Genomic DNA, 72,089 nt, shown 5'->3' with positions numbered 1-72,089 from the left:
ATTAAAGGTGGTTATAAAGATTTGTAAGAATACAAAAAGACAATATTTTATGACAGTTTTAACATCATTACTATCAATTACAAAAAATAGTAACTGATAAACATAAATTAAGTATTGTATTAAAATAATATTTTTATGAGACCTTTGATGGAGTTAAAGAGATGGAATAAAAAATAAATTGTTATATATTATATTAATTTACACCCGAATATATTATTATTATTATTATTATTATTATTAAAAATTCACTAATATTAAAATTAAAAATAAATTAAAATATAGAAATGTTAATATTTTTCCTAGAGTTATGTATTTTTTTTAATTTTAATATGTTGAGTTTCTTATAATAATATGTAAATTATTTATATAAAATATCTTATTTAATTAAATGTAGTGTTTATGATTCTAATTAAATAAATGTCACAATGTTTTAAAAAAGTAAAGTTAAAATATAAAAATATTAGTATTTTCTAGAGTTAAGTAATTTATATTTTAATATATTGTATTTATTAAATATATTAAATTGATATATTGATATAAAATTGATAAAATTTCATTAATCTGTTATTAAATATAATATTATATCTAAACATAATAATTTTAAAATTAAAAGTGATATATTATTAGTAAGTAATATCAATATTTTATAATTATAAAATAAATAAGTTTTAATATAAATTTATATTTCTAAATTAAGCAGTGAATGCAGAAATTAAAATTAAAATTTATTATATAATGGTAAAATGTAATATACATTAAAATTGTTGTTAATAGTTCCAATTACTTGTTATTAAATAAAAATAAATATATTAAATTATAATAATTGAAAAATTTTGAGAAAATTTTAATTTGTATAAAATAAATTTTTCTAAAATCATATATCTTTACAAAATTTAAATCTGAAATGTAGAAAGGGAAACATTTTTATTTAAGATTTTTTTAATTCTAAAAATAGATGAGCTTAATTATATAGAAAATTTTATTTTGATATTTTTTATATGTAAAATTTTCCACATAGAATTAAAAATTATCGAAATGATAAATATGTATGAAATTATAGTAAAAAAATTATATTTAAATGTGAAATTAAAATTAATATAGTTGAGATATCGTCAGTAAGTGATATATAATTTTTACGTGAAACATAATTGTAATATAAATATAATATGCTAAAAAATATTGAAAGTTAAATACTAATGGTAATATAATACAATCTTAGAGAAAAATTAATGACTGTGCAATGTAAGATGATATATTTTATATAGAAAATCTTACAAAAATATTAAAAATTGAATCATATTGTCGATACATTCAGCTTTTATATACGACAGACCTGTAATTATCTTTATAACAGTGGTAGTTCATTAAGGTAGTTATGAGGTTTGCTATGATATATTTTATTAAATGAAAATCTTACAAAAATATTAGAAATTAAATCATATTGTCGATACATTCAGCTTTTATATACGACATACCTGTAATTATCTTTATAACAATGGTAGTTCATTAAGATAGTTATGAGGTTTGCTTACATATATGACTGGCCTGAAATTATTTTTACAACAATATTAATTCAATAAGATAGTTATATGAGGCATTAAGCCTCTAGAAAAATTATTATAAAATATAATTATAGAGAATAGAGATATATATATATATATATATATATATATATATATATATATATATATATATATATATATATATATATATATATATATATATATTGATAATCTTGAAATCTCAAAATATAATTATAAGATGTTGAAAGATAGATATTTGAGTGTAACATCAAAATATAATCTTGAAATCTCAAAATACTGATATGTTAAATTTTTGGATGAATATAAATATTATAGTTAAAAACATAAAAATACTTACATGAGGTGCCATAAAAATATAATCTTGAAACCTCAAAACAAATGAATAATCTTTTACCCTGTGATGGAAATAAAATTAATAATCAATACACATGTATAACGTAAGAAATAGAAAATAAAAACTATCATACAAATTTGAAGAATAGCATAGAAATGAAGATATGAACTTAAAGCCACATATTTATACTCACATCAAGAAAGAGCATGTAGACCAATAGAAATTAATAAAATTATAACAGAAAAATTATTATTAGAATTTAATATTAATATTATGTGAGTAGTTCAAAGGTTAAAACAATTGTTTTTATAAATATAAAATAAAATGACAATAGTAATTTTTAGAGGTTAATAATACAAAATTCATTAAATTAGATTATTTTTGGGTTAAATATATTAATATTGAGTGAAAAATATAATTATAAAATGTAAGAATTAAAGAGGTTTATAAACATTAAATACAATACAAATGTAACGGAATTATTAAAATTAATTTATGTAAGAATTAAATTTTAGAAAATGAGTAATTTTATAAACGGTCAATTAAATAATTATTCAAAGGAGAAATTAATGAAAGAAGTTATAAAAATAATTTTCAATTAAAATATATTAATGGTAAATAAATTATGAAGATTAATTTAAATTTACATTAGTATTGTTAAATTTTATATCTTTATATAATGATAAATAAAAACTAAAAATTTATTAAAAACATAGAAAGGTCATCTCCCCTGTTGTACATTTTTTTTTTGAATTAAAAGAGACTTTTATTAATTCAAAAAGCAAGGAATACAAGGCGATCACTTGGATCCAGCCCAAAAAAGACAAATCTAATCAAGGATTCTTATAACATTAATCTAGCTATGTAATCTCTTAGCTTGAAATTGTTCCAGGCTCTATAGACTATAGTGTTTATAATTTTCTCATCAATGTTGGTATTATGCACATTCTTCCCAAAACTAATATCATTCCTATGCTGCCAGGATTCGTAAATTGTTTCCGCAATCGCCATACGAAGCAGAGTTGCTCTATTCCCCTTCCCTTTGCAGTGCTGGATTAGCCAATTTATCTCTATTCCAACTCTCCGGCTCATGTGTAACTTGCAGCCATCTGAGCACCTTTCTCCAGATCTGCTTCATCTTATCACACTCAAAAAACAAGTGTTGGACAGTTTCAGTCTTGGGACAGAAATTACAAATGTTGTTATTCATGAAACCCAGCTTGTGGAGTCGTTCTTTAGTGGCTAGCCGTTCATGACATGTGAGCCAAAGGATAGCAATGGCCTTTGGTCTAGCACCATTGTGATACAACAGAGTTCTCCAACTAACCTTTTGCTCAGCATTCAACAGGGTGATATACATGGTCTTCATGTGGAATTTTTCCTGTTGTTGCATAGTAAGCCAAACCTGCATATTATTCACTCTCTCCCTTTGTTTTAGAATTGTTTTTAAGATCCAAGAGCAGTTTACTCTAATCTTCACATCTGTAATTTTATCCTTCTTCAAGTAGTAGGCATGCACCCAACGCACCCAAAGGCTGTCAGCTTTACAACTTAAGTTCCAGAGCAACTTTAGTAATGCAACTTGATTCCAGATTTGCAGAGAGATTAAGTTCATACCACCGTAGCATTTTGGCCTACAGACTCTTTCCCATGAAATTGGTGATTTTCTGCTGATTTCCTTGCCCCCTGTCCACATAAAACTACGACAAATCGCATCTATTTTGTGAATGACATGCTTGGGGAGGGGAAAACATTGCATCCAATAGTTGGTGACTGCAAACGTGATGCTTTTCAGTAATTGAATTCTGCCCGCATAGCTTAGAAGCCGAGCACTCCAATGAGTTATCCTCCCAACTAAAGATTTGTGATGTTCACCTTCTCACATTGGGCATGATACTTATATTCTGGATTTTTCTGCATTTTGTGAAAGCATCGGTTCAGGTACTCCATAACTAGAACAAAGAGCAGCGGGGAAATGGGATCTCCCTGCCTAAGAAAACTATAAAGAATAAATATTTCAATATAAATGAAGAAAACTTTCTTATAAATAAAATTAAATAATATTTTTTATTTTATATTATTAAAATATTAAAATAAAATATTTATAAACTTTAAACTATCATATCAGTTAATCTTTAATTTTATTTTTAAATTATTATTTCTATAATATTTTATCTACTTCAAATCTTTAACACATATTTTTTTATTTCGATAAAAATAGTTTTATTTTATATTATGAAAAATAAATATTTTAAAATAAATTGAATATAAAAATGTTTCATATTAAATTTAAAGGAGTCGTGTATTTAATTATTGAGTTCTAATACTATAAAATTAAAAAATAATTTAACTATTTATTTAAAAATATTATATACCAATAGTTACATAAAAATAAATATTTTAAAATAAATAGAATATAAAAATGTTACATATTAAAATGTAAAGGAGTCATGTATTTAATTATTGAGTTCTAATATTATAAAATTAAAAAATAATTTAACTATTTATTCAAAAATATTATATACCAATAGTTAAATATTTTGATAGTAAGAATTAATTAATTAATTAATTAATTATAATGTAAAATATAATTCTAGGAATGGTTATAAATAATGATAATTTTAATTAATATTGGAAATTCTAAGAAATTGACACATCAACATTAGTGTTATATTATAAGGACACATCATCATTAGGTTTAGGGTTGTTACCAAGGTTGTCATCATGACAACCTTGGATTTATATTAAGTAGATAACACCAAGTTTAATTTTTTACAATTTTTTCTCTTCTTTTAGTTTTTTTTGTTGATACAAAATCTAATTTACTTTAACATTTTTTTTTTGGCTTTTTTGACATGTCACATCTAGCCTTTTCTTCTCTTTTCTCTCATGTCTCGTCTCTTCTCTTTTTCCTCTCACATATCACATCAAGTTTTTTTTCTCTTTTCTGTCATGTCTCATTTCTTCTCTTTTTCCTCTCACTTATGATTTCTAATTTTTCAAATTCATCTTCTCTTACTTTTCACTTCCCTCTTCTCTCACTTTAATATTTCATTTCCCTCTTATTTTTCAATTATTTCACATATTTGTTCCATGGGTATGATGTTTTAGTAAACAGTTGTCGCATACATGGGGCAAGATAAGGTAATATACTGACACAATATTTTAAAATGTTACTCTAATCATATTTTGCACATATGCAAAATAATCATCTTACTTCAAGCCTTACTGCTATAATAATAATACAACTTTATCCCATTTTATCACTACTTAAAATGTGTGTGACAAGACAATATCATTATGACGTTTTAGTATATTTTTATGCCCATCATATATATTCAATATTTTTTCACTCATAGACAAAGTTATTAACTCTTTCCAATTTATACATTCCAACATAAAATTAGGATTATCACATAACTTTTTAATTTTTTTTCAAGAAGGCACCAACTCAAGTCAAAACAAATACGATACTATGTCAATTTTTTCAAATCTGTTTTCGAATTGTACCACTTCATCAATTGTCAATTGTCAAATAACACAACACACAATTTTTAATATTCCCTAGGCTCTGCTAGGGTTTAGTTTTTCTTCTCTTCTGAGAAGCAAAGTTTTATCTTTTCCTGGTTTTTTGGTTCAGTTTTGATTGATTTACGGTTCAGTATGGCTAATTCGAGCATTGCAAATCTATCGATTAATGACGACGGCGACGAAGAAGGTTTCTGTTTTGATCTGGAGAAAGAGGACAGTGAGGTGGCGGATCTCCGACTATGTCTTGTCGGGAGATTCCTCTGTGATAAACCTATTCATGTTCGTTCGATGAAGAGTAGAGTTGCAGATATATGGAGAGCAGTTAAGGGTGTTGCGATCAAAGAAGCTACTGATGGTTTGTTTCTGTTCCAGTTTGAACATAAACTCGATATGGAAGCAGTGATGAATGGAGGTCCTTGGACCTTTGACAATCACCTTCTAATCCTTGAGAAAGTCCGATTAGGGGTTCAAATTGAAAACATACCATTATTCCATGTTGATTTCTGGGTCCAAGTGCATAATCTTCCTGCGGGTTTTATGCTGGAAAAGGTAGGGAAAACAATGGCTAACTACATTGGTATGTTTGTGGGGTATGATAAGAATAATAACACTAGTTTTTGGCGACAATACATGAGAATTAGAGTCAAAGTCGACGTGAGGCAACCTCTGAAATAATCTACTAAAGTCAAGACCAAAGGAGGAGAATGGTGTGTGGTCAACTTTAAATATTAAAAATTGTGTGTTGTGTTAGCACGTTCTGTTTTGTCTGTGGTATTCTTGGTCATTCAGAACAGAGATGTGAAGTACGGTTCGCAATGACGGAAGATGATGGTGTCCGAGGTTGGTCCAATGATATCAGGGCTGAAAATAAGAAATATAGTAATCTTTCATCAAGATGGCTTCGACAAGAGGGTGCAGGAAAAATTGAAAAAAGTAGTGTGGATCCAACCATCCAGGCGCGTGATTCTCAAACTCGGGATGGAGAAAGTGTTGCTGCTACAGTTCCTGCCGGTATCTCCGTCATTAATGCAGCAATTATGTCTGAGCCAATTAATGTCATCAAAGCCAATTATTCCCACAATAATTTGGCTCTTAATAACAAGGATCTCATCTTTAAAGGCAACAATTCTAGTCAAAGTACCGCAGTAATACAACCGGTGAGTGCCCAAAACAAAACCCACCTTTTCCAAATTACCCAGCCGACAGATCCTACTAGCCAATCATTCCAAATTCAAACTGCTGTCCCCCAGATGTCCCCCACTCAAAACGCATCATTTAACCATATTTTAAACATTCGGCCCCACTCAACCGACATGTCACCCCACAATCCAAATTTTCTTCTCCCACCTATCGTTCAAACCCCACCAAATCCCAACCAATCAAAAACGTCTTCTTCTCCTAACATGCAAATAATAACCAATCTTCCCCATGATAAACCAGACCTACATAATTCCAACCTGAGAGAAATTTCCCATTCTGCATCACACACTCTCAATGCCAAAACCTTTAAATTTAAAACCAAAGCAGCTCATACAAAAACTGGACAAACCAACCAGAAACTCAATCGCTCACCTAAAGCTATCCACACCATACCTACAAACAAGTTGAGCCAAGCCTCCTATGCTGTCTTGAACTTAGACCAAAATACCATTGCCCATGAGCTGAACAAAGAAAAAGACCAAGGAGAGAAGAAGAGGAGAAGAGATACTACAACAATGAAGGAAACTGAGGATAATATAACAGACATTCATTTTTTAACGGCAAGTCCTGGCAGCCAGGACTGCCGGGACCAATGAAAATATTAAGCTGGAATTGTCGGGGTCTGAGCAGCCCGCGTGCGATTCCTAATTTGCATAAGCTTGCTCAACAGTACCAGCCTGATATCATTTTCTTATCGGAGACACTCTCTAAAACCCGCAAATTGGAAACGATTAGAGTGTCGTTGAAATTCTCGGCCTGTTTAGTTATAGATGTCGAAGGTAGAAGTGGAGGATTGGCGGTTCTTTGGAGAGATACAGCAACGTGTAGTGTGCAGAATTTTTCCCGTAACTTTATTAACATACATGTTAAAGATGACAACAAAGGCGATTGGCGGTTAACTTGCTACTATGGTTACCCGGAAAGGAGCAGAAGAAGACAAGCTTGGGATATGATTCGTGAGATTAGTTCCATGTCTAACCTCCCGTGGTGTATGATTGGAGACTTTAATGACATGCTTTCTCAACAAGATAAGCATGGCATTCACCCACACCCAAACTGGCTGTGCAATGGGTTTAGAGATACTATCAGTGATTGTAATTTGGTAGATATTCAGCTAGAAGGACATCAATATACTTGGGTTAAGAGCCGAGGAACTGATCGTATGATTGAAGAGCGACTGGATCGTGCGCTTGCAACACCGTCCTGGATGGATTTGTTTCCATCTGCTAAGCTTGTTAACCTCATTGCAACCCATTCAGATCATTCCCCGATTCTCCTTTCGTGTGAACCAGCCCCTCAGCGAATTAGAAACTATGCGTTCAGATTTGAAAATTGTTGGCTAAAAGAGGAAGACATAGAAAAAGTGGTTCGATACGGTTGGCAGCAAGACACAACTCGAGATGTTACGCGTCAAATTTCGGCATGTGCAACTGAACTGGTAACGTGGAATAATAGAAATAGAAGAAGAAAGAAGGAGGAATTGGAACCTCATAAATCGGTGATGGAAGCGTATCGCAGCTGCCATGATTCAGAAGCAACATCACGCTTCTTTGCAGCTCAAAGTGAATATGATAAGGCTCTTATAAAGGAAGATCTCTATTGGAAACAACGAGCTAAGATGCACTGGTTTCGTGACGGTGATCGTAACACCCGCTTTTTCCATCAGTCAGCTACAGCAAGGAGAAAATTTAAGCAAATTAACGGGTTGAAGAATGAGGATGGTACTGATATTACCGAACAAGAAGCTCTTTGTAATGTGGCAAGGCAATATTTTGAGTCACTATTTACGGCTAAAGCAGGAAACTACGATGAAGTACTTAGTTTGTTCCACCAAGTTATTAGTGAAGAAGATAATGAGAAGCTGCTCCGCCCAATTGCGCAGGAAGAACTCTATGAAGCCCTTTGCGACATGCACCCTAATAAATCACCGGGTCCTGATGGTTTTAATCCGGCGTTTTATCAAAAATTTTGGGAGCTCTGTGGAAGAGATATTTGGAAGGCAGCTACTGACTGGCTTACCAGGGGGTATTTCCCAGCATCTCTAAATGCTACCAATATCTGCTTAATCCCGAAATGTACCAACCCGCAAAACATGAAAGAGTTTCGCCCCATCTCTCTCTGTAACATTGTTTACAAGCTGATTTCAAAGGCTCTAGCCAATAGAATGAAGCTCTTATTGAATAAGTGTGTAGCGAAGGAACAATCGGCTTTCGTCGAAGGAAGATCAATACTCGATAATGCTATGATTGCGTTTGAGGTCATTCATGCCCTCAAAAGGAAGACGAGAGGAAACAAGCCGGAGTTGGCTCTTAAAATAGATATTAGCAAGGGATATGATAAGGTGGACTGGGGATTCTTAAGAGGAGTGTTATCCAGATTGGGTTTTGATGATAGATGGACGCATTGGATTATGATGTGTGTTACCTCGGTACACTATACTGTTCTTGTAAATTCGGATCAAACAGGGCCAATTGAACCAGGAAGAGGTCTAAGGCAAGGAGACCCAATGTCTCCTTACCTTTTTATCCTTGTTACGGAAGGGTTGTCCAAACTTATGAAATTTGCAGTGGCGCGTGGTGATGTCCATGGAATACAAATCTGTAGAGGGGCACCAAAAGTGTCCCATCTACTTTTTGCTGACGATTGTTTTTTGTTTTGTAGGGCAAACTTAACCGAAGTGAGAAATATTATGAAGGTGATTAAGTTGTATGCGGAGGCTTCAGGTCAGGAGATTAACCTTACCAAATCGGAGGTGTTTTTTAGTCGTAATTTATCCAAGCCAGCTCAGGAGGATCTAGCGAGTATTATGGGAGTTCGGCATGTGCTAGGAACAGGAAAGTATCTGGGTCTACCTTCTATGATTGGAAGAAGTAAGAAGGCTACATTCTCTTATATCAAGGATCGTATTTGGAATAGGATTAATTCTTGGAAAGGAAGGCCTCTATCTAAAGCGGGTAAAGAAGTTATGATCAAATCTGTCTTGCAGGCTATTCCTTCATACATTATGAGCATCTTTATTCTACCAGAGACTGTTATCCATGATATTGAAAGAATGTTGAATGCGTTTTGGTGGGGAGGAGGGAAAGATGGTGGAGGAATTCGGTGGATGGCATGGGAAAGGTTAGCATGTCCTAAGGAGGATGGAGGTTTAGGATTTCGGGATTTTAAAACTTTTAACATGGCCATGGTCGCAAAACAAGGTTGGTCCTTACTCTCCAAACCAGATGCGCTTGTCTCTAGAATTTTCAAAGCAAGGTACTTCCCTAATAATTCATTTTTTGACTCTTCTCTTGGTTGTAATCCGAGTTTTGTTTGGAGAAGTATTTGGAAAGCTCGAGAGGTTCTAACACTAGGATGCAGGTGGAGTATTGGGGATGGGAGCCATATTAGGATTATGCAGGAACCTTGGCTTCCGGGGAGTGGTGAAGGTTGTTTAGGAGGCCCACAACAACAAGAGGTGTACCATATTTCTGTTAATAATCTTCTGATGTCTTCTATGAAACAATGGGATACAGGGGTCATAAGAAGTCTTTTCGACGCGGAGGACACAGAGAGAATTCTACAGGTACCGTTGTTGGAGGAAGTTAAACAGGATAGAATGATTTGGAAGGCAGAGCAGGATGGCATATATAGTGTGAGAACGGGGTACAAACTATGGTATCAGGCCGTAAGAGGTAGAGAGGATGTGGGAGGGGCGGAGGATTGGAGTAGTATTTGGAATATCAAGGCGCCGCCTAGAGTCAAGCACCTTCTTTGGCGTATTTGCAGGGGCTGTCTCCCTACCCGTATGAGACTCAGACAACGCCTTGTTTCGTGTCCATTATCCTGCCAATTGTGCAAGCACACAACCGAGGATGAGTGGCATCTGTTTTTGGGTTGTAATGTTACTAATCAATGCTGGAAGGAAGCAGGTTTGTCTATTCTTATTGAATCTCGCTTACATTCCTTTCAGGACATGAAGGCCCTTATCTTTGATATCTGCTCAAAGGAAGACAAAAGACTAGCAGGGAAATTTGCGGTTATGTTAGATGTTATTTGGAAAAATAGAAATGACTTTGTTTGGAATAATGAACAAGAAGAAGGAGCTAAATTAGGCTTACGTGCGGCTCACCAATGGAATGATTGGTTTCAAGCGCAAGAAGGTTCAGAAAGTCTTAGTCGACCCCAGTATGCGTTGGAGTGGAGTCCACCTTCCGTGGGCCGGTTGAAATGTAATGTGGACGCGGCATTTAATAAAAACAGTGGCACTACTAACAGGGGGTGGTGTGTGCGCAACCATCTTGGCCACTTTATTTATACAGGTGTTGCTTGGGACCCGGGAACTCTTCCCGTCTTTGAAGCTGAAGCCATGGCGCTTAAAGAGGCTATTCTTGGAGCTGTATCTTTGCACTTGGAGCTTGTGACTTTTGAAAGTGATTCCCAAATAGTGACACAAGCTATCCAATCCAATAGAAAGGGCGATTCCGAGTTTAGTCTTATTATTGAGTCCATTAGTAGTTTATTGCATTCCTTTCCAAACTTTGAGGTGAAGTTTGTTAGGCGTCAAGCGAATATGGTTGCTCACTCTCTTGCGAGGGCGGTCAATTCTTGGGCTCGACGTAGTGTGTTATTGTCGCCTCCTCATTGTATTGAACATCTTTTGTTAAATGAATTACATTGATTTTGTTGTGATCAAAAAAAAAATATCTATTGCACTTTTTTTTTATTCTTCATATTCAACTTGGATTCTTGAAATATTACTCATATTTATTGAAATTATTATATTTAGCAAACTTATCCAAATCGTATAAAATTATTACATTTAACAAACTTAATCAAAATGTTATAAAGTTAATTATATTTTGTATAAGATGTTACGATTTGTGATTAAAGTTTGAACAATTTTTTCTGAACTAATAAAAATACTAAAACACAAAAAAGAATAATGAGATGTTTGGTCCATATATAATCAAAAATATTAAATTTTAAAAAGAATGATGAGATGTTAGTATTAGTATTTGTACAATTAATGCAAATACAAAAAATTTCACAAATATGTTTTATTTTTTAGATATTTAAGATATATATATATATATATACGTGTGTGTGTGTGTGTGTGTGTGTGTGTGTGTGTGTGTGTGTGTGTGTGTGTGTGTGTGTGTGTGTGTGTGTGTGTGTGTGTGTGTGTGTGTGTGTGTGTGTGTGTGTGTGTGTGTGTGTGTGTGTGTGTGTGTGTGTGTGTGTGTGTGTGCGCGTGTGTGCGTGTGTGCGTGCGTGCGTGCGTGCGTGCGTGTGTGTGTGTTATATATTTTTACCTAAAAAATTATATATATTATTAATAATTTTTACTATGTCAATTTTTTCAAACGGACCCATATATTTTCTTTTTTTTTTATAAAAAACTTAGTATTTATAATATTCTTTACTGCAAATATTATTATTTTATAAATAACACTTTTAATTATTTGTCGAAAAAAAAGAAATTAATGTAATTAAATTCTAAATAATGAATTTTATTAAAAAAATTAATTAATGTCATAAAGAATAATAAAATTTATTAATATTGTAATTACAACTTTATGATATAAATGGAAGAAAATGATAGTAATGTAAATTTAAATTTTAATATTATTGACCTAATATAAATTACATATAAATTGTATATTTACTGAATTTATTATGTAATGTATTACATTTTTCAAACAAAATAATTATGATGTAAAGTTGAAAAATACTCGGTATATTATTTTTCTAGTTACCACATAGAATTTTACATTTAGAATTAGCATGATATAATAAACATTAATTGGTTGGTGCCCAATTTTTTAATCTTTATAATAATATTTGTATACAAGTTGGAAGGGTTGGACCAACTTGTCTTTTAAATATTGGGAAATGTGTGTCTAAATGTATGTCATTGGTCATAATATCACTTATGCCATTTATTATGATTTACTTTCTTAATTATAAAATATTCATTAATATTAGAAACAATATTATAATGCTAGTACTTCTCTGCAGCATCAAATATTATAATGCTACTTCTTTGCAGTACCTCGTTAAAGACGATTCCTTTTAATGTCATAATTATAATAAATGTAAAAGTAGTGGCAGTGTATCTTTTAGATATTGAGATAAAATGGAGAAAAATATATGCAAATATAAATTTAAATTTTATTATTAATTTAAATTTTAATATGATAGATTCAATAATTTGGTCCATTTATGAGGTTTGATCAAATTCAAATATAGGAAACAAATATTATAAATCAAATATCTCACTTTTATATGTAATAATAAAATGTTTTCTTAAAACAATGGAAATAAGATTTTTCCTTCTGCTTATCAGATCTATCTGCAATATGGAAAGAAAAAAATAAAAGAATGAGATATATAGAAGTAAAAGAAGAGTTCTAGATCTATTATGAAAATGAAGAGTCAATACAAATTTAGTTTAGAGAAGAGTCAATAAGAGAAATATGATAGTAAAATTTGACTTTAGAAATATGAAATTAAACTATATATCAATACAAACCTTATTATTTGAACTTTAGAAAGATAGAAATTGAAAATGAAATTACCTTCCATATCTCATCATCTCTATATTGTCCAGTTAGATCGATGTTGTTTTTGATGGTATCCTCGAAAATAAAAAAGCATAAAATGAATAAACATAAAAAAGCATAAATAAGAGCATCAAATAAGCAATCCATAAAAGTATAAAAATAACATCAAATAAGTAGATCCATTGTTTTCTAGCTTCAAACCTCATACATACTTACTGCAAAATAAGAGAAAAAAATTATATTCACATAATCAAACTATAAATCTAACTTCTCAGATAATCATAAACCAGGAAACAGAATCAAAATCCAAAACGATGTTGTTACGGTGTAACTAATCCATGTAGCTTCTCAACAACTCGCTAATGAAACGATTTAGATCAGCCGGATCTAGTTTCTCGAAACCTCTAACAACAAATTTGAACCATATCAACCCGATCTACTTTATAAATAAACTATCAAAATACATTAGAACCAGATGAGCAATCGGTTAGAGAAAGTTTGAAACTTTGACTACAATAAAATATATAGGTGGAAAGAGATAAAGTATAAAAAAGATATTTGAAAGGAAGAAATCAAAAATCAATTTGACACCCATTTTTATCTTGTTTTTCTTGAATAATAGATCTGATGTTAAATTGAAATTATGAAATGTTGAAAGAAGAGGTTTGAAAGAAGAAATTTGGAAGAAAAATGAAGTATAATGGTGAGAGAAGGAAGTTGGGATTTGTAAGAAGAGAGAATAAGAAAGAATAAGAAATAAGAAAGTAGGAAGAAATAAAAATGCTGGCTGAGACATGAGACATGCCACGTGGATAGGCTAGATGGAAAGAAGAGCATAAATGGTATTTCAAGAACATTGTATTTTCGCATATGATAGATTATGTGTTGACAATTCGTTTTTACATTCCATTGACTATAAATTTCCAACCGTTTGTTATTTCTTAAAAAGATGAAATGGTTAAAATTTTATTAAAAAAATTATCAAGTGTATGGTGAACACTCAACAATATTGTCTCACCTAAGACATTTAAAGTTAAAAGTTAATGGAATGAACTAACTTGGCTAACAATATAGTTTTTAAGGGGGTCTAACGTAACGCTTATTAAGTTAGAGTGTGTTTGGATGAAGCATTTTAATGAGAGAAAATAATTTTTTGAGGAAATTTAAAATGACTTGATAAAAATCCATTGTTTGGATAACAAATATGGAGAATTGTTAAAATGATGTAAAATTATAAGTATTTTATTCAAGTTAAATTTAAGGAATTTCAAATGACACAAAAAAGAAAAGAATTTGAAATTGCTCCATAATTTGTATATTAAATTGTTTATTATTATTATTATTATTTTCAAATTTTGCAAGATGGTCCTTATAAGTTATGAAAAAATTATTTACCCCCAAAATTTTCAAAAAATTGCAAATAAGTCCATAATAATTTTCAAATTTGTCCCTTAAAATTTTAAAAAATTGCAAATTGGTCCCTATTTTTTATATTTTAAATTTAACCCAAAAGTTTCAAAATTTATGAAAATTGAAATTTTGGTTACAGCAGACTCAGGTATCATATAAGGATTGAAATTCTGGTTACATCAAACTCAGGTGTCATATAAGGATGTCGTGACATCTGATCTGACAATATAAAAACAGACAAGGTAGGATTACAACTAACTGTGCAGGAAGGCAAAAAAAAAACATAACCAATTGTTAACCTAGTTCGGTTCAACCAACCTACTCTGGGGGCTACCAAGCCAAGGATAAATCCACTATGATAGTATCAATTCAAAGCTAAAGTCCCTCGTTTACAACTTTTCACTTAATCACTACCCAAGTTAGATTTCTATCTAAGACTCGCCTAGATATGAGGCCCCCCTCAATCCCCTTCAATCACAAACAGTGATAACATCAACTAATAAACTGAAGACACACTTCAAGACAAACAACTTGATCTTGCTTACCAGCTTTGATCAAGGAACAAATCACTCAATTCTTACCTACAGGATTCGAGTGAGGACAATACTTCTCTTACCTACAAGTTTTGAGAAGAACATGGCAGCCATCCCACAGTTCGGGTGGTCTCCCTTAACAAACCCTAATGTTTACATCTTTTAAATACTCGGTTTGCTTAAAAAAAACTAGGTTACCTATTTATAACCTATTCCCAACTGGACTTGGGCCTTCAATCACAGCTTTATTTGCTGTTACAAATATGCAGAAAACTTCTGCTAAAAGAAAGGTCTTTAATCATAAGTTTCCTAAATTGTCTCCATAATTAGAAACTTCATAATCTTCAATATTCTGACTTGATTCTGACTTGATTCTCTTGACCTTTAAGTCTGCGCTACATAGGATTGCATAATATTCCATTAGAATATTCTGCATTTGTTTGATTACATCTAGAATCTTTATATATCAGCTTAGCAGGCGCGATGTCACAGTGCATGTCTTAACATTCCATAGAACATCTTGCTGTTGTACCTATTTTGTTCATATTTATATTTTTAAGTTCTATAGATCCTATTACATATTGCTGCTACTATATTTTAGCCAAACATAAATGCCAATCACATAAATCAAGGCATTAACAATCTCCCCCTTTGGCTTATTTTGGCTAAAACTATACATTAAATTGCAGCAAAACAACAAAAACATAAACTGCAACTTTCAAGACAACAAAAAAACTACAACCTTCAGAAGAACATTACATTCTCATAATTGGTCTTCAATCTCTTCTGTTCTTCAAGGCTTCACAATATCTTTGAACCACATCATAACATCTTCAATCCACACTGTCTTTAAATAATCCTTTGTTTCTTTTGATTTAAATAATCCTTTGTTTCTTTTGACAGTAGTGGACTTCAGAATACTTTCGGACATCTCTCCCCCTTTTTAGCCACAATATGACAAAGAGAGTATCGATGTCATAACATCCAGATGAACAACGCCATCAACTTCCTCTGTAAAATACACACATTGTGGTGTACATGAGGAAGAAGACAAATCACAATTGTGTTCATAACTCAGAACACAAATCACAATTGTTTTCATAACTCAGATCACAAATCACAACTACACCAGCTCCTACAATAGGAATGACACTGCATGTGGATGAACCATTTTTCATGACCTCACACAAAAACTCATGACAGAAACAAACAGCAACCTCAGTCCATGATGCTCTTTTCGGGCTAGCACTTGGCATAGAAATCCATCACAGTACCAAATCCGGACACAACTTATTTGAACGCACACGAAAGACATACTGAAGGAGATTGATGTATGTGATATGTTATGACACCATTATATAGCCATTTGAATTCATAGAAATTAATGATGGTCTTTGGTCTTGTTCAATGGTCAAACGCGTTATTTCGAAACATTTCCAAAAGCAATTAATCTTTCCAAAGCGGTTTTTTTTACTGTTTCTTCTAGAAAGAGTTATCTTTAAAACCAACGCACCCACAGTCATTAATTCCACCGAGTCATAATCATCAAAACATCAAAACATAACTAGAGTCATAATCATAAACTCTAAACAATCGCGTCCCCAGTGTTACAACTATCAGAGCATGACACCTGACGCTACTAAAACACTGACTCATGAGCTAATCCTCACCGAGTCGAACAGCCGCTATCCTCAATCTGAAAATGACAACATGTAAGGGTGAGTCTCATCATAATTAACAAATGTTATAAGGTTATAAAGCCATAACACATCACAGTTGTATCATTCACCCAATTGTTTCATAAACAGACATTCACAACAATCAAACCAAAATCAATACATCATTAATATTTACAACACTGGAATACATCCAATCATGTTATAAATTATGCATATGTATGAACTGACACTATGCATGTGGTACCAATCATCATCAAATGGGGATAACCCATGACCGATCCAACATCGTCCAAGATACGGCCCTGCCAGCACAGATTCCACACGATGGGAATCATGCCCTTCACTGATCCAACACACCCTTATGGATACAGTATCATCAATGAGCATGAATGAATGCAACATATACAACATACTTCTACTATCATCATCATCAATCATCAACATCATCATCATCATTCAAGTATGTTCATATATATTAACATCATTCAATTACAATTCCATAATCATCATACACAAAACATACACATATTTGCATCAATCATCATACTCAACAAGAATAGCATACATGTATTTTCATCATTCTAAAAACCAATCAATCGTCATCATATAGATTATCCTACAAGGTTCGTTTAGCTCAAAACGGCGCATCAAACGGACCAACGGTTAAAAAGTTATGCATCTTTGGACTTTTTAAAATATCTCAAAACACCAACAGCACGCGGCGCCATCACCAGTTCCCGGCGCGCACTGAGCGTCCCAAAAATTCATTGGCTCTCTGCCAAGTTGTTCGCGACGCAAACATCCACACGCGGCACGAAACGAGAAAAAGTTACGCCTTCGCGGCGCGAACACAGGTACGCGGCGCGACCTGAGCGTATCACAACTTCCTGGCATTCTGCCCACCTGTTCGCGGCGCCACCCTGTGCACGCGGCGCGAACCGGCGATTTCAGGAACCCCAACCTGCAGAAAACAGCATTCTATGCATTCCAAACACACCCAAACCATACCAGTACGAACCTAGAGAAATAGAATGCACAAACAACATAAAATACGTCTCATAATACACCAATTACACATCAATTGAGACCATAACAACGCAGACATCATAGATTCAAACATAGAGATCAAACATCCTACAATTGACTCAATCCCTAAACCTATCATATGACTCAATCGACCCGAATTCCACATCTATTCAGTATTATCAACCTCTAACCCTATAATAGATGATAATCAGATAAGTCCCCCCTTACCTTAGACAAATTTCTTGATTCTTGGTCTCTCCCTCTACCGTTCTCCTTCACGTTCCTCGTTCCTCAGACTTCTGTTCTTTCACGTTCTTTCTTTCTTCCCAATTCCAATTATTTTATGAAAATAATAATAATATTAGTAAAGGGCCTTCCTATATCACACCCCCCCCCCTTTTACTATTTCTCACATGGCCCAAATGCCATAAACCATTATTTATTTATTATTTTCACAAAATCCTTAATAATTCTAATTATTAATTCAATATTCTTGATTAAATTAATATTAAAATTATACGGGCGTTACACCTAACGCTTCGAACGGCGCATAAAATGGAGTTACGGGTCAAAAGTTATAGTCTTTACAAAATCTGCCAGAAAAATTGGATAAGCTACGGGTTTGCTCAAGTCGACCCATGAGTCGACTCATGCTAAAAAAAACAGATTTTTGCCTTCGCGGGTTTGCTCAGGTCGACCCAGGCTTCTGTATAGGTCGACTCATGGTGCATAAAAACCCAAATATCACCATTTTCCTTCCCCATTCACCTCATACAACAACCACTAACCCTCATACAATTTATACATCAATTGACAACAATTTAGCACACATATAAGGTTTCTAAACATGTTTATAACTATGGGTTCACATACAAACATCATCAAACATGCTTTGATTCACAAAATCTTATGAAATCTACCAAACCCTAACATTTTTCATATCCATGAAATTGAAAGATGAAGAGATTACATAACAAACATATTACCCAATCATGTAACCTATATTAACTTGGACTCTAACCCTTACCTCTTGATTCAATCCACCCTCTTGATGAAATCTACAATCCTCTCCTCTTTGTTCTTCTCTTAGCCTCTTTTCTCTTCTTTCTATCTTTTTCTCCTTTCTTCTAATTTGGTTATCTCACAAAACCCTCTATTAGCTCTAATTGTGGTATTGGGCTTAACCCACCCAACTATTCTTTCTAACTCACTTAGGCCCAATAGCTATTATCTTATTATTCTACTAATTACTCAAATACCTCAATTAGCATAATAATACATAATTAAATAATTATCACACCAAACACTAATTAAATAAAACAAACAATTATCAAAACACCAAATAATGCTAAATAAATAAATATCTAGTAAAATTGGGATGTTACAAATAACATAAGCAATTATCTTGATATATAATCAAAATGGCTTTTAAACATCAGAATGAAAAACATAGCATAACATATACGATCCTAGGGTTCAGATAGCAAAAGGAAAAATAAAAGTCCTAGAATCTAAGGTCCAGAAGATGAAGTCAGAGGCAATCTGGTAAGAATTAGCTGCATCATGCTCTGAAGAGTGTCATTTTCCGTCTTTTGCTCAGAGATGCTTTTTCTGAATTCAGTTTATTCTTCTCTGATTTCATTAATAGCTTGTTCCTAGCGCATGATGACAAGATCAGTAGAGGAGACACCAACTGCAGCAACTTCAGCTTCTTTTTCCTTTGCTTCATCTTCCTTAGCCAGATTTTCTTCTTTTTCTTTTTGAAGTCTTGCTTCTTCAGCATCTTCAACTTCCTTAAGTGATCTAGCTTCAGCTTCTCTTAGCTGAGTAGCAAGAAGAGCAAAGCGTCTGATTCTTTCTTTACTTTCTTCTTCTCTGCCAGTGACTTTTTGAACAACCGCTACTTTTGAGGCATCCCAAAAACTCATCAACCTTCCAAACTCAGTATACATCCATCTCTTAATATTGCCCAAAGAGGCGTTCAGAGCCTCAGGATCAGAGCTAGTACTAGCTTTTACTTTTAACATGGCCACCCGATTCTTAGCCTTCTAACTAAATGTATTATTAATAAATTCATCCAGGTTAATGGGAAGTTTGGGGGCAGAGGGCTGATAAAGAACTAAAGGTAGTTCCTTCTTAGGAAGAAAAATTTCACATGTTGTCCCGTTAAATCAAAAAGGACAGAAACCTTATAGATTTCAGTTGCTGGTATCTCAAATGAGACAGACTGACTTGGTACAAATGAAGTTGATTGATTTGGTTCAACAAGAATTATTACAAGTGGTTCTTCTTCTAGAACTTCAAAAGAATTTTTAGACAGTGGAGATGAAGGATCAGAGAGTATGGAAATGGGTGATGAAATATTGATTGGTTTAGATTGTGTGGTAGAGTTGAAAACTTCTGAAATAGAGGTAAGAACTAGTGAGGGGTACGTTTGGAGGGGTATTTATGGAATGGGAAGAGTTAATGATTAAATCGATTTTTTTTTTGGATTGTTTGAAGCAGGTGTTATTATCAGGGAGAAAGGATCAAAGGTTGTTGAAGTGGATGAGGTTGAAAATCTAGGTTCAAAAATAGAGATTGGGATGGTTGAGGAGTTTGGAGCAGATGTGATGACAGGTTCAGAGATGATTGTTGGAATGGTATATGACATTAGGATGGTTTCAGATGATGGAGCTTATGATTGTGAAGGTGTTTGAACATAAGTGGTTGAGGATGATAATTCATTAATAGTTTTATTCAAAGACTCAGAGATCACAGGAGTAGTAACTTTACATATGTCTTGCTTCTTCTTTGATCTTCGTTCTAAACCTTCTGAAATAATTTTCCTTTTTCCTCTGGCTGGTTCAGTAGAAGCTTGTGCAGAGTGCACATCTTCAAGAGTGTAGTTGGACACATCAACTCCAACTTCCTTCATCATTCCCACATATCCATCTATTCTATCTAGACTATCTTCCCTGGTGAATAGAGGGAAGTTATCAGCAGGAACTCTTCTGCTAGAGATAGAATCAAAAGAAATTGTTATGGGATTGGTAATTATCTGTTTAAGCAAACCCATATACTTCAGATTTCTTGCATTAATGAATTCTTTAATGCGAGGAGTCAGATCCTCTGTACATTCTGCTTCTTCTACCAAATATTTCAATAGCCCACTCTCCACGAAAATATCAGTAAGTAATCTCCCAAAAGAAACATAAGAGAGAATCTTTCGATTATGACCATCAGTAGTTCCTGTCTTTCTGATCATATCTCTTAGATAGATAAAAGAATTGAGGGAAAACACATCTTCTTTCGAGATTTCAGATAGTACAACATGTACTTCTGATTAACATTGAAGTAGTCAGAGGAACTTGAGGTAGGCCTAGGGTTTATACATCCCAGAATGATATTGTGCCAAATCCTCAAGTTGTCATGAAGATCGATTCCCTTATATTCAGACTTTTTTGGGGAGTAGTTCTTGAAGATAGCTTTGTGAATTGTTTCCTCAATAAATTTTGATTTGTTATCCTTTCCATACACACGCTTTCCTTGTAGAAGTTTCATTCCAAGAAGATCTGAGATGGATTTTTCAGTGATAACGATCATAGATCCCAAAATATGAGAAACAACATGAAGAGCATCACAGTCAGCTTATGCCCAAAAATCTTTGACAAGATCCTCATAGACTGGGCCATAAAGTCTCTCAAAGTAATTTTTCCAACCTTGAGCATTTATATCCTCACTCAAGTTATATCAATTATCAACGAGATTAAGTATTCACTCAGGTCGTATCCTCTATTCAAGTCGTATCCATTTTTCCATCTAGTCTCATCTTTTACTCTATATATGTGTTAATTTTGTTATCCTTTTTATTGTGGCAATACTTACTCTTAGGTTGTTCATTATTTTCTCCATCATATCTCTAATCACATTAAGTATGAGATAAAAGTCTTCTTAAAGCCACTTCTAAGTCCGTTTTGAGTCTGTTGTCTCTCTTATGTCTTTATTCATGACATGTATGAATATTTGTGTTCTAATATCCATCATTTGCATTTCCAGAAGTAGCTTATTTTTTTTACAATCTCTTTACTAATAAATTTTTATAAACAAACATAGGTATAAGAAAGTAACTTAAAAATCTGAAACGTATCATGATAATATCTGTTTATGAAAATATCTATTATTTGAAAGATCTTCTGAAAGAATGGTAAATCCGGATACTAATTTCACACTATTTCAGAAGCTGTGAACTTTCTGAAGGGAAATTCTCTTGTGTTAGAAACATGTTAGTTTTCCTATCCATAGAAACATTAATTCTAACATTAATTTTGAGCAATACAATTTTATTGAGAATAGGTAAAATTCTACTCTAATCCTATCCCCTCATTGAAAGAAGATACATTCAATTGATTGCTTTCACAAATTAATCTCTTGATTCCTGTGAATTTTTTTTCTTAATTTATATGCACGACCATTACATCTCAAATCACTATCTTTTCCTAATCCATTTATCACACATGTCTCGTAAATGATCACATTTTTTCTTTCATTACACCTATTTGATGACATTAAAAATTGGGATAATCTCGAGTCAGATTTTCTAGTCTTTCATTGTTCTTAACAGTTACTCCTTTTCTTTAATACTTGTTTGATTATCTTCTCCTATTATCATGATTGAGTATTTTCATTATGGAAAATACATAAAATCTTGTATTCATGGATATCATGGACTCTGATTGCTAATCAGGTTTTGAAAGTTATGAACAACATTTGTGTCTAACTTTTGAAAGTTTTGAAGGGAAATTCTGTTGTGTCAGAAACATGTTAGTTTTCCTATTCATAGAAACATTAATACTAACATTAATTATGAGCAATAAAATTTTATTGAGAATAGGTAAAATTCTACTCTAATCTTGTTCCCTGTCATTGAAAGAAGATACATTCAATTGATTGCTTTCACAAATTAATCTCTTGATTCCTGTGAAAATTTTTTTCTTGATTTATATGCATGACCATTACATCTCTAATCACTATTGTGTCCAAATACATTTATAACACATGTCTCAGAAATTATCACATTTTTTCTTTCATTACACCTATTTGATGAGACGTTAAAAATTGGGATAATCTCGAGTCAGATTTTCTAGTCTTTCACTGTTCTTAACAGTTACTCCTTTTCTTTAATACTTGTTTGATTATCTTCTCCTATTATCATGATTGAGTATTTTCATTATGGAAAATACATAGAATCATGTATTTATGGATATCATGGACTCTAATTGCTAATCAGGTTTTGAAAGTTATGAACAACATTTGTGTCTAACTTTTGGAATCAGACTATGATAAAATGTTTTGACAATCAGACTTTAAAAGGATGTTATCCATAATCATACGCAAGTTCTTCAAATATCTCATTTAAACAACCAGGCTCTGAATTTGACAATCAGGCTCTGAAAATAAGAGATCTCTTTTATTAAGACTCTAATGAAAGTTCTGAATTTGTGTCCCTTTTTAGAAATACATGTTTCTGATTCTTCTTTAACTATCAATGTTTATATGCTTTTTTATTATGACAAAAAGGGGGAGAAGAGATAATGATTTTGATATACCTATTTCTCAAATAAACCATTGCTTACACTCTAACATACTTGAAAAGGTTTAGAATATGTTTGTTGAGAATTACTGCAGGTACCCTCTGAAAAAGTAACTCTGATAAATATATTCCAAATGCTTTGCTCAGTTTTTAAGGATACTATTTTCCTTTGAAGGACATCATGAGTCTTAGACTCAAGGGTAGTCTCCATCCCATGGGGAGTATTGTTTCTAACATAAATATTTTTAATGATATTACCCTGTGAAATTGTTCCATCAAAATACATGGTTTTGTCATCATCAAAAAGGGGGAGAATGTTAGAACAAGATTTGTTTCTACAATAAGTCTCTATGTTTTGACGATAACAATACATATATTTTGTATGTGACAATTTAGTTCTAATAGTTTCTTGAGTGCGCAGATATTATTTTCTAAGAGATTTTGGATTATTGTCCATGAAGAATCATCAGAAACAAGCAAGGCGACTCAGAAATACTATTTGCATTTGATTCTGAAGAATACTGAATGTGCATCAGAAAGTGGAGTTACGATGTGCTTTTCAAATAACTTGTTACTTCAAAAGTCACAAGTAACCAGAAGAAAAAACTTTTGTTAAAGCTTCTGTTCCAAGATCAGAAATCAACGCACAAGAGTGAGCTTTCAAGTTAAGTTCAGAAGCTAAGATTTGTTCATCAGAAAAGCTGTTGCTTCTAATTTTGAAGACAAAGTCAAAGACTCTGAATACATCAAAGGTCAAGCCTTGAATACAAGATCAGACTCAAGGATGTACTGAATATCAGAATTAATCAAGCAAAAGATCAAATATCAAGATATCCAAGAATCAGAAGTTCCTTCAACAATGAAAGGACTTGTTTCTCAGATTAGTTGTTGCTTATATATTCGAAAAACAATGTTTCAATTATCAGAAGGATTCTGAAGTTGTCATTCTGAAACGAAGTCTGAAGAAACCAATATGAAGACCAAGTGCTGAAAGACTCTAAAGACGCAGTTCGGAAGACTCTGAAGACTTGAAGCTCTGAAGATTCATGTTTCTGAAGACAAAGGGTACTGAAGACCAAGTGCTGAAGACTCTAAAGACTCGAAGTTCTAAAGACGCAAAAGCTTATTTTCCTTCTTCCAACTCATGCTGTCGGCCTCTGAAGTTCAAGAAAAATAGAAGGTAATGTTATGAAGTATGATGTACAAGGTACATATGAACATTTCGTTCCATTACCATAAAAGGAAGAACAAGGTGTACTATTCTACAGAAGCTATTTTCCACCAATTCATAACAACGTATCAAGCTACAATACAAAGATGTACTGCATCTATGCTTGATTCTATTTGTTGGAAACTAGCCGTTGGAAATCAAAAAGACCTTCTTACCCTCCAACGTCTCTTTTGAGAAAATATAAAAAGAAGACCAAATCATCCAACAAGGTTGACGACAACTAAAAAGGCTTTTGTTGCAATTATCATAATGCTAACTTTCATACTATCATAATGGTTGTTGTCATTGCAGTTATTAGTTGTTGCTTGGCTTGAATGTAATTCAACCAACACAGATGGAGAAAAATCAACTTATATAGAAAAGGAAAAAATATTCAGAAGTCGTTGATCAAGAAGCATCTGTCAAAAGAGAAGCTGAAGCTCATGTCAATTTGAAATGCTACTAGGCCAATTAGTTGATGCTAATGCCTGAGTTGATATGCTGAAGCTGGTCAGATCGAAGAAGAGAAGAAAGAAGTCTACAAGATGCTACATCAAATTGTAATCATTTTTATCTTTGTAGAATCATTGTAAAAGCAAGGAGTTGTTGCTCAAAACTTGCTTAACACTTTTGTGTTGATATCTTTTGTAACTCAAAGTTGTGTAATCCGCTTGTAAGAAGCAAATATGTAAACATAAATTCTCAACTATATGTTGAATATTCCTTGAGAGATCGAGTGAATATCATAAGCTCACGAAGACAATGACAATGATTCATTATGGAAATCCTCTTAGAAGACCGAGTGAAGGTCGGAACTCTAATGGGGTAAATGAACGTTATATCCGTCGAGATCACTGAACGATTCATTTCTTGATTGTTAGTCACTTGAGGTTGCTTGTGCATTGTAATTAGTCACTTGTGGGTAGTGTCATACCCCAATTTTTGACCTAAGATACCACCTCATATCATTGCATATGCATCATTTGCATCTCTAACAAATTGCATAGCTTGTGTTTGCTACTTGTGACTCAGCAGGATTTAATCTGGAAATCACTCATCAGTACAAATACCAATCAATTAGGGTTTTGTTCTCCCTTCATCTCAAATGAATCATCTTCATCAATAATCAACATTTGGTCCTCAGAGATTCATTTCAACAAGCTCAACAACTTTGAGTCGACTGAATTAGGGTTTTGACTGAAGACAGCACACTCCTGACTTTTACTCAGAATTTGACATAATGACTTGGGACATGACCTCAAGACCCCAAGTACATCATTTTGACCTAATCCATTGGCTCATAACATCTCCTACACAAAGATTGATCAGACAAATCCTCAGATCAGAGTTTTGAACTATTAGGGACTGAAATCAGGGATCACATTTGGGAAACCCTAAAAACCCCCAGGAAGTCAATCAAAGGTTTCAATCATCCTCAAATAATCCCTATGACAATATCCAATGGAAATTGCATCTCAATTCAAGGTCCACAGTCATCAATTTCATCAGGTCGACAATTAGGGTTTTTTGACCTAATTCACTGAACAACTGACTTTTTAACCAGGACATGGTGTCACAACTCAAACCATGGCTCAATAACCTCTAATGCTTCAATGAGATCCATTCATACCATTCATATGGTGAGGATAACCTGTTTCATTTGAAATCTCCAGAAACGCGATTCGTCTGAAAAAGTCAACTGTACAAGAACACCTTTGACTTTTGGGAATTTTGGTCAACCATGACTTTTGAAGTTTTAAATCATCAATATATGATATGAGAAGTCATTTGATCAAGAAAAATCAAGAAAATCAATCAAGAATCAAAAAGTCAAAAGTTTGACTTTCATACTTAGAAAATTTTTCTAAGTGTTTTTCATGGTTTTTTCCAAACTTTGGAGGGGAATAACTCAAAATTTCACCTACAAACTGAAAAAAACTTCCAACATGAAAGTTGTAGATTTTGATCCAATAAACAACTTTGACACATATAAATTTTTTCCATAAGATCAACCATTTAAGAGATATGGAGCTTCAAAGTTGGCATCTTATGAAAATTTCACTTAAAACTTCATTTTCTTCAAAGTTCATGGATCTTTTTCACCCATTTCCTTAAAGGTCTTGAAGAAACTTTCAACTAGGGTTTTGAAGTGTGTAACATGAGCTTTCCAAAATGTCCAAGAGCATGAAAAAATATGGAGTGTAGCTATGGTTTTGAATTATGCATTTAGTGATCATTTTCACTTGAATTTTCACCATTTTTCACTAAGTTTCAAGACTACATGACCTATAATCCAAGCAATGATGCAAAGAGGCAATAATTGAAGATATTTTCTCTGATTTGAGATCAGAATGGAAGAGGATAAGAAGCTTGAGTTTTAACCATGGTTTGGTCACTTTTAACCATTTGCATTTAATGTGAAAGATTCCATTTTATCTCTTAAGCCAAATCATCATTTCTTTGATCAACTTGCAAAGCTCTTCATTCAGAATCCTTGGCCTATAAATAGAGGTTCAAATCACTCTTCAAATCACACCAAAACCTCACAATTATAGGTTTTCTTTCTTCTTTCTTGAATTACAAGTCATGTGTTTCAAAGTGAGGTAGAAAACTCAACCTCCAAACCTTGCAAGTTCTGAACAAAGTGATGCTTCCCACAACTTCTAAATGTCAAATGTGATGTGTTTGAATCACTCATACACCCAAAAACACCTCAAATCTCAGAATCACTACCTCACTTCTATAATTGCATATATTGAACCTTATCATGCCAAAATCCATACCAAGCCATATCTGTCCAAACTAACACTCCTAACACCATCCATATACTTCATATGAATGATCCAAACACTCACCAGCAATCTGAAACACCTCCATCTTCAAATTCGATTCATACTTGAAGCAACTGCAGTTCGGGTACCACAGCTTAGCACAGATGAATTCATATGGTTCCAAGCATCCAGACACCTTCCATAATCATCATTGAAGCTATCCAGATTGATACAAAGCATCTGTAACACTTATATTGAAGAATCAAATCTCCAGTTTGGCCGTTTTTGAAGGTAAGTCACTTGAACTTCAAACTCTATCATACATGCATCATAAATGGAAAACTGCCATGCCATCTTGTTTCTGCATATGTATGGATCATTAACCCTCAATCAATTGCAACTTATCATGCACACACACGATTTCAGATTGAAACTCAAAATTAGGGTTCTTCGTGTTCATCAGAAAATTGATAGCCTTAGAGATAAAATAAATGCAATTAAATGATACCATCATGTTCCTGGTGAAAAATCGAGCAAGATAGGCTATTCACTCGATCCAAACAATTCAGTTTTCAGAATTTTCAAATTTGAATTGGGTTTGTGTTCTTGGCGCCAGATTTTGAAACTGAAATTAGAAATTGATTCAAAAATATAATTGATTCGTTGCAAATACTAAACAGACCACGCGCGTGGTCCAGTTGGTCATGTTTTTGAGTGGTGAGCGTGAGGTTGTGGGTTCAAACCCTTGTGGAGACAAAACCAATTTTTTTAGTCCCTATTTTCTTTGATTTTCTTCACAACTTCAATTAATTATTTAACTAACCAAATTAACTCATTTTTTATTCATTTTTTGCATACCTCTCACTTAATATATATATTTTAAGAATATCAAAAAAAATCATCAAAAAATATTTATTTGATACATTTTTTAATAGTTTTAAAATGACTTGTTTTTAAGTAATTTTAATACTTTTAAATATTATTTTTCATTTGATTTTCAAAGTTAATCATTTGTAAATACTTTTTGAAGCAAACCCTAATCATCTAAATGTTAATTGAAGACAATCTTTTTGTTTATCTTGATTAATTTGACTTCTTTCAAAATTCAAATCGTTTTAAAAACGAGCGATCGCGGTTCTTTTTAAAAACAATGAACCATTTCTTTTTGAAACTATTGATTAAATCTTTTTAATTGATCAATTGATTTTCAAAACGATGTGGGGCCTCTCGAATATTAGAGAGTATAAGTCCCTTTTCTTTTTCTTTGTACATTTTTTTTTAACAGAAAACTTTTTCAAACCAAAACCTTCACAGTTTTTAACGCCAAATCTTTCAACTCTTTTTCAAAACCATCCACCCTGTTTTATGAAAATAAAACAGGGGCCTCTCGAATATTAGAGAGTATAAGACCCATTCCTTTTTTCTACAGTTTTTCTTTGTACAGAAAACTCTTTCAAAACAATACTTTTCAAACTGTTTTCAAAACAACAAACAACGCGTCTGTAAATAAACAATCAACCATGTTTTTTTTGTAAATATAACACGGGCCTCCACGTAGGTATAAGTCCCAAAGCCCTTTTGTACATACCCACTCCAGTACATGAAATTAGGTATTTCATTGTACGCCTTTTGTACATACCTCGATCAGTCTGTTTTTAAACTTTGAATAACAAACCAAAAATGAAGGTTTCTTTAAATCTTCCCAAAAATATACCACGGGCCTCCATGTAGGTATAAGTCCCAAGCCCTTTGTGAATACCTGTTTACATAGCTTTGAATAAACTCAAAAGGGCCTCTCCCCGAGTATGAGTCCCGAGCCCCTATGTATACAAATGGAGCATGCTTACAGGTATATTTCCTTCATAAACTCCATTATATGCACACACTTTGTCATATATATGTGCTTGTTCATACTTGTTCATATCTGTTCATATAACTGTTCATATTTGTTCATGTACTTGTGCATATTTGTTCGTACTTGTTCATACTTGTGATTGTGTTATATATGCTTGTTCAACTTAGTACAACACTAGGTTCCCCATAGCCTCCTATTGGGCTTCGTGCAAAGAATCTCCCTAGTTTAGGTTAGGACATAGAGTATGGTTTCCCGGTGAAATCGCTCTAAGAGCTCAAACCAACTATACCATGCCTCCCCTTGGGCTTTGTACAAACGAGTGTCCCTCCCATAGCCTCCTCTTGGGCTTACAATGCAAGGACCCTGGATTGTCCCTCCCATAGCCTCCTCTTGGGCTTACAATGCAAGGACCCTCGGATAGCCTCCTCTTGGGCTTCGTACAAGGACCCACGGGCTTCTTATAAGCATCCCCAATATCCAAAACAAATACCCTAGGAGATTAGACATTTTTCATCTCTATGCTAGGAGTATCTCTTATATATCATCACAAACAATCAATCAATCAAACTTTTTCTTGCCACAAGGCTGGCTAATCAATCAAACTGTTTTACCACCGTACTGGATGATTAATCAAAGTTTTTGTCACAAGGCTGACTTCATTGAAACTTTTGCCACAAAGCTGGCTGATTAATCAAAGTTTTTGTCACAAGGCTGACTTCATTGAAACTTTTGCCACAAGGCTGGTTAAACAACAAATACATCTTTATCATTCTAAGCACCCTAAGTGGCATGGCCCCGGGCTTATAATGAAAAGATTTTCAAACAAAATCAAACAGATGTATGTGATGATATAGATTAGATACATCTAGCATTTAGACGACATTTGTCTATTTTCCTTTGCTTCCACTAGCATAAGTGGGAACTACGATTGCTCTGACTTTCTCAACATCCCTTTGAGAATACGTCGGCACAAGGTCGATCCTTGGCGAGCAAAACAAAACAAAAAAAAACATTCAAACCTTAGCACCCGTAGACCCCGAGCTACAGATGCTCTGATTCCCTCTAAGGGATATGTATGCAGAGGATCGCGATGATCTTTGCGAGCATAATCAAACAAACACCTTAGGTCCCACCTCTTTCTCGCAAGAACCTCCACCACAACAAGAATGGAATAAACAAAGTAAAGAAACCTATAGAGTACTATAGATACGTTGGGTGCTAATACCTTCCCTTCGTATAACCAACCCTCTTACCCAAGATCTCTCCCCCCACTTTTAGGTTATTGCAACTTTTTTCCTTTTCCTCCTTTGGAAATAATAAAAAGTTTGGTCGATACAAAAGAAAAATCATTTTTTTTTTGAGCACTCGAGCCCAAAGAAGGCATCAGGTGTCTCATCCACAAAAAAGAGGAACAAAACGATTTTTCGCCCGCGACAGGTAGCTTGTGCGTTGTAGTTAGTCACTTGTTGGAAGATTGTGTAGTGTTAGTCATCAGCAGTTGCCCATGCAATTGTAATCAGTTTGGCTATAGTGGATTAAGACTTTGGATAAGGCGAAATCACCTTGGTAGGGTGGACTGGACTAGCTTGAGAATTTATCAAGTGAACCAGAATATATCGTGTGTTCTTTGCTTCTATCTATTACATTCTGATCATCATTCAAGGAGAAGCTCTATGAAGGCTGAATGCTTCTAAGAAACGTTAAGCTTCTGTTAACAATAACATAAGGTTTTCAAACATCAGAAGCTTCTCAAGTTTTACATAACCACTACTAAGAAAGGAAAAATTATTAAAAACCCAATTCAAACCCTCCTTTCTTATGTAATTCTCCACCTTCATTTAGTTTTAATCTGATGTTTGTAATGAACATAATGTGCTTAGTTTATGCTTTTGAACAAATTGCGCATAATGTGCTTATTTTGATCCATTGACTAGAATGCATTCAATGTGCTTATTTTGTTGCTTTGACTAGAATGCACTCACTATGCTTATTTTGTTTCTTTGACTAGAATTCACTTATTGTGCTTTGTTTTGTAATATTGGTACTCATTATATGAAGTTATTGGAATATTGCTTTGACATTGTTACATGTATAATGCACTTAATAATGCACTTAGTATTGCTGTGAAATTGTTACTCATATAACCAAGCTGGTATGCTATTTTTATGCTTTGATTATAACTCCTATAATTTAACTGGTAGCAAATTGGTACTCATTATATTAATTGGTATAGCAACTTGAAATAGCCAAACAGGTACTCATTATATTAATTTGTACTCATTTTTTGAACTCGTGTAGCAGATATAAACAGGTATTTTGACCAAAATATTATAGCATTTAGGAACTGGTATTTTGATCAAAATAGGTATTGCATTATGGTATTTTGACCAACAATCAAACAGAACAGGTATTGCATTTAGGAACATAACATTATAGCATTTTAATCAAACATGTTTTCATCAAAGTAATATATAACAAAACATGGAATTACAAACTAATATTTCATTTCATTGTTGGAATTAAAAACTGTTATTTTATTTTATTGTTGGAATTACAAACTAATTTAGAACATTACAATGATTGGCCCCTAACACATAATATTATATCAAAAAGTATCCAAGATGCCACTAGAATGTAAGTGAGTGCATTAATGGTCTTCTGATCTTTTGCAGATGTAACAACTCGGTCCCCTCGCAAGGCAATCCTGGCACTGCCACCTCACGATCTTCTTTACTCCCTTCTCTAGTAAAGTTTTTGCCTTTCGTGGGAATCGAACCCTGTACCATGGGGTTCAAGTACATGTTCATTCCATTCCCACTACCAATTGAGCTATTAGATAAATGAGTAGTGGGAATGGAATGAACATGTACTTGAACCCCAGGGTACAGGGTTCGATTCCCACTAAAGGCAAAAACTTTACTAGAGGAGGGAGTAAAGAAGATCGTGAGGTGGTAGTTCCGGGATTGCCTTGCGAGGGGCCCGGGCTGTTACAAAAAAAGGTGGCAGTGTCGGGATTGGTAGTAGGAATGGAATGAACAAGTACTTGAACCCCAGGGTACAGGGTTCGATTCCCACTAAAGGCAAGAACTTTACTAGAGAGGAGAGTAAAAAGATCGTGAGGTGGTAGTGTTGGGATTGCCTTGCGTGGGGCCCGGGCTGTTACAGCAGCCTTCTTCTTTAGTTTCTTGATCTGCTTGTTATTTACAGCCTTCCCAAACTCATGACCAAACTCCTTCCCAAACTCACCTCCATATTTCCTCATATTCACTTTCATGTTTTCACATTCATAGCAGCCTCCATTGGATATTGGTTCAACTTTTTTTCCTTGAAACAACTCATCATCCCAATGAAATATATGACAAGCATCATCATTATGAACAAATCTAGGTAACAGATGAATAATTAACAAATCATTAAATAACAAAATTGAAAACACAACAGAACAAAATATATGAAGAAATTTGAACAAATCCCCCAAAATTTGCACTTCCAATATCTTCTTCTTGGGTTTGCGCTTGATTTGGAAACGTGGATTCTCATTGGAAGCTCGTGCCCAAAGACAAGAGCTTTTCTCCCACTGGGCACGTTACTTGAGCTTCCAACCATTTTCGAACACGAAACGAAGAAGATTAGGAACCTTTGCTGCGACGCGAAGAATATGACCTAGTTTCATATATTTACACTATATTTTATAATTTTGTTTTGTTTTGGTAAATAAATTTTTTTTGATGATTTTAATTTTATTTTATTAAATATTTAAATGAAACATGGCTTAAAATTGAATGAATAGTTAAAAAATGCCACGTTGTCAATGCCATATCACCTATTTATTTGACCAAATCTACTAAAGGGCTAAAAAAGGGGGATCTTCAAAAGGCAGAGACAGAATCTGGGTCTTTTTACTACAGGTTGTTTTTCAGATTCACCTTAAATGACAGGGGCTAAAAAAGGTATTAACCCATAAATATATAATCAACTTGCACTGCGGCAATATTGTCTCACCTAAGATATTTAAAGTTAAAAGTTACGGAATGATACAAGTTGGCTAACACAATAGTTTATAAGGGTGTAAAATATAACATTTGTTAAATGTCGGACCAAAGTGAAACCTTAAATTAAGTTAAAGGATCAAAATATTCAATAAACCGTTTTAAAAAAATTAAATGGTTAAATTTAAAAAAATAATAATAAAGTCTATGGTGGGCATTCAACAATTTTGTTTCACCAAATACATTTAAAATTAAAAGTTAACGGAATGAACTAAATTGACTGACAAAATAGTTTTTCATAGACTAAAATATAACATTTATTAAATATATCAAAATAGAATCTTAAATTATGTTAAAACTTCAAAAGATACAATAAACCTATAAATTAATTACCCTCGACATAACAATATTATCTCATTCTCTTTCTTTATAACTTTTCACTCTTGTCAAGAAAAAAAGGAAGATATTAAAAGTGATTCAAATATATAGTAAAACCAAAATGAAAAAGAAAAAGTTGAAAATTTTAAAAATATAACATAATATTAATAATCAAAAGAATTTACTATTCTTTGTTACTCTGATAAATTTTTTTTCCTTATCTTTATCTCGGAGTCCATTATGATCCGTTAAATTTTGAAAAGACCTAATAATCTCTTATGTCTTCAAACATCGGTATATTAGTCATTTTCGTTAGGTTTGTTAGTCAAAGTCAAACTAAAAGGCCACTTGGCATACACCTAGCGTTAATATGGCGACGTATTCTTCCAAAACTCAGGTTTCTTGCAACACTCATACCATTACCTAGAAACTCGTCCCATTCTTGCAACATTCATATTATTTTCCATAAATTCATCCCATTCTTGCAACATTCATACCATTTTCCAAAAAATCATCCCATTTATAAAACCTTTTTTTTCAACACAACCGTCAACATCAATAAATCTAGATCATTCTTAACCGAGCATTTTCCACCTTCAGCAAACTCATTTTTTCCAACTCAACCATCAACGATTCACAATCAGAGATCAAAGAAAAACGGTGGTGGAAAAATGCTCTTTTCTTCTTCTAATGAAAATGGTCTCCTTACCATCAAACAGTGGAGGAGCTTGAAAAATTATGAAGCCTGAGAAAAAATTTAAAGACCGCAAATTCACAAGTTATGATTAGGGAAGTTCCACTTAGTTTCTCAGCTCATATCAAATACATATTATAAAATCAACAATGCTCAAGAAAATACATTTGAAATATAGGAAAATTTTACTTGGTTCATGCCATAATAGTTAATTGATCAACAGAAATTCCATATGGTAGATATAAATACACACACAAGCCCAATTTTATACTTGGATTCCCTGCGACAGTAGCAGCAACAGCAGAAGCACGTGTTGGTATCACAAGAAGAGATAAGAGTAATGTGAAAACTTCTCATTTTTGCAATTAATTTTACTGTTACATTGGTAACTGATATATATAGTAAAGACTAAACCTAACATTCTATATACACTCTATAATAATAATATACACTAAAGGTATATCTATCAAGCTAATTGTATATTAAGTTGTTACCTCCCCACAAGTTGGAATGTGGATATTACACAATCCTAACTTGGACAAAAGGGAAGAGAATAAGGGTGAGTGTAAAGGTTTAGTCAAAACATTTTCTAGATGTGAGCTTGAAGGAACAGGCAGAAGGTGGATGAATTTGGACTGCAATTTCTCCTGAATAACGTGGCAATCTAAGTCAATGTGTTTGTTGTGTTTATGAAAAGTTGGGTTGTGAGCCAGATAGATAGCAGACTTGCTATCATAGTATAGAGAGGAAGGCTCAGAAAATGTGATGCGAAAATCATCAAAAAGGTAACGTAACCACTATATCTCGCACGTAAGAGAAGTCAGAGCCTTGTATTCTGCCTCAGTGGACGATCGAGACACGGTATTTTGTTTCTTAGACCGCCATGAAAGGAGATAATCACCCAAGAGCACACAAAAACCAGTTACTGATCTCCTGGAATCTGGGCAACGAGCCCCATCGGAGTCTGCAAACCCATGAAGTTTTAAGGCACTAGAGCTGGAAAAGAGCACACCTTGTGCAGGAAAAGCTTTTAGATATCTTAGAACTCTAGTTGCAACTTGGTAATGAGGGATAAAGGGGTTTGAAACAAATTGGCTAAGGTGTTGTACAGAATAAGAAATTCCAGGGCGAGTATTAGTGAGATATAAAAGTCTGCCAATCAACTTCATGTAGGATGAAGGATCATCTAAAGGAATGCCATTAGTAGAGGAAAGTTTGGTGTTGGGATCAATGGGAGTTGAAACAAGTTTAGCTCCGAGAAAACCTGTGTCTTCAAGAAACTCTAAAACATATTTCCTTTGATTGAGAAAAATCCCTGAAGTGGATCTAGCAATTTCTAAACCAAGGAAATATTTGAGTTGGCCAAGATCTTTGATTCGAAACTTTTGATCTAAGAATGTATTGACTTGTGTAATCTCTGCGAGGGAGTTTCCTATGAGAACTATGTCATCAACATAGACAAGGAGAACAGTAAAGTGGGGTGCAATGCATTTTGTGGAAAGGGAATGGTCAGCTTCAGATTACTTGTATCCCAAATCAATTAGTGCAGAAGATAGTTTGGCTTGCCATTGTCTACTGGCTTGCTTCAAGCCATAAAGAGATTTTGTTAGTTTGCATACCTTGGAAGAACCATAACTGCCATAACCAGGAGGAGGATGCATATAGACTTCTTCATTTAGATCTACATGAAGAAAAGCATTATTGACATCAAGCTGTTCCAAATGCCAATGTTTGATAGCAGCAATGGCTAAAAAAGAACCCTGACTATGGTAATCTTTGCAACAGGTGAAAATGTATCAAAATAATCCACACCTTCAAGTTGAGTATAACCTTTAGATACCAGCGTAGCTTTGTATCTCTCTATAGTGTTATCAGCATGATACTTGACTTTGTACACCCATTTACATCTAACTGGAACTTTACCTGCAGGAAGATCAACAAGAATCCAAGTATGATTATCCTCAAGAGCAGATATCTCAGCATTCATAGCCTTTCTCCAACAATCAAGCTTTGAAGCTTGAAGGTAGGTTTTTGGTTTAGAAATGGAAGATGTAGTGCAACTGAAATGTCTATAGGTGGGAGAGCGATTTTGGTAGGATAGTGAATGACATATAGGATACGGAACAGTTGGAGAAGGTTTGGAATGTGGATAAAATATTGCAATGAAATTCCTATAGATGGGAGGGAGGATGTTTGATCCTGGTGGACTTTCTTGTAGGGTGAGCTGTGACTGGTACATAAGGTACGGCAGACTGAGGACTAGTTGAGTCAGGAGAGGATGTGTCATGTAAGGTTGTTTCATTGGGCGAATTAGGGTCAAAGTCTGTGACATTAGGGCTGGAGTTGGGAGAAGTAGGTGTTGGACTGTCATGGCTAGGATAAGGACTAGATGCAGGAGATAAAGGTATGGCAGTAGGAGGAGTAGAGCTAGGAAGAGGAGAAGATGTGAAATCTGTCTCAAGATTAGAGCTATTATCCAACAATCTAGGCACTGTATTTTTCACAAGAGTATTGGCAGGTTTAAAAGGAAATAAATTCTCATAAAAAACAACATTTCTAGAAACAAACATTTCATGGGATAACATGTCATAAAGCAAGTAACCTTTTATACGATCTTTAAATCCAAGAAAAATAGCTTTCCTAGCCCTAGGTTGGAATTTTTGTTCTATGAGTGGTTGCAAAACAGAGGCAACCAAAGAATTTCAAATGTATTAAGACAAGAAAGGAATTAAAGAGAATTTCATAAGGGCATTTATTTTGAAGGAGAGGGATAGGTATCCTATTTATCAAGTGCACAACAGGTTTGATGCTGTAATTCCATAAGGTTGTAGGTACATTAGAATGGAAAGTGAGAGCCCTAACAACATTAAGGATGTGTTGATGTTTTCTCTCAACCACCCCATTTTGTTGTGGTGTCTCTAAACAAGAATTTTTATGAGAGATGCCCTTGGAAAGAAAAAATTGGCTTAGGGTAAGAAATTCAGAACCATTATCTTATCTAAAGCATTTTAAGGTGGTATTGAATTGGTTTTCTAAAGAGACAATGAAAAGAACAATACTCTGTGTTACTTCAGTTTTAGCTTTGAGAAAAATAATCCATGTAAATATAGAAAAATCATCTACTAGTGTAAGAAAGTATTTATGACCATGGATAGATTTAGTGGCAAAAAGGCCCCATAGATCAGCATGAACAATATCAAAAGGAGCATGCGTAAGAGTAACACTAGTAGGAAAGGGAAGCTTTTTCTGTTTTGCTAAATGGCAAGAATCACAAGGTGTCATATTATTTTTATTATAAGGAATAAGAGGAAAACTTTTAGCTAAAGTATGCATACATGAATCTGAAGCATGTCCTAGCTTAAAATGCCAGGTTTCAAAAGAATCTGAAATAAGAGCATTACAATGAGAAAAATGAGTATTAGTATCTATGATGTAAAGGCCTGTTTGCAGCTTAGCTGTACCAATCGTTTGCCTCGAAAGGCTCTGCAAAATATGACAGGCATTGGAAGAGAAATTTAGATGACAGTCCATATTATCAGTGAGTTTAGTGACAAATATCAAATTGACATGGAAAGAAGGAATGAAAAGAACATTATAAAGGGTAAGGTTAGGATTAAAAATGACATTTTCCATTGGGTAGGGACACAAATATAGGTATAATAGTATGATAGGATGAAAAATTAGAAAGGTCAAAAGTGATGTGATTCGTGGCTCCTGTGTCTAAGATCCAGAGGGTAGAGTTCTTACCAATTCCCGTAGAAGTGTGAGAGTTCATGGATAGGGGTGAGGTGGTGATGGAATTGGCAGCAGTTGTGGTTTTTGATTGTTGGAGCAAGGCCCCGATGCTTTGAAATTCCTCTTGAGTAAAACCAAAAGAAGAGCCTGAAGAAACTTCTGCAGATACTGAACCATTGGAAGCATTGATGGCTTGAGACAGTGGAGAAGCATTATTAGTATTATGGACTTTACTCTTCTGCCAGTAACCAGGGGGATATCTATGCTTTTGAAAGCATGTATCCACGGTATGATTCTTTCTCCCACAGTGTGTGAAAACCCTATGTGTTCCTTTTGGTGAGAAATTGCCTTTACCCTTTGAAAATTGTGGTTGTATTCCCTATTGAGCTTTAATATGAAGAGATGTAACTTCAGAGTTCACATAATCAACTGGTGATGCATGGTTCAATTCCCGTTCTTGCTGTATGACAAGGGAGAAAGCCTTGTCAATTTGAGGCAATGGTGTCATGATAATCTTGCTCTCGATATGCCTTAGCAGAATCAACAACACCACATGAACAAGCAAAGGAATAAGTACAACCAGGAAGGGGACGATAGTTTTCAAGTTCATCCCAAAGCATCTTTAACTGAGTAAAGTATTCAGAAACATCGAGTGTACCTTGGCGGAAGCGATAGAGTTCTTCTTTGATATCTGATATGTGAAAGACGTCACTCTATGAAAACCTAATCCGTAGATTCTTCCATACTCCTGAAGCGGTATCAATCCAAACACAAATTTCACGATGGAGTCCATATGCATTAGATTCAATAAGTCAACTATGTTCTGGACTAGTGCAGGTTGGAGTCCATATTTCACTTCCAAGGCCTTGGTTAAGGCAGGTTTCATAACCATATCTTCCGACCTGCAAGTAGAAAGCAAAATTTCATTGTATTGGCATTTAGAAACCAATCCCCTATCCCCAATACATCTTGCATCTACACTAGTTTGAATTGTCTCAGAGTCATTTGTCAACAATCTCAATATCATCAATCACTTTACCTATATTATTGAAGAAAGAAGAGTACACGAATTAAACATAAAACAAGCAAATCATTCTTCTGCATAACGAAACATAACCGCCGTTGATATTTTCCTGAACAACATTAAGACAAAGATTGTTAATCATTTTAGCAACTGCATTGCTATCACCCAATGTGTTAATTATTATTCTCTAATCAACAAGTTTATCAACATCCTGACTTGTATCAATTAGAAAATCCAAGACGATTCTGTAATCTATTGCATAAGTCTGAAACAGATAATGGCATTGCTCGAACGCAACTACGATGTGGCGGAGGATAGCCATGGCAAATCTCTGGCGCGGGATGGCGAAGCATGGTCGGGCGGAGCTTGGGCAGCTGCTCTACTTGGCCGGGAGCTAGCTCCGCTACTGCCATCAAACCACTTTTTTTTTTGCACACTTCCATGCCAATGATGTGTTCGACGAAATGACTCAACAAATTGTAGATCTAATGAGTAAAAAATTTGAAAACTCAAATCCTCCATTGTTATTCACAAAAACTTTCATGTCCTCGACAAGAAAACCACGATGTTTGCATTGGGTAGGAATTAAAGACTGTTTTAACTAGGATATTAGATTCATGAGTATTTCATCTTAACTAGGATATTAGATTCAGAAATCTTAAACCGTTTGACAGTAAAATGGATTTTGTTTTACAAATTTTATTTTTTAAAAATGAATTTTGTTGTATGATGATTGCTCCAAGATCTTGAAATTGATATAAGAATTTCTTTTATATTTTCTTTAGTTTTGCACACTGAGTATTGCTTCACTTACAAGATTAAAATGAAGAGAATGAATCGGGTCAAAAAGATTATTATGGTTTTGTTGTATGATGATTTACGAACCCAGAATTTGGATTTGCTTTTAATCTAGTAATGAAAAAAAGTTCAATTTAGAAAAGAAAAAAAAAATTAATGACCAATTTTTGGTCGCTATATCGGTCACAAAAATTTAATGTTAAACATCACTTGCCACATGAACAAAAATTGAGTCGTTATTACCATTTGAATGGAAAGGACTAATTTGATTCTGTTTGATTAGTTAAAGGATTCAAATGGTCATTTTTAAAGTTAAGGGACCAAAATGAATCTTGAGTATAAGATAAAGCGGAAAAAAAGTTTTTACTGCAACAATAATATTTACATACATTATTATCCTATATTTACTATTTTCTTTAAATTATATGACTTTTCTTTTTGAAAATCTCTTTTCTAGTGTTCAATTTTAAACTTATTATCTTTTGTTTTGTTGATCGAACATCTTCTAAATAAATATATAATCAACTTGCACTGTGGCAATTCACAAAGCTATACTCAACCTTAAAGAATCCATTTAATGATGTGATTCCTTGGCGTCTACACTTTTAAAGCTTTGAAATAGCATGTGCAGGCAAATTTTTGAACCTTTTGGGAAGCTCCAAATCTTTCCACCCTTCAGCATCAAGCTTAGAGAAGTAACTGTCGACATCGCTGTCGCTCACAAGCTCCAATTTGGAAGGTTCCCACTGATAAAGACATAATCAATCAACTTGAGAACCAAAGAAATACAATTTCAATAATACTAACTAACTACTTTATGTCTATAGTTATGGCTTCCCACCTTTGGCTTCCTATCTTTGTCTATCAGTATAGCTCTACAACCCTGCAGTTGACCATAAATAATCATTCAGTATTATGGCATGAAATCAACAAACACATATTTATGAACCATCGAAAAACCTCGAAGAAATCTTTGCTGTGGTGTCCTTGTAGGATATGACAAACAATTCTATACTCTCGAACAAGGCATTCACCAACACCTACAAGCCTCACTTCTCTAATCTGAACAAAAGTCAATAAAAATCTATGAACCAGACATTATAATAATCGACTCTTGTAGCCAACTATATTATGCTTCCATAAAACATAGCATTTAATACTTTCTGGCCACATACCAATCTAAGAAAGACTTTAAGGCTAGTTGGAGATGATTTCTTCAAGGTTTCAAGAGTTGTAGAAATCCAGCTGTCTGCCTTTCTCGTAGCTTCGATTTCCTAAATCGGCATGAGAAAGTTATGGTTGCTAAATGTCAAAAATACATACCCGATAATGCTAAAGAATATATTCAATAAAAGATTTTTTAATAGTGTAATGACTCAAAACATAACTTACAAGAGAAAATAAAATCTCTTCCATTGTTTTCCTAGAGAAACATTTATTGATTAGATCCATCCTGCAATGAATGGCCAGGAAAAAGATAACTGACTAAGACTAGAGTGATATGTTTCAATTATTTAAGAACAATAGACAACACATACACACCAACCTGTGATAAACACTAGCCTCTTTTAGGAAAACCTGCTCTGAGTACTTATCAATAATTGCAGATACTACAGCTGGATCACTAGTTTCGACCTTGCATAATGACTCTTCCAATAACGATAGTTTCTGTGCATTCATTGCAAAAGACAACCAAACAGACACAGATTAGAAACCCCAAATCAAGGAGTTTAAACATCATATAAATATCTTAGTTCTTAAAAAAGAATGTTTATGCATCCTAAAGTCGTGACATAATAAAGTTCCACAGGAATATCCACTAGGCCATCGTTGTTTAAATCATGTACCTAGCTTGGATAAGGTTTCAGATAGGATAGAGCTTGTTTCTATTTTAAAGAGTAAGGGGGGTAAGGTCATGGTTTAAAAATGCATTCGGTTACACCTCTTAAGCATTCAAAACAGCCCAATTGCAAGAAACAAGTTTCTCAAGCCACTCATCTCTTTTTTATTGCTAACAATTACTGCTAGGAACTAATTAAACAAAGACACCTCTAACTTCTGAATAGTTATCCATCGATATTCATGATGATTTTTTAAACCCCAGACCTGAAAACCATTATCTTTCAAAATTGCAATAATTTTCCAATGGTGGGTGCCTGTACATCTTTTTAGTTGAATGGAGTTTAAGTGTTTATTTACCAAAAGGCAAATAGGCAGAAAGAGCCCAAAACTGTTGTAGTACTAGTAGGTAGCATACCGATGAAGGGACAAAATGTGTTGCAAGACCACAAGCAAGCATTTCTGCACCGTCCAACCTAGCACCTGTAAGACCAACATATTCACCTGCAATTTGTATCCAAAAGAAAGGAGACGAGAATGTTATTGTACTTTTTTATAGGACCTTTGCAAATGCTGAAAAGATGTTAGAACCATTATAAAAATATTAGTGACAAAAACAATGAAAAGATTGAAAATTTAGGTAATTTTGATATCAACTAAACCATTTATGAAAAATTAAATTCATAGAGATCTAAGATACAACTTTCATACCAAAAAATCCATCTAATCTAGACAAGAAATATGCGGCGCCTACGTCAGGAAATAATCCCAAAGCTGTTTCTGGCATTGCAAAGACCTGCAAATGATCCGCTAGTACATGTAGGTGATGAGGTACAAACATAAAAATTATGTCAACAAATATCTGGGTGCTAAATAGATAGGGACATGCCTATCTTTATAAGCCATTTCAAACCAACCTCTCTTCGTATCACTGTTTTCTTTTTCGAATAGAAAACAAATTTCCAACAGTGAACAAGAAAAATCCAAAGAAATAATATTGTTAGAACTTGAATCTATGAAATAATTCTTTGATTTGGTTAGACTATCCAATGTATCTAGACATTGAAGCAATTACGCGATAATGGTCTCAACAAAACGTACGGTATTCTCTGTAACGACGCGAAATCTTCCATGCATAGAAGCACCAGCGCCACCTCCCATGACAATTCCATTAAGAATTGAAACCTGCAGATGTGAGGAAATTTTTAAGTGTTAGAGCCATGAGCACAAACACAAAACAGAATAAGTGTTTGTATAATTATGGAGTTACCTGAGGCTTACTATATGTTGCCATCAAATAATTCAATTTATATTCAGTATTAAAAAACTTTGCACCAAACCTCCAATCACCTATTCCACACGGAAAGAAATAATTAGTTTTTCATTTGAGTTAAATACTACATTTGAAAACTCATGCATTCAAATTTATATTCTCTCCTCCCATACGGAATTTAGAAACAGCGTGACAATTTCCCCAATTGGAGGGTACTACAAGGAGAGAGAATTAAATTTATCCCAAAATAAATTGTAAGGGGAGTCAACCTCAAGGTGGAGGCTACGGAAACTGACCACCAAAACAGAAGTAAAGGTCACCAAGAGATATGTGATTACCAGCCAGATGAATAGAGACAAGGAGTGCCTTCACATGCTACCACAAGGCACATGACTCTGATATGCAAGCAAAATTCGAGTGTGTGTGGCAGCAACTCGAGATGGATCTGTTGGTTGGATGAAGGCTGACAGTTCGTTTAGTTAGGTTATCGGATGAAGTTTTGCTGGCAGTATAGGGTGATAAATGAGTTGGATTCCAGATACTATTACTAATATGAATGCAATGATGGCATCAAGCTATCAACAGAGTGTCGAGGTCAGCCACAATAAAGGTAGTTGAGTCACAGCTGCAATGAAGGTTGCCTAAGCCTAAGGATTTTGTAAAAGCATGGCCTTCCATATCAAGATCTCAAATACCAACTTGAAATAAAAAGACTTAGAGCAAAAAACTGAAAATTAACTATACTAGTTTCAAACATGGCCCCTTTCATTATAGACCTAACTACTTCTACCCTGCCTAAAACATAATCTCCTATGCATGGTTACTAATCATCCTGATAAGCGAATAATTTAATAAAATTACAATGAGAGATGGTTACAAATTTACAATAGCTCATAAGTGAAAAATTAAAATCAATAATATAATATAATATGAAATGATATTTAAGTCTAGTATGAAATACAACGCTCACAAAAATGCAATGAACATTGTAGCTATATTATCTGATAAATCAAGTAATACTGTAATAGAAACAGAACATACCTCCTCTTGCCTCATGAACAACGGCTGCAACATCACCACCAGCACAAAATGCCCTGCCATTTCCCTGATATAGGTAGCCAAAAGTTAGAAAATTGAGGTTCTCTTTGGTTTGAGTCTTTAATTTAATCATATTTCCTTTCAGACATGTTGATTACTTTCAGCCTTCAGGCACTAATTTGCTCTTGCAAGAAAACGTCAAGAACTAATTTAGCAGCTTATTCACTCTTATTCCAATTGATGGCACTTTTTTCTCTAACGTGTAGGCAATAACAAAATGCAAAAAAGTGGTCAGTATATGAAAATGACCTTGACGATAACCAATTTAACATCAGAATTTTCCTCGTCGTCGTGAAATATTTCCAGTAGCTTAGATACCTATAACAGGAAAACAGAAGAATATCAAGAGAAGTAAGAGAATGGGAAATGGAATTGGAACTTCACATATGGTAAAATAAAAAAATTTAAAGAGTTCAGACAGGTATGTGGAAGAAGTTAGGGTCATTTTGGTCTGAAAAATTGTCTGTCATTTCCAGTACAAATATTTGAAAATCAGAAAACAAAATGACATTTTTGTAAATATTACTGAAACAATTAATGGAAAAAAAAAACACTAAAACAAACCAAATGATGTAAACGAAAGAAATGTACTCTATGGGTAGCATTTGATGGAGAAATTGAAACAAAACGAAACCAAGATATGAAAAATGATAAATTTTACTTTCATCCTTTTGAATTGAACCAAAGAAAACAAAGAAGAAGAGGTCGTTCTCTTGCATTCTGTCAAACAAAACTACCATAAAATATGAGACATATAGATGATATAGTCCTACTTAGAGAGTCAGAGGAGAATTTAAAGGAGAGGTTCGACACTTGGAGATGAGACTTAGAAACGCATGACTTTCGCCTAAGCAAAAGTAAAACGGAGTATATGGTATGTAAGTTCAATAAAAGAATAAGTATTTCTAACCTAGAGGTGAAAGTTGGAGACCATATCATCCCGTAAGTCACGCAGTTTAAATATCTTGAGTCCGTAATACAAATAATGGAGAAGTAGAAAGGGATGTCATTGAATTCAAGATGGATGGCTGAAATAGAGTAGGGCGTCAGGGGTTTTAAGTGACACAAAAGTACCGCTCAAGCTTAGAGGGAAAATTTTATCAGAAAGCGGTAAGACCTGCGTTGTTGTACCGCTCAAACAATTAGAGGTAGATGAAAACCTAGAAAAACTATAAAAGAAACTATTAAGAAAGATCTCGGGATTAACAAATTGGACATAAACATGGTCTTAGAACATTATGGCGGGATTTGATCCATGTAATCAACTTCACTTAGTGGGATAAGACTCAGTTGTTTTGTTGTATACATTTGAGATCAAAAAAATTATTTGTTTCTGATGGCTAGACAACACATATTAGAGAACAATAACTAAAGGCTAACAAGAAAGACAATTCCAAAAAGAAGCCCCGACATTATCTTCAGGTGATTTTGAGTAAGCATTTACCATAAAAGCAGAGAGAGGATATCCATCACATTACAATGAAATTCAGGATCAATTCCAACTTCCAAACCACCTTGGAAGCTACACTCGGGAGCTTCAACTTAGCATGATTTTGATGCCAGAATCAATTTCTTAGAAAGCCAAACATCTTCACATGCCGTCAAACTAGGATTGATGATGGAGAACTCAAGTTTGAGCCCTCCAACCGTGGAACCAAACACGGAAGCAAAATGTTAAAATATGTGTTTAGTTCTGCGGAGACAAAATTAATTTTGAATGAATTGGTTCTGACTAAGAATGAGTAGAAAGTTAAGTAATTTAAGTTTGAATGCATTCATGTAAAGAGAATTGAAATAAATTCTTGAATAAAAAGTTTAAAATTTTAGCTTTAAATTAGAATCAATTCAATTAGAAAGCATCCAAACATGTCAAAATCAATTCCAATTGCTTTGAAATGAATGATAAAGAATAAGAATTTTGAAATAGTACCATATAATAAGAGAGAGCATTCAACTGCTTTGGTCTGTTCAATGTCAAAACTCTCGCAGATGATTTAAGTTCCACCAGAACCTGAAACAGAAAACGATTCCCATTGAAAAATACTTGAATGAGTGAATAATTCTATGAAGCACGGACACCCTAAACATTGACCCAGCACGGCGACACCAGTAATAATTTGGAAAAAAAAAAATTAAAAGTAATCACGTGTCCCACATGGACTCGATACTGATAAGCATTTTTTTTCCGAGGTGTCTACATCGGTGAGTATTGATTGAGATTTTAAGAAGAAAAAGGAAAAAGAGAATCGAAGTATAAGAACTCGAAATTGAGAATAGAGAAAACCTGATCTTCGTTGAGTTTGGTGGAGGATGCCATGGTAGGTTGTTTTCTTGGAGGATGGATTTTACAGAACCAAACAATGTCAGTGCAGTTTCTGTAAAATTTTCTTTGAAATTCGTAAACCGGACCTGGTTCAATTCGAAACCGGTTCAGATGGGAACCGGCCGAGTAGGTTCAACTAGAAACCGGACCCGGTTCTGGTCCAACAGATTTCGGTTTATTCCACCTGTGACCTAATCTCTGCATGCCCGAACTGCTGCAACCCAATTCATCAAATTCAGCCACGCCGCCGCCGTGATACGACGGTGACTCCGACCACCGTACTCATTTCTCTCTGGTATTTGCTTACTCTTCACGCTCGCGCATTCTTTGTCTCTAACTGCTCACCATGTAAAGCTGTAACACTTAGTTTGAATTGAAACATGATTTTTTGGGTTCTATTTTGCCTCTTCATTGAGTTCATTCATTCTGATTCAAGTTAAACCGTTTTGTTAGGTTTTGTAAAATTCCACTTGATTATGAGTTGTCTCACTTTCAACTCACACAAACACTTTTTTTTTTTTCTTTATACCACCGGTTTAGTCCGGTTCAGGGGCGAGTTCTGGCATCAAGTGGTTCCATCCCCTCCCGATCGCAGTTGCGGGGGATCGAACCGTGGTTCGATTCTACCAAATCCAGCGTCAATCACCACTGGACTAACTAACGATTGGTAAACAAGATACTGATTATCACTTTTTCCAATTTTGCATTCTGTAACACGACACCTCTGACCTGACATTTGTGATTACGTTTAATTTCTTTGTTGTGTCTAAATTATTACTGATGTCGCAGTGTCTGTGTCTGTCGAGTATTATGTTTGGGGTGGACCATGGCGGAAAGTCAAAATTCTACCATTTTAAGCCGCTGTGGCACCACCATCCTTCACAAATTGGCTATGGCTGTTGTCAAAATATTCACCATGGTGCTGCCATGGCCGATATTTTGAGAACACTGATTTGAACTAGTGATCAGTTTGACGGGTCGTTTTTAGGAATGGTGATAAAACCATGTCGGTAGCCATAACTAATAATGACTTTTTCCTTTATATAAGATCTGAGGCTTGTTCCTGGCATCTGACTGGTTGTTTAAGTCCTTAAAAATGGAAGTGATGGTGAAAAAGTTTCAGTCAAGATTCCAAAAAGTTAGGGAAGAAATGAATCTGTGGAATGATCTTCAATCTCGCTTAATTTCACAGTTTACGAATGCTTCCCATATTTTGAATAGGTTGCAGGTAATATGACTTTTTCATGTATATAACTTTTTCAATCCCTTTTGCTTCTTTGACCTTGATATGGACCGTGGTATTGTTATTAAATTACTTGGAGTTGGGATCTTAAAGTAACTGATCTGGTTGCTAGCAGGTGCTTCAAAAATCTAGCAATTATGGTATTCTGAATTGTGTTGCTGGTGTTAAAGATGCTCTTTTGGAAAAGCAGATTGGTTCTTTGAATAGCATTTTGGTTTCCATGAAAAGGACTTTGTAAGTTTCTACTTTGATCTCCAATCTTTTCAACTTTGGAATGGTTGACGAACTAAAATTATATTCATAATTGATAGATATTTATGTTTCCAGCTAAGTCACTACTATCTAGCAAACTGATCGTAATCTACTTTAAATAATTACCAATTTATGGGTCAATTCTTGAAGCTACTTTTTAGAAATTACTCTTCTCACTAAGTATTTCTTTTAGAAACTACTTGTCTCTTATGCATTGTGTAAACTGAGTAGTGATCCTCTCCATTTGCTTAAAAAAAGGGAAGTTCCACTATTATAGTTTTGTGTGTGTAAAGGGCACATAAATACTGAATATATATCGCATGTTTTATAAATGTGTGTTATTTACACACAAAACTATAGTAATGGAAAAGATTGTAACCCGTGTAAACTGCCCAAAATATTGTCACAATTATTTGTAAGAAAATTGGAAGTACCCGTGATATTCAGCAAATGTACAACAACATGCAGAATAGCTTTATATTGTCTTTACCTTTTATCAAACATTACTTTCAGAATAGCAATTAGAGTTATCTTCTTTAGTGACCTTTACTAGCAGATATTGAAATGGATTTATCAAGAAGTGATCTCTACTACCTTAATTTTCCCTAAGAATCTGAGAAAAACCCATCCCTATCCTTTCTCAGCACTTCAAATAATCAAGCAATTTGGTTGCACCACTTGTGCTTGGATCATCCTTTACTTAGTGTTCTAAAAGTTATGTTTCCTCATTTGTTCTATCGTGTTGTACGGGATTGTCAGCTATATTAATAGCTAACTTTTTATCACAATAATGTTTCATAGGGCCTTCCACCTTGATGATATTCAGTGGAGATGATTAGTATGTGTTAGTTTTATTGACTTATTTGTGTAAATTTTAATTTAAACATTCAGGGAAGAGTTCCATCGTATTGTCTTATCTCTTGAGAAGACTAGTCGTGACGGTAAACAACTAGTTAAAGGTGGTTCTTCTCGTCCGACCATGAAACAACTGCAGCAGCGTGTTGGTGTCAAACCTAGACTTATTGATTGCTTGGACGGCCTTTTGTTTCTACATGAAATATACTACTCAGAGTAAGAAACAACATTCTTATGCCTACTAATTTTTGCTATTAGATTATCCAGAAATGCATTAGTGCCTGAACTTTTGTACATGAATCACATTTTCACTAATCACATTTTCTCCTATGGTTCTTAGGTGGTATTTTTAAAGAACTAATCAATATATAGCTTTGTGATATGCTTAAAGCGCCTTTAGGCTTTGCTTCATTTTGTAATATATTTGTAACTTTCTGCTTTAATAGCTTTTAACATAAATGTCTATATAGTTTTAAATGACTTTTCTTCAAATAAAGCCATTCTAATTGAAGTATTAGTTGACTCTTCTTTTTTTGAACAGTTAATGCTCTTTTTGAAACAGGTATTTATTAAAAACATCAGTTGTATCAGCAATATCATCCATAGCCTTAATGCCCAGGTAAGAAAATGCCAATGTAGTATAATATGGTCCAACCATTCAAAATTCATAATTGTATTTATGGATACTTCCTTTTTATATGACTATTTTCTTAGAATTCTTTTATACTTTGGGTTTTGGTCCGTATAATATTTTTCTTGGGTATAGATTTCTATAGCTTCATATTATTTCCGTATTTATCCTTTAGGAACCAATACCTTAAATAGTTAACTATATAGACGTTCATGAAAAATGTGGACTATTTGCATTTGATGGATAGACAATGTATGGTCTAAAACCCAAATAAGGGAAAATACAGAGATGATACTCAATAGCAAGGACCTAAAACCAGATTAAAGAAAATGCAGGGACTAAAACCCTCAAACAATATGACCAAATTCCAAAACTAAATTTGAGGTGTACACCTTATATTAATTTGGAAAATCTTCACTGTCCTGGCTAGCTTTTGGGCTTGGGTATTTTGTTCTCAATTGTTTTATGGTGCCGGGATCTATTTAGTCTTGATGTTAGGCCATCCTCAAATGTCCTCTTTCTATAAAGTTAATGCTGTAAGAATCCAGTCCCAGGCAAGGAGGGGTGTGTTTGGGGTTGATTTAGGCACAAGTTGTTCTCAGTTCTATATAGTCTGCTCTTAATTCTAATATTGTATTACATCCTGTAATATATTTGATGTCGGGCTACCCATAGATGTCTTATATTGCACGCTTCACACTTCAGATGCCAAATTATAAGTATGGCTAAATCAGTAAATTGTAACTATGTCAAATTGCAAGTATCCCCATACTGCTTAGATTTATGCACAAAATACTCATAATTTCGTTGACAGTCTTCATATCTATGAGCTAACTTCTTGTGTTGAGGTAGGTCATATTTGTTCTTTATTCTAGTTCGGATGTGCCTTGTGGTTGATCAACCTTCAAATGTTTAGTCTTCTGAACTTTGTACTCCTCTTTATGTCCAGTTTTTCGCATGAGAGGGTGTATTTCATCCCACTTTGAGTGGTTAAGCCTCATGTTGTGTTTAGCTTCTGGTCTCTTGAGTGGTTAAGCCTCGTGTGTTTAGTTTCTGCTTTTGATGGTTAATTTTTGGGAGCTTCTGCCTTATCTGGTGGTTAAGCATAATTTCTTATGTTAAGTGGTTAAGATTTGAGTAGTTGCTATTGTGCAATAGTTAAGCTTTTGTGTATTGTCAATAATATTCAAGTTCTTATTGATATTATTCTATGCTATATTATGGGCGTTGACTCTCTTCGCTTTGCATGAACTACAGCAGTGCTAGTGATCTTGGTGCCCTACAGCAACTCTTGGTTGATCAACCCAATATCGTTATTGAGGAAGGTATGCAGTAATTCTGGTATGGTAGAGAAAGACATGATGTCGTCTTGATTATGAGCAATAAGATAACTTTCGAGATAGTATTGGAACTGTTGTACTAAACTCTTTTTGGTTGTGAATTTTGGCTGCAGTTCAATTTTTAATGGATACAATATTTGCTGAAGATTTGTGTTGATGTCCTCTAATGTGGTAAGCTTTTGTACATCAAGGGAGACTTTTGATCCCACAGGCATTGTTAATGCAGATTATATTATAGAAACAACATGTACACTCACTAACCCATTAAATATCGCGCAGATTCTACTTATTTTCAATTATTCATACAAAAAATTTACCCGTATATAAAATATAGTACATTGAAAATACAGTTACTTATTCTATTATAACTACTCCACCACTACCACTAACTCATTCAATATGCTTATGACATTTCATTTGTTTTTTAATATCAAAACGGTTAAGCTTCTTCACCTTCTTGATTTTCATCGTTAGTCTTTATTTCTTCTTCACATATTAAAACAATGATTAGACATGTGTCAATTAATTTCTTATACTTTGCTTTTGTATTATATTTTTTTCTTAATTATTTGCCTTTGTCGGCCTTTATATTAATATTTTTTCTGAATTTGTTGTCTTTGCCTTTGCATGCCACCATGCCATGGGTTAGAGGATTGCATAAGAAAATATTTCTCAATTACATTTCTCTATTTCTTCTTCACATATTGAAACAATGGTTAGACATGTTTCAATTAATTTCGTATATTTTGTCTCTGTTATTTTTTTTCTTAATTCTTTGCCTTTATCTTTGCAGGTGCCACCATGCGCATATGAAGAAAATTTGCAATTACATTCTTTGTTTTTTTAGTTCCTACCTATGTGTTCATTTCATTTTTTTTCACTTATGAACTCGATTAAATATTTTTTTCACATTTTTAATTTTTTTTTCTTTACTTATGTTGTTGATATGAGATAATTAATTTTATTGTAATTGATATTTGATTCAATAATATTTTTTCATAATTATATTCATTATTAATATTATTTAAGTTCTATCCAATTTCTTCTTCTTATTATTTATTATTATTTTCGGAGATGCATCTCTGAAAATACCTCTAAACTCATTTACTACTATATGCACATTTACACACAACTACACTTTTCACTTCCATACATCTTTTGTTAGAAATCCTAAAACCCTAAACCCCAGTTCTCTCAATTGTTCGTCTGAGTTCGTCATTCTCCTCACAACGTCAACAATTTCAACATCTTCTCAACAACATCGTCATGAATCACCCACAACAAGAAGCTGTTAAGTTCTCACAAGAGTATGAACAAAGCTTAAATCGTTATGGGTCATCATCTACAGTTGCTCCTTCAACATCAACCATTTTTCCGTCATCCTCAACTACTCATGCTTCCTCGTCAATCGTTCATCCTAGTTCTTCAACTGCTTTAAGTGTTGATGAAAATCATATTACAAGGAGAAATCTTCAAGTTCACTGCATCACTCTTGCCCAAGATCTAAGAGTACTTCGTGAACATCTGGTTGATTTTGAGAACATGGCTGCAAACAATGTTGATTTAAGTCAAGAACTGAACGCACAAGGGTGGAAAAGCTATTTTGAAAGAATGTACGGTCCAATTTATGAAGCACTTGTAAAGGACTTTTGGAGACAAGCTGAGTGAGACAATCTGCACATCGTATCTCACGTTCTAGGCTCCAAGATTATCATGACTGAAAAATATATTTCATAACTCTTGGGAATGAAATTTTCAGAAGGGAAACGTGTATACAGCATGAGGAAGAAGTCAACCTTTCAAAGGATAACTATCCATAGGGCTAAGAACTTTACTCATGATCAGAAGGAATACAAAGCAGTTGATCTTCATGACAATATGGGGATTTGGCATAAGATCATTTTGGGATGCATAAACCCTAGATCTTATTCAAACTCTTCAGATTACTTAAACACAGATCAAAAGTACATGGTCTACTATTTAATGACTCATAAGAAGACGAATCTTCCTTGCATTCTATTTCGTAATCTGAGGGACCCTATCTTAATACCATAACCACAGATAATGAGAACAGAAAGAATCAACCCTATATTCCTTTTGGAAGACTTCTGTCTGATATTTTCTTGGAAAGTGGTCTAATCAAGTTTCTAACATAAGAAGTAAAATTCACAGAGGATCTGGTCCCAACATATGAAGAGCACTTCAATGCATATAATCTGAAGCACATGTCCATATTGAAGGAAATCAGTGTTCCTCCTTTGATAGTTGTTGCACCCCAAAATTTGCCCATCTAATTATTCTTAATTGGCTTACATATCTCATTCATTCGCATCTATTAAGTCATTAACACATCATGCATTCATTAAGAATAATGCTGGTTCATTAAATTAGTAGTGGTGGATCAAAGGCATCGACTGGATCAGGGTTTATTTCCCTATGAATGCGTCAATCAAAGTCTATATTGAGACCAACTGGATTTGATATTTCACTATTCATTTATTAACCAAAGGGGTCTTTTCTATGGAACTTTGACATAATTATTTGGTACACTGCTTGAATTATAAGTTATGGTACAATATCGAACGAATTCATTTGGATAAAGATGTTAACTTGTTAACTTATGACAAGCCTTTTGAGATTGAGTTTCTTATGGTGATTGCGTGAGGAACGATTTATCTTGGGCCATGACCTGGAGAAGAAGTTATTCAAATCTCATATCCATCCATTATTCCAAATTCATTACAAAATCCAAAACCATGTTCTTTACCAAAAAGCCCAAGTCCATTACAACAAAATAAATTCCATACATATTCATTACAAAAAATCACTTCATTATTACAAATTCTATCCATATTTCCATTCGAAAATTCACTACAAAGTACAATACGAGTTAACTCTCATCAGCCTGCTAAACTCTCCCTGCAACGACCTGGTTCGATCCTTCATCCATAAACCAAAAAGAAATCAAAAGCAGCCCAGCAACCTTATCATGTTCAAACCACGCCATGGTACCATACGTGCATAAATTCTGCCACTTGCCGTAAAAGGAAGACCGATTCCAAAACATAAACAGTCTACATCATTCATCATTATAAAAAGTGCAAACACATTCATTAGTTCAAGTACTAGCATTATCCATCAACCATCATATCCAAGTTCCATTACAATTTCATTCACCATTCAATTCAAACTTTGGTCATTACAAGTTCAAGAAGCACTCATTACCATATACACATTACATATCCATATTCAACACCATTTCAAATATTACAGGTTTTTAATAACAATACCATCTACATCGCATCAAAATTATACAAGAAAAGATTCCTATATGACCACCAAGATGTGTGCCTATTCTCCCTTGAAATTGCTTCAGCCTTGCTTCACCACGTTTATTTCTCGCCTTCATGATTATGATTCCGACCAGAGTTCATCACTTGCATTCAAGTTAAGCCACAACAGTTCAGCTGCCCTGCATCAAACATACTGAACCAGTTCAGAAACTTGCAGCAATTCAAAAAGAAAGAAAACAATATTCCAGCATCTGTTAGAACCTTGAACAATCAGAACAGAAACAATTCACAACATCCAATTTCTAATGATCACTCACATTCACCCACATAGTCCACTATATAAGCTAACATGCTTTGAGATCCCACCAAACCCTCTTTCAAATTTCACTCTCATAACTAACCCATAACCACATTTCAAGCCTAACAAACTCTATTAACTAATCCTAACTACCTATAACAGAAAAATGACAGTATTGTAACAACCCCTAACCGATTCAGTTATGCATAACACTAACCTGAGAAAAATCTATATAGCTGGACCTGCTCCTCTCTTCATGCTTCTTCGATTCTTCATTCCATTTTCACCATTCTTCATTCTGCTCTTTCATCACCATCACCATTCATCTTCACATCACAACTCCACCATCTTCATCGACATTCACACTCTTCACCAGTCCTCCACTTCACGACCTCTCTCATTCAACACTTCACAGCCATTCTTCACTCTCTCCACAATTCACTTCATCATTTGACTCTCTCTTCATTTCCAGAACCTCCATCATTCTTCAACCTTTAACATCACCTTCATCTTCATAACCACGCTCGTCCTATCTTCATTCATCCATCATCACATCGAATCTTTCTCTTCAGCAATCATCATCATCTTCGCATCGTCTCGCAGCAAGAACAACAAAGCAATCACAACAGAACAATCAAAGAAAATAGAAGAACAGAAAGTAGAAGAAGAATTATTGAATACGGAGATCGAAGAGGAAGCAAGAAGAAGATGAACGCTTAGTATTACCTCAATTTGCAATCTCGTACATCGCTCCAGATTTGAACCAGAGGCGAGAGGAGAGAGCGATGCGAATCAGAAGCGAGAGCGGAGGGGTAAGGTGGTAGACGCGTTGTTCATCGGTTGTTCGCAACGGCAGAGGACGAGAGTTGATCGGAGAAGAAGGAGCACCATCGCGCCGCCGTCTTCGTTCACGGGTGAGGGAGAAGATATGTTGAGAAGCTGGATTGTCACATAGAGGTAACCCTAAGCCCTCTTCTTCCTATTTTATTCTGTATCTTTTGATTAATTGATTAATTGACGTTAATTATGATTAATTGCATTGAACGGAATTAGTTTCTATATGATTAACCTCTTAATTATTGACATAAGGTTTAATTAAGTGAATCACCATAATAATTAGTCTGATTAATGGATCAAAAAAAGAAACGTGATAATTTGATGAATCTGAACAATGCTCCTGGGCCACGAAATTGCGTTTTGCACCCCCCATAGTTGGCCCATGAAATCTCTTAGTTTTCTTTTTCATCACAAAAGTCTGCAAATAACAAAAACTTCTCCTGGGCCAGTCCTTTGGGCCCTGCGCCCCAATCACTCTTTACACCTATTCTTAGGTCTGCACCCCCCTGTTTCCATTATTATTTTAGGTTTTGATTAGATTCTTTTAGGTAACAAAATCACTATTTTTCCCCATGGTCCTTAGACTTTTAAATCATAATCTTGACATAGATAATAATCATAAAAAATAGTAGTTTTTAGGCTATTTGTTTTTAGTCTTCTACTTGATTCAATTCTTTTTCATAAAAAAATCAATGTAAAAAATAGTAGTATTTTTAGGCCACTTTTGTACTATATATTTTGGCTTGTTATTTCATGCTTGTGTATAATTTTGTACCATTGTATCCTCACTCAATTTTGCTCATGTATCTTACTTATGACTTCTAATTGTGACTTTATTTTCACGTCTCTTTAATTCCTAACTTTAGGTAGAGACCATGATAACATTAGGATCTAGTTACTCCCTTCATAACACTTAGGCTAGTTATTCATTTTAGGCTAGTTTTCTTCTCCTTTTTCTTTTTCAACTTTAAGACATTTAATAAAGGAAGAGGCGAATCACACTTCACTAAAAGTGGGAGAGAAATGAGTGGGATCCATTCCCTAATCTGTTTCTCAATCACTTAGTGGGAGAGAAATGAGTGGGATTCATTCCCTAATCTGTTTCTCGATCACTATGTAGAGAAATGAGTGGGATTCATTCCCTAATCTGTTTCTCGATTTCTATGTAGAGAAATGAGTGGGATTCATTCCCTAATCTGTTTCTCAATCATTATGTAGAGAAATGAGTGGGATTCATTCCCTAATCTGTTTCTCTACAATTTGTGTGATTCAACTCGCAGATTAATTCCCCTTAAAAATCACCAATCAAAAACATCTAAAACACTTAATAAAGGCTCAAACCTAAACAAAGTAATGAAGTGGTGCGAAACCTTGTATTGGGTTTTGTTCATCATGAAGTTACATAAAAAACACAAACCAATCTTCTCTCTTCTCTCTCTTGCCCCCGAGGCATTCTTCCTCTTGCCTTCAGGGCATTCTTTCTCCTAATCGGACACGTTATTTCCGCTCCATTCCCAGCTTAAGACTCCAGAGGTCGAGCAGCGGAGTGCGAATGTAACTGTTCAACTAAAAAACACAAAAACAAACAAAAACTAAAGAGCCGAACTACGGCGCTCTGATTCCTGAAAAGGATACGTAGGCATTAGGTCGCGGGGCCTAAGCGAGCACAACTATTTATAAACCTTTTTTTCCCCGTGTTTCTTTTTCTTTCATTTGCATGCATTCCCTTAGTAATTAAGCTTTAGATTTATACACCCTTAGAATAGAACAAACATAAGTGGATCCTGTGGAGTACCACAGACGTGAGGGGTGCTAGCACCTTCCCCTTGCGTAACCGACTTCTTACCTGATCTCTGGTCGCAAGACCTTCTCTTATCCTTATTTCAGGTTTTCTGATATTCCTTTCCCTTATGGGATAAATATATTGGTGGCGACTCTGTTCACATTTCGCGAGCGTGCGACAATAGTTCCTTCTAACACTATCTCTAGAAGATGAATTCCTGTCAATAGGTTTCCCTCTTTCACTCAAAGGAATCAGTGTTATGAAACCTTGGTTCTTCCAACAAATCCTATTTATCATTCCAGAGGCAAAAGGAAACAAGTTTCAGAAGAATATGAATCTAGAACAACGAAGAAGTGTGACAAAGGTCAAACTACTAAAAGTCATTTGTTAACCCTCTATCCAGCATCTTCTATTGATGTTTCTAAAGCTGTTGCTGCTTCTTCAAGTAAGTTTATTGTCTTTGTGAAGTCTGAGCCTTTTGATGAAACTATTAATGAAACATCTTTTCCCACCTTTTCAAAAAAATCAATAATCCCTTATGAACAAACTGTTATATCTATGTCTATGACATATAATCCAGAAACAGTTTCAAAACCATCTTTAACTATTCCTTTCTCATCATCTCTTCAGACATACACAACATATGTTCTCTTTCAAATTTCTAAAGCTATTCACCCTACCATCTCCCAAACCATTTTTGAATTCACACCTCAAGGTTCAATGAACAATGAGTCATTATTTCTTTCATCCCCTTACTCTGAGAATGTGCCTGACTCTATCTATCATGAACTCCTTAACAAAGAACCTTATGAAAAAATAATCACCTCTGAACCTTCATCTATTGTACCTATTGAAATATCCATATCTAAATTTTATTCAACTTCTGAACTTCTTAATCTAATTGATCAAATAGCTGAAATCCAAACACCTGAGATAACCCTGTCCTTTATCACATATCCTCCCAAAATTCCCAAAACCCTGGATGAGTTCATTAGTACGTTTTATAGAAAGGCTAAGAAAAGGATTGCAAAGGTCAGAGGAGAAGCTAGCACTAACACTGATCATCAGGCTCTGGACATCTATTTGAAGAACTTCCAGAAGTGGATGACATTTGAGTTTGAGAAATTTATAAGCTTCTTAGATGCAACAAGGGCTGTGAATGTTCAGATTGTGAAGGATAAAGAAGAAGAAGAAAAGGAAAGGGCCAGACTCTTCAATCTACTTGTTGCTAAGCAAAAAGCTGATGAAGTCAGGGCAGTTGAAGAAGCCAGATTTAAGGCTCTTCAAGATGCTGAAGAGGATAAGCTTTGAAAAGCTAAAGAAGAAGAAGCTAAGGTAGCTGAAGACACGAAGAAGGAAGATGAAGCTGCTGCTATTGTTGTCTCTTCTGCTGACTCTGTCATTATTCGCTTGGAGCAAGCTGTTAATGAAATCAGAGAAGAACAAGCTGGATACAAGAGAGAACAAGAAGTTTTCAAAGATAACTTCAAGGAACAGAAATTTGTCAATGACAATATTCATAATATGCTTCAACAAATTTTGGCGTCTCTGAACAAATCATCTTCATCTGGACCTTCCAAACCATAGATTCTAGGATTATTTTTCCTTTTGTTATCAGAACCCTAGGAATCTTATGTGTTTTTTCTTGAATGCTATGTTTATCTTTCAGATGTTTTACAACTGTTTAATTTATCAATCAATGTTTTACTTGTGATATTCTCTTGCCTCTTATGTTTTGTCTTAAGTTTTTCACACATAATATCTTTTTGATTATGACAAAAAGGGGGAGAAAATATGGAGTTAATTTTGATGATTAATACTCAATTCCTGAAATAAAACACTGCTTACATTTACTAACCCCATATAAACTTCTGTTTGTGTTAGAAATGTTTTGTTTTTCAAGATGATATTATACAATTCTGGAAGCTTGGCATCAGATTCTGAAAGCTATGAATATCAACTTATAAATCAGATATTAGCAATCAGAATCTAAGAGAACATTTGGCAATCTAACTCCGAGAATGTGATTCTGGAATCAGACTCTAAGAAGACGTCATACATAATCAGGCTCTAAGTTTTTACAAAGATCGCATTTTAAGCAACCAGGCCTTGAAGTTGACAATGAGGCTCTGAAAGACCTCACTTAGATCTAACAAGATCAGGCTCTAAAAGATTTCATTTAGGCACTGTATTTTCCATAATGGAAATCAGGATCTGAAATGAATCTATCAATCAGGTTCTGAAAATGGAAGATCTCTGGTATGAAGATTCTAAAGACAGTATCTGATCTATTGGAACCAGGGGGAGCTACCCATGATGGTTCATAATCATGATATCTGATCTTTACCAATTTTTTGACTCAGGAGGAGTTTCTCTTAAAGGATAAGTATTCCTCATCTATTTCTCTTTGAAATTTTTATGATTATGTATAAAATTGTGTCATCAAAATACATGGTTTTGTCATCATCAAAAAGGGGGAGATTGTTAGAACAATATTGGTTCTGCAATACGTCTCTAAGTTTTGATAATAACAATGTCTATTAGGGTATGAAAAATTTTGTTATATTAACGTTTATTTTGTTGATTACTTAACAAACAGGTTATGATTCTGATGAAAAGGTGTGGCCAAAACATTAGAAGCCATCAGGTTATGTTTCTACGCTACATACGTTCTGATGAACAGTAGCAACCACTTCATAAGCAGAAGCATTTGAAGTCATCACTCTATAACGAAGTTTTAAGAAACCAGGTCTAAAGACCAAGTGTTGAAAGACTCTGAAGACGTAGTTCTGAAGACTTGAAGCTCTGAAGATTCAAGTTTCTGAAGACAAAGGATTTTGAAGACCAAGTGCTGAAAACTCTGAAGATGTGACTCTAAAGACTCTCAAGACTTGAGAAACTGAGTGAAGGTTGTCTCGAGAAGTCTAGGTCTAGATATTCGTAGAGGTTGTTAGTCACAGGGGTTCCTGTGCAAGGTTGTTAGTCACTGATTGTTGCCCGTGCATTGTAGTTAGTCACAGGGGTGCCTGTGCAAGGTTACTCACCAGCAGTTGCCCGTGCAATTGTAATCGGTTTAGTTATAGTGGATTAAGTCCTCGATTGAGAGAGATGAAATCACCTCGGAAGGGTGGACTGGACTAGCTTGATATTTGTCAAGTGAACCAGTATAAAAATATCGTGTTCTTTCCTTCTTGCATCTTTTTGTTATTATCAATAGTGGAGAGTTTGTGGTTTCAAGAAAGAGGAACTATTTTATTGAAAACCATTATGTTTTAAAAATTATATTCAAACCCCCCCTTCTAGTGTTTTTCACACCTTCAGACGTATCATGGGCTCCACTGCCTACACTTTGGAGTAGATATCTTCCAAGAGAGGGTGTGTGAGTTATAACTTTGCGCACCTTATTTGTCTCATATCATGCTTTCTTTAGAGGAGATTATCACACAATTTCACCACCAAGCATTATATTATTCATATCAAAGGTATTACATTGGATAATAATTAATCATTCAGATTTAAGTAATATAGAAAATACTTAGTCAAAGTATCACTTAAGCTTGGTGGCATTCCAAGTCTTAGAATTGGTTCCCCAGTCAGGTTTTCAAAGTATATGCTCCATTATTGGTGTTGGCCTTAACTGTATACAACCCTTTCTAGTTGGCTGCGAGCCTCCCATCTTTGGCGTCTTCCCTCTAACGTCTGCAAGTATTACTACAAGATATTTGGGTTGAAACTTTCGAGGTCAAACTCGCTTGTTGTATCTGGCCCTAGTTACTTGCTTGTCAATGATGCTCATGAGGGCGGTAAATGATATCCTTTATTCTAAAAGTATGACCTCTTCCGGATAGCATGTAAATTATCTTCCTTTGGCAAGGGGTGTATCATTTTCCAACTTAGCTCCCCTATTTTGACAAGGATGACAACTTTAATTCCATAGGTGAGTTGAAAAGGCATCTCACAGGTTGTCAAATGAGTGGTTGTTTGATATTCCCTAAAGACGTGTGGGATTTCTTCCACCCAATTTCCCTTAGCCGCCTCAAATCTTCACTTCAACTCTCTTAACAAAACTCAGTTTGCTGTTTTGGCCTTCCCGTTGATCTGAGGATGTTTCGCTGATGTGAAGTGTTGTTTCACCTTTAGGTCTTCCAATAAATTCTTCAAATTCTTATCCACAAACTTTGTTTTGTTATCCTTCTCGATAGCTAGAGGAATTGTGTATCTAGATAGGATATTCCTCTTGAAAACTTTAGAATGTTGGCGACAATGATCTTTTCCAAGTACTTTTCTTTAATCCACTTAGTAAAGTAATCCAGTTCCATCATCATAAATTTAGGTTGGTCCGGTGCTAGAGTAAATTGAATGAGAATATAAAGAAGGAGAGATGTTGTGAACATCCCCATATCCCTGACACTGGTCATACTACTTCATATAATCCTTGACATCTTGGACCATGGTCGTCCAATAATATCTGATTCTAATAAATTTCTTTGCTAGAGCTCGAACACCCAAATGTTGTATGATTATCCTTTCGTGTACCTCGTTGATAATGTAAGTGACTTCATCCCCTTCAAATTATTTTAGTTGAGGGCTCAACAAGCCTTTTTTATAAAGGTTTCCCTCTATCACAGAATAAGAACCCACTCTTCTATTTACGAGGGCGCCCTCAGTTTAATCAGTAGGAAGTGATCATTTCTAGATATATATATATATATATATATATATATATATATATATTGCAATAGGAGATGTCCAAGAAGTTTACGCGACACCTGTTATAATTATCATCATTATTCCTGGAGTTTTGATACTCTAGCTCCTCGTTATCTACTAGTTGAAGGAATGATTCTTCCCTAAGAACTTGGTGCTTATGAGTTTGGAATGACTTTGACTTTGGTATTCTACTCTCTTGGGAAATGCAAGATCTTAGATTATTTAAACTTCAACACTCTTTCCCTGGATAAAGTAAGGTATTGTTGTAATAATGGGTCTTTGGTCTAGGCCTCCCCTCGGACTTGTGACACTATGAGTTGGTAATCCATTTGCAATCTAACAATATCCTCTCTCATCTCAGATGCTAATGTGAAACCAACTATGATTGCCTCATACTCGACTTACTTATTGGTGGTAGAGAACTAAAAACATATGGATACTTCGATCACAAGGCCAACTTCCTTATCCAAAAGGAGACTAATTCCATTGCCTCGACTATGGAATGACCTTTCTATGAACATGACCCAGGTGTGAGTTGGTTTCAGTGTTCTTGAAGCCACCTCCATTGTGAATTCAACGAACAAGTGGGCCTTCAATGATTTACTTGACTCGAAGGAGATATAAAACTCGGACAATTCGATGGACCACTTGGTTATCTAGACAGTGGAGCACTTTCTTCAAGGATAGGTCAATTTTTACTATTATAGCATGCTCAGGGAATTACCATCACAACTTCTTGGTTGTTGTGACCAACGCTAATTTTGCCTTTTCTACCTTTTGGTAGCGTGTTTGTGTCTCGACTAAACGTTTAGTGATAAGAAGATTGGGCTATCGATGGATTTTGGCTTCCTTACAAAGACGAAGCTAACAAATTCATCAAATACTGCTAAATAAAGATACAAAACCTCTTTAGCGGCTGGTTGAGACAATATTGGTGTTGTTGATATGGCCTATTTTCAATGATGAAAATGTTTGCTCGCATTTTGGTCCCCATTTAAAGCATGCTTCTTTCTTCAACAACTTGTAGAACGACAGGGCATGTTGATCCGACTTTGAGGCAAACCAGTTTAAAGTTATCATCATTTCATTCAACTTCATCACCTATCTCTTCGATGCGATTGAACAGAGATGGAACCATAAGGTTAACACATCAACGTTTAAGAATGTCCCTTATTTCCTGGCGTGGAACCATTAGATTGTATCCAACAGTATGTAGCATGTCATGGCATGGATCAATGCAGGCTCAAAGGACAAGACTGCGTTGAACAAAAACATTGAGGAAACACGAGGAAACACTCGATAATTCAAACATTAAGGAAACATTGGATAACCTAAACTAAATGTTAGTAGTCCTATATGAGTTCTTAAGAAAAATAAAACATGCTAAAAAAAGGTAGGATGAGTCTTTAACATTAAATGCAAGACTGATGAAAATGTGAATATGTAGAAAGCTAGATTTTGTAGCTAAAATTTTTATCCAACTTATAGTGTAGATAATCGAGACTTTTTCTTCTATTACTAAACTTAATTGACGTCCCATCACCAATAATATCAATATCACCAGTCCGTGCAACATTATCCTCTTAAGCTCTCAAAACTCAATTATGTCTCTCATGATGCGAATAATCTTCCGGTAAGCATTTCTAGTCCTCATCATTGACATTATCTACAATATAAGAAAATTAACTGCTCTATAAAAACCTAATATGCCCTTCTGTTTCCACAACACTCCACGTGGATGCCTTTATAACATTCCATTTCTTTTGCTTCTATTATACAAACTGATTTTCTTTCTTCTATTATACAAACTGATTTTGCTTCATCTCTCTTCTCTTTCTTCATCTCTCCTATGATAAACCCTAATTTTTAGATTTTGTATTTCATAAACTTCGTCTTAAAGTTCATATATATCCATAATCACAAATTTTGACCTCTTTTCTCTATCTTGCTCCATCCTATCATTCTACTTCTCCAAACTGTTCCGGCGATTTACAGGTGATGGTTTCTACTTTCAAACGAAGTCGATTCTGATGGTATTTTTTCTTCATTGTCAACCTCTGTTTTTACTCGCAAATATTTAATTTTATATAGAAAATCTTCTTCTACATACCTATAAATTGTTATTACAAATTCCTTTTTGATTTTAATAGGTGATAAAATCATACGTTGAGTTTAACGATTCACGGAGATGGGTCAAGCGTCAGATCTATTTTTATGCATTCAAGCAAAAAGGTTTTTTATGCATAATGTCTTTGAATCTTGATTTTTGATGTTTAAGGTTTAGGGTTTGGATTAACTTTTTTTTCTTCAGGTTTTGTTACTGAAGTAAAATCCAATGAAGTAAAAGTATGGCGTGATTCAAGCAGGTTGAGTGAGTCCAATGAAATGGAAAGTGACAGTGCTTCCAACAAGCATGCTGATAAATGGGCAAAGAATAAAAAGGGGAAATTCAATTTGATATGTTTCTTTGATTCTTTACTCATATTTTTCTAATACAAAAGTTGTCGTCAATTTGTGAAGGATGGCGGCCCAATGGAATTTTATGGCAGATATGACTGTTCAAGTACCAAATTTTATGGCATCTTCTCTATGCACAAATAAACCTAAAAAAACCTTAACTCCTTTCAATTGTATTCCCAAGCTGCAGAATCATGCCACCACCCCGAGGTTCAATTCATTCATACTCAAAATCATTTTTTCTATATTGTTTTCCAAATCATGTCAACTCACTAATGCTGAATCTTTTTGACACAACTCTTCCAGGGTTCTACTTCGACGCAGAGAAGAAACGCTATTTCCTAATAAAAAACCCCAATCCCGATCAGGTATTACAATAATTTCTCAATTCCATATCATTTCTAATGTTTGATTGAATCCAGTTGAATTGAATTGAATTTCGTAACAGAAGAAAAGAATAAAAGTTCTTGTAGGAAGTTTCATAATCAACGTCGAAGCTGCTTCAGATTAGGGAGTTAGACGTTCGTCATGTTAGTGCCTCACATTGTTGCAAGTGTAACTTCACTGACAAATTACATAGAAGACGAACGTCTCAGCTTACCGTATGTTTGATTTTGTTTTTTTTTTATAATGTGATTCTTTATGTTTGAGTTGATTTTAATGTAGGATTAGAATTTGAAGGTTTGGAAGTATGAAGGAGTTGATAGGATGTGTATTAGTGCTTTAGAACACTTGAATGTTGATGTGCAGATACTAGAAAGTAGAATTTGGAATGATGTTTTGTTGAGTGAAAGCATAAGTGGCCCGCTGAGGTAATTTTTAATTTTTGTTTCGTCTGTGTTTGCATGTAATTCTTTGCATTAGTTTGTGATTTTTAACTTTTTGGTTTGAAATTGAAGATATGATTCAATGTTTTTGTATAAACAATGTGAGACAACATTAACTGATTCAAAATTGCAATGAACAAACAATGAAACCAAAAAACTATGTGAGACAACATTACCACATGCAATGATATCCACCTATTTGTTATTACCACATGCTGATTTTTTTTTCTCTTATGCAAAATGCTTAGAAACTACTGTTTCGATTCTGCAGGTAGTTGGTGTTCATGTGAGAATGAAATAACCAAAAGGGACATATTTGTTTTAGTTCAGTAGCATTAACCATTGGATATAGCATGAATTAGTTGAAGGGCAGATAAAGCATTCAATAATCGTCTTTAGAAGGAATATAGAGCCCTTCGTAAAGTAAGTATATAATCCTTTATTTTTCATACTAACATTGTGCTTCACTATTTACTTTTATTCACAGTTCCAATGCTTACTATTTTGTTGTACAATTATAGAGTTTTTGGGCGTGAATATGCTTATGTAGGAATGCTTTTCATTATTTAACTCTCAACATTTGAAAGATCTAGAGTAACTCCCTTCTGATTTGAAATAGTTAAACATGTGTTGGTGTTGGTTATTGTTTCTGAAAGGGGTTTCTGGTGTTATGGCAGAATTTAGATGAATTAATAGATAATTATGGACTAGAAGATATGTTTATAGAGTATGAGAATATTTTGCTGAGCAAAGTTATCATGTCTGAGGATGGCAAAAGCAAAGAACATGGCTTTGTTCAATTTGAAAAAGATAAATCTATTAATACTTTTATTGGAAAACTGATTGGCTCTATTATCCATGATAAGCATATGTAAGTAAATTTATGCATTGTTTTGTAATAATTTTTTCATCTTCCATATATGTTCATGCTTTGAATTATATACAATTCTTGGGGGGTTTAAAGTTAATAGTTGTATTCACTTTATGTACTAATGTTATTTCTTGAGATTGATTTAATGGAATTAGATTAATCTACACAGAAGCGAAATGTACTGTTGGTAGAGAAGGAACCAATGCTTGAGTGATTTTTTATGCATTAAATATGACACTGAAATGGCTAAGTGACACTACGAAACCTGCATAATTTGAAATAGTGTAGATTATTCTTTCTGTTAACTATTTTCTTTACTTTATGTTTCTCATATTCTTAGTTTTACTTCAATACAATATATGTTGAGTAGCTTAAAAGTTGCATCTGAAGCTGTAAGTAAGCTATAATAAGCCATAATGGGGAAGCAAATGTCTAATTGATGCAGGTTCATCTTCGCGGAGAAAATGCATTGCCGTGACACAATGAACATGCACATGAGAAAAGATTAAGGTGTCACATGAGCAGGAAGGTAAACCAAAAAAAGTTTCAAACTTAGAAGGTAAAGCAAGAATATTTTATGCTTATACCTGTATTGTCTTAAGCCTTTTTCTCTTATTTAAACACGTTTTTTTCATGTTGCAGATTGAAATATAATGGTTGAGAAATCATATTGCAAGTTGAAATACCTATGAATCTTTTTGTGCAAAAGCAAGCAGTAATTGAAAAGCCATCTTTGTATGCAGATTTCTACAAAGATAATACTATTTATTATTAAAGAGTAATTCATATTCAAAAGATGAGCATCAGAAGTTCAGATGTGGGCTGATCTTCTGATGGTTACTCAGAAGATAGTGTTGACCAGAAGTTTTACCTTCTGGGTCCAGATAGCGTAGCTATTTAGTTAAAGGGTACTTTAGTATTTGTTGGTATTGTATTGTTTGTACCTTTAGACTTGTTCACTAAGTTTACTCTATTAGGGCTTACGTGGCAAGATTTTCTTTGTATAAATAGCCTTGTAGTAGCTATCATTTAACAACACAAGTAGTAGAATACATCAGTAACATTTATTCTATCATCTCTTTTGCACCGTTATTCCTTTTGTTTATTCTCTTTGTTATCATCTTTCATTCTTGTGCACCAACAATTGGTATATAGAGCTCCGGTTCCAAACACAGGGAAACACGAGTGAACGTGAGTTTGTGTGACTGTGTGATTGATTTTGTTTCCGAGAAACAAAGTTGTGTTAAATCACATTTTTCTTGCTTGTTTGTGGGTTGGGAAACAATGTGTGAGTGTGAGTGAAATCTATTTTTCTACACAAGTTTGAAGATGAGTGGAAGCAACTTGAATACTAAACTTCCAGTTCTTGATGGTAAAAACTGGAATAGATGGATGATTCAAATGCGTGTATTATTTGGTGTTCAAGATGTTCTAGATCTTGTCACTGAAGGATATGTTCCAGTTGCAGCGGATGCAACGGAAGAACAAAGAGAAGCGCAGAGAGAAACGAGGAAGAGAGATCAGAAGGCGTTGTTCTTCATCCATCAGTGTGTGGATGTGAATGTGTTTGAGAAGATTGTTGATTCTATGACGTCAAAGGAGACATGGGATATACTGGTCAGGTGTTACGGTGGTGACATATAAGTGAAGAAGGTGAAGCTTCAATCCCTGAGAAAGCAATATGAGAATCTCAACATGAAGAACAATGAGAAAGTTTCCGAGTATATCTCTAGAGTGATTTTGATCACTAATGAGATGAAGGCTTGTGGAGAAACCCATTCTGAACAAGTAATCATAGAGAAGATATTAAGGTCACTTACTCCTCAATTTGATTATATTGTTGTATCTATTGAACATTCTAAAGATCTGGAAACCATGAGAATATAAGAGTTGCAAAGCAGTCTAGAAGCACAAGAGTTGCGTTTGACTGAAAGAACTTCTGAAAGGGAAGTTGAGCAAGCTCTGAAAGCTTCTTTTGTCAAGAAGGACCAAAAGCATTATTGGTCAGAGTCCAAGAATAGACATGGTGATAGATTCCAGAAGGAAGCCTCAACTTCTGATGAGAATAAATATCAGAAGGGAAAGGAGAAGAGGAAAGTTCAATGTTACTGTTGCAAACAGTTTGGCCATTTTGCTAGAGACTGTTTGGCAAACAAAGGAAGGAAATCAGAAGAAGCAAATATAGCTAGAGGTGATTCAGATAGTGAACCTGTGCTATTGATGGCTTCAGAGTCTGGCGGAAGATGTTTGTTAGAGTGGTGGTATATGGACACTGGGTGTTCAAATCACTTGACTGGAAACAAACAATGGCTGATAGATTTTGACTATGAAAGGAGGACAAAGATCAGATATGCTGATGACAAGTACCTTTATGCAGAAGGAATGGGAAATGTCAAAGTCAGAGTGAAGAATGGGAAGAATGTTCTGATCAAAGATGTTTGGTATGTTCCTGGAATCAAAAGCAATCTGATGAGTGTGGGTCAGCTCATTGAAAAAGGTTTCTCAGTTGTTATGAAGAACAACCTCTTGAAGTTGTATGATTTCAATCAGAAGTTGATTATGAAATCTGAACAGGGAAGCAACAGAACATTCAAGGCGAATGTAAAAACAGCAGAAACAGAGTGTCTGAGTGCAGAGGGCTCAGAAGGTGATAGTAAGCTGTGGCATAAGAGGTTGGGGCATCTGAACTATAGAAGTTTGGGACATCTAAGTTCTAAGAAGCTTATACATGGCATTCCAAAGATTGTGAAGCCTGAGAAGTCATGTGAGGTATGCATGAAAGGCAAACAACCCAGATTGCCATTTGTATCAGAAGTTGCTCCAAGAGCAAAGCATGCTCTGGGAGTAGTGCACTCTGATGTGTGTGGACCATTTCCAGAACCTTCACTTGGAGGAAATAGGTATTTTGTGTCTTTTGTGGATGAGTTCACAAGAATGACGTGGGTAACACTTATCAAGTTTAAGACTGAGGTGTTCACAGAATTCCAAAAGTTCAAGGTGAAGGCTGAGAAGCAGAGTGGTCAGAAGATAAAGATTCTCAGAACGGATGGTGGAGGTGAGTATAACTCTACAGAATTCCAGAAGTTCTGTGATGATAATGGAATTGAGCATGAGGTTACTGCTCCTTATACTCCTCAACACAATGGTCTGGCTGAACGAAGAAACCGTATTTTGCTTGATATGACAAGAAGTATGCTAAAAGAGAAGAAGCTTCCTCACAACCTCTGGGGAGAAGCTGTTGCTACTGCAGCATATATGCTCAACAGGTGTCCAACGAAGAGGCTGAAGGAAATTGTTCCTTTAGAGAAGTGGACTAAAGAGAAGCAAAGTGTTAGTCATCTTAAGGTTTTTGGTTCTGTGTGTTACAAACACGTTCCAAAAGCTAGAAGGAAGAAGCTGGATGGTAGGATCAGAGTAATGTTATTGGTGGGGTACCACAGTACAGGTGCATACAAGCTCTATTGTCCAGAAACTAACAAGGTTGAAGTCAGCAGAGACGACATTGTAAAAGAATCAGAAGTTTGGGATTGGAGAGAGTCTCAACCAACTTCTGATGTAGAGATAACTTTTGAAGAAGAGTTAGAGTCAAAAGATGAAGAATCTTCTGAAGATGAGTCAGATGGTGAATCTGATTCTGATCCAGATTCTGATAATGATCCAGAGTCTGGTAGTAGTCATGATTCTGGAAGGGAAAACTCTGAAGATGTAGAGTATGGAGGACAAGCTTCTGGAGATGATCATGAAGGTGGTGACTCTGGAATAGGTGACTCTGAAGTAGCTCAAAGGCCACAAAGAGTCAGAACTATACCTAGAAGGTTTGCAGATTTTGACATGTTGCAAGACACATAAGTTGACTCAGAGGGAGATGTCATTCAGTGTGCCATGTTAGTAGACTCTGAACCAGTGGGTATTAAAGAAGCGCTCAAGAAGAAAGTATGGCTGAATGCCATGAAAGAAGAACTTGAGGCTATAGAAAGAAACAAGACTTGGAAGCTGACAGAACTTCCAAAGAAGAAGAAAGCCATCAGCGTCGGATGGGTTTTCAAGGTAAAGCTGAAGCCAGATGGATCAGTTGGTAAGCACAAGGCAAGGCTAGTGGTCAGAGGTTTTCTTCAGAAACCTGGACTAGATTACTTTGAGGTGTTTGCTCCTGTAGCTAGACATGAAACAATCAGACTGGTGATTGCGTTAGCTGCAAATAGGAATTGGTCCTTGATGCATCTGGATGTAAAGTCTGCATTTCTGAACGGTCCATTACAAGAGGAGGTATACGTGTCACAACCCCTGGCTTTGTGAAAAAGAATCAGGAAGGGATGGTGTACAAATTACACAAAGCTCTGTATGGATTAAAGCAAGCACCCAGAGCTTGGAATTTGAAAATGGATTCATTTTTCAAGAAGCAAGGGTTTCAGAAGTGTGAGATGGAATATGGAGTTTATGTGCAACATTCTGGAAGCAATATGATTTTTTTGTGTCTTTATGTTGATGACATATTGCTTACCGGGAGTTGTCCAGAAGATCTGATGAAGTTCAAGAAGGTGCTGATGAATGAGTTTGAGATTACAGACCTTGGAAAAATGTCATATTTTATAGGGATGGAGATTATGTACTCAGAAGATGGTATCATTATGCATCAGCTGAAGTATGAGTTAGAACTTCTAAAGAAGTTCAAGTTGGAGAATTGCAAAGCTGCTGTTACACCGTCAGAAACGAATCAGAAATTGGACTCTGACTCTGAAGGTGAAGATGTTGAGGCTACGATCTTCAAACAACTGGTGGGTTCTCTGAGGTATTTGTGTAATACCAGACCTGATATATGCTATGCAGTTGGATTGGTTAGTAGGTTCATGAGTAAACCTAAGTGGTCCCATTATCAAGCTGCTATCAGAATCTTGAGATATATCAAGGGAAATCTGAAGTTTGGCATATTGTTTCCTTCTGGGAGAAAGGAAGAATCAAAGTTATTGAGTTACTCTGACTCTGATTGGTGTGGAGATAGAGTTGATAGACGAAGTACTTCTGGATACTTGTTTAAATTTCTGGGAGGTCCTATTTCGTGGAGTTCCAAGAAACAAGTTGTTGTTGCTCTATCAACATGTAAAGCTGAGTACATTGCAGGCGTTGTAGCTGCATGTCAAGCTGTGTGGCTTCTGAACTTATTAGAAGATCTGAAGATTAAAGTGAAGAAGCCTTTGAAGTTGATGATTAATAACAAGTCTGCAATCAATCTTGCCAAGAATTCTGTGTTACACGGAAGAAGCAAGCATATTGAGACTAAGTATCATTTCTTGAGAAGCCAAGTCCAGAATGGAACATTAGAGGTTGTGAATCATAGCACCCAGAAGCAGCTGGCAGATGTTCTGACGAAGGCAATCAAGACGGATCAATTTCTGCTCTTAAGGAATGGAATTGGTATTGTCAGCTTTGATTGAAGAATATGAATTAAGGGATTCATATTCAGAAGATGAGCATCAGAAGTTCTGATGTGGGCTGATCTTCTGATGGTTACTCAGAAGATAGTGTTGACAAGAAGTTTTACCTTTTGGGTCCAGATAGCGTAGCTATTTAGTTAAAGGGTACTTTAGTATTTGTTAGTATTGTACTGTTTGCACCTTTAGACTTGTTCACTAAGTTTATTCTATTAGGGCTTATGTGGCAAGATTTTCTTTGTATAAATAGCCTTGTAGTAGCTATCATTTAATAACACAAGTAGTAGAATACATCAGTAACATTTATTCTCTCATCTCTTTTGCGCCGTTATTCCTTTTGTTTATTCTCTTTGTTATCATCTTTCATTCTTGTGCACCAACATTTATGAAGGTCGGCTATCTCATTGTAATTTGTTAAAATAGGAACAAGTTCATCAAAAATGAATTTTAAGAAGGTGAATTTCATGAATTAACTATTGTAATTTTTAGCATCTTGATGTTTATTTATATCAACATATTGTCTTAACTTCTTTTTGCAGCCTCTAACATTAGGATAGATATAGTAATTAAATAATGATTTTCTGTTCAAATAGGAATCCAACTAACTCATAGTTGAAATCGTGAGTAGGAGTTTGACATGGGAGAGCCAAATAATTTTTTTTTCAAGTTGCAAATTGAAAATCATATAATGGTTGAGAAACCATATTGTAAGTTGAAATACCCGTGCACTCCTTTCCCTGGCTGCCAAATGTTCATAAGTAGAGAACCAACCAAACACAGATCGAGGAGCTCTTCCTGCGCTAGATTGGAGTAAACATCATGACTACTGGTTCCGTTGATCTCGAGGCCTTTGTTGAAATCCATAGCTGAGATGCACGTGAGGCAAGTAAGAAACATGAATG

At 34.6% G+C, this 72,089-nt stretch overlaps 3 protein-coding genes and 1 long non-coding RNA gene across 6 annotated transcripts; 2 read left to right on the top strand and 2 right to left on the bottom strand.

Moving 5' to 3' along the window:
* Positions 1 to 35,068: 35,068 nt before the first annotated feature.
* On the bottom strand, positions 35,069 to 36,258 carry LOC131620257 (uncharacterized mitochondrial protein AtMg00810-like). Its single transcript, XM_058891255.1, has 3 exons — positions 36,031 to 36,258; positions 35,902 to 35,983; positions 35,069 to 35,703 (listed from the first exon to the last, which is right to left on the bottom strand). Exons 1-3 carry the CDS (start codon positions 36,256 to 36,258, stop codon positions 35,069 to 35,071), a joined length of 945 nt encoding a protein of 314 aa, XP_058747238.1.
* A 3,914-nt stretch (positions 36,259 to 40,172) lies between these two features.
* On the bottom strand, positions 40,173 to 46,384 carry LOC131616847 (3-hydroxyisobutyryl-CoA hydrolase 1-like). Of its 2 annotated transcripts, XM_058888303.1 has the most exons (14): positions 46,323 to 46,384; positions 45,969 to 46,049; positions 44,288 to 44,356; positions 43,982 to 44,045; positions 42,938 to 43,017; positions 42,769 to 42,852; positions 42,379 to 42,463; positions 42,086 to 42,171; positions 41,375 to 41,496; positions 41,221 to 41,281; positions 41,004 to 41,102; positions 40,789 to 40,890; positions 40,670 to 40,711; positions 40,173 to 40,574 (listed from the first exon to the last, which is right to left on the bottom strand). In XM_058888303.1, the coding sequence occupies exons 1-14, from the start codon at positions 46,353 to 46,355 to the stop codon at positions 40,434 to 40,436; spliced, it is 1,149 nt and encodes a 382-aa protein (XP_058744286.1). In that variant the 5' UTR covers positions 46,356 to 46,384; the 3' UTR covers positions 40,173 to 40,433. The 2 variants fall into 2 exon arrangements, with proteins under 2 accessions (XP_058744286.1, XP_058744287.1); XM_058888304.1 differs by lacking the exons at positions 45,969 to 46,049; positions 46,323 to 46,384 and adding an exon at positions 45,483 to 45,848.
* Positions 46,385 to 46,515: 131 nt separating this feature from the next.
* On the top strand, positions 46,516 to 51,989 carry LOC131616848 (uncharacterized protein At5g43822-like). Of its 2 annotated transcripts, XM_058888305.1 has the most exons (9): positions 46,516 to 46,656; positions 46,902 to 47,028; positions 47,410 to 47,589; positions 47,720 to 47,838; positions 48,748 to 48,927; positions 49,274 to 49,330; positions 50,600 to 50,667; positions 50,796 to 50,853; positions 51,476 to 51,989. In XM_058888305.1, exons 3-8 carry the CDS (start codon positions 47,458 to 47,460, stop codon positions 50,837 to 50,839), a joined length of 600 nt encoding a protein of 199 aa, XP_058744288.1. In that variant the 5' UTR covers positions 46,516 to 46,656; positions 46,902 to 47,028; positions 47,410 to 47,457; the 3' UTR covers positions 50,840 to 50,853; positions 51,476 to 51,989. The 2 variants fall into 2 exon arrangements, with proteins under 2 accessions (XP_058744288.1, XP_058744289.1); XM_058888306.1 differs by lacking the exon at positions 46,902 to 47,028 and having other exon boundaries at positions 46,525 to 46,656.
* An 11,905-nt stretch (positions 51,990 to 63,894) lies between these two features.
* On the top strand, positions 63,895 to 66,800 carry LOC131618605 (uncharacterized). Its single transcript, XR_009288906.1, has 4 exons — positions 63,895 to 64,270; positions 64,367 to 64,872; positions 65,159 to 66,317; positions 66,401 to 66,800. It is a non-coding gene; the product is annotated as an uncharacterized LOC131618605 (long non-coding RNA).
* Positions 66,801 to 72,089: the final 5,289 nt, after the last annotated feature.

This window comes from Vicia villosa, linkage group LG7, assembly GCF_029867415.1.
Source record: "Vicia villosa cultivar HV-30 ecotype Madison, WI linkage group LG7, Vvil1.0, whole genome shotgun sequence".
In the NCBI taxonomy this organism is placed as follows: domain Eukaryota; kingdom Viridiplantae; phylum Streptophyta; class Magnoliopsida; order Fabales; family Fabaceae; genus Vicia; species Vicia villosa.
The sequence above is the reverse complement of the archived record's forward strand: the minus strand, read 5'-3'. Positions and strand labels throughout refer to the sequence as shown.

Bases quoted from the DNA above. Each gene is read 5' to 3' on its own strand.
- LOC131616848 (XM_058888305.1), top strand. From the start codon at position 47,458: ATGGAAGTGATGGTGAAAAAGTTTCAGTCAAGATTCCAAAAAGTTAGG. The intron at 48,928-49,273 runs GTAAGAAACAAC...TTTTTGAAACAG, and splicing joins CATGAAATATACTACTCAGA to GTATTTATTAAAAACATCAG. The intron at 49,331-50,599 runs GTAAGAAAATGC...CATGAACTACAG, and splicing joins TCCATAGCCTTAATGCCCAG to CAGTGCTAGTGATCTTGGTG.
- LOC131620257 (XM_058891255.1), bottom strand. From the start codon at position 36,258: ATGAATGCTGAGATATCTGCTCTTGAGGATAATCATACTTGGATTCTT. The intron at 35,984-36,030 runs GTTCTTTTTTAG...CATTTGGAACAG, and splicing joins CAAAGATTACCATAGTCAGG to CTTGATGTCAATAATGCTTT. The intron at 35,704-35,901 runs GTTCTTCCAAGG...TAGTTCTCATAG, and splicing joins TCCTGGTTATGGCAGTTATG to GAAACTCCCTCGCAGAGATT.
- LOC131616847 (XM_058888303.1), bottom strand. From the start codon at position 46,355: ATGGCATCCTCCACCAAACTCAACGAAGATCAG. The intron at 41,497-42,085 runs GTATGCTACCTA...ATGAATGCACAG, and splicing joins CACATTTTGTCCCTTCATCG to AAACTATCGTTATTGGAAGA. The intron at 40,575-40,669 runs GTGGGAAGCCAT...TGTCTTTATCAG, and splicing joins ACAAAGATAGGAAGCCAAAG to TGGGAACCTTCCAAATTGGA.